Source organism: Myxine glutinosa, chromosome 8 (assembly GCF_964187855.1).
Source record: "Myxine glutinosa chromosome 8, kmMyxGlut1.1, whole genome shotgun sequence".
Classification (NCBI taxonomy): Eukaryota; Metazoa; Chordata; class Myxini; order Myxiniformes; family Myxinidae; genus Myxine; species Myxine glutinosa.
Window position 1 is genome coordinate 151,138,908 of NC_136268.1, and position 72,089 is coordinate 151,210,996.

The 72,089-nt window shown below is 45.1% G+C and overlaps 2 protein-coding genes across 4 annotated transcripts in view; both read right to left on the reverse strand.

Moving 5' to 3' along the window:
• The window catches only part of ELOVL6 (ELOVL fatty acid elongase 6), a 37,805-nt gene extending 26,907 nt beyond the window's left edge, over window positions 1-10,898 (reverse strand). The window contains exons 1-2 of one of the 3 annotated variants that reach the window (XM_068125401.2): window positions 10,385-10,681; window positions 8,827-9,058 (exon numbers count right to left, since the gene is read on the reverse strand). In XM_068125401.2, the coding sequence (XP_067981502.1) occupies window positions 8,827-8,963 (137 nt within the window). In that variant the 5' untranslated portion in view covers window positions 8,964-9,058; window positions 10,385-10,681. Of the gene's footprint in view, window positions 1-8,826; window positions 9,059-10,384 lie in introns of all 3 variants that reach the window. The other 2 variants (XM_068125402.2, XM_068125403.2) reach the window with 2 other exon arrangements.
• Window positions 10,899-16,781: 5,883 nt separating this feature from the next.
• On the reverse strand, window positions 16,782-57,467 carry AATF (apoptosis antagonizing transcription factor). Its single transcript, XM_078783849.1, has 6 exons — window positions 56,403-57,467; window positions 37,713-37,775; window positions 31,260-31,327; window positions 28,431-28,511; window positions 24,511-24,582; window positions 16,782-17,423 (listed from the first exon to the last, which is right to left on the reverse strand). Exons 1-6 carry the CDS (start codon window positions 56,448-56,450, stop codon window positions 17,372-17,374), a joined length of 384 nt encoding a protein of 127 aa, XP_078639975.1. The 5' UTR covers window positions 56,451-57,467; the 3' UTR covers window positions 16,782-17,371.
• Between the last annotated feature and the right edge of the window lie 14,622 nt (window positions 57,468-72,089).

The window sequence follows — 72,089 nt, forward strand, 5'->3', positions numbered from 1 at the left end:
AAGGCAGCAGGAAGTTGGGGTGTGAAGAGAATGACAGAGATCTGTAATCTGGTGGTGAAAGAAGGCCGCATTCCAGTGGATTGGTAACTGCGTACCCTCGTCCCACTATACAAGGGGCAAGGTGACCCTCTGGAGTGTGGCTCGTACCGAGCGATAAAGTTATTGGAGCATGGAATAAAGGTATTGGAAAGGGTGTTGGAGAGGAGGATAAGGAAGGTGAAAATCGACGAAATGCAGTTTGGGTTTATGCCAGGAAGAGGAACGACAGACGCGCTCTTTATTATGAGGCAGTTGCAGGAGAAGTACATGGAGAAGAGGAAGAAGTTGTTTCTTGGGTTTGTTGATCTGGAGAAAGCATTCGATAGGGTTCCATGCAAAGTATTGACATGGGCATTGCGGAAGTTAGGAGTGGAGGAATGGTTGATCGGAGCAGTGATGGCAATGTACAAAAGAGCACGCACAGCTGTAAGGACGAAGGACGGGAACAGTGGTGAGTTTGAGGTGAAGGTTGGAGTGCATCAGGGGTCGGTACTAAGTCCACTACTATTTGTAGCTGTGATGGAGGTGCTGGCTCAGAACGTAAAGGAGGGTTTACCGTGGGAGTTGTTGTATGCAGATGATCTGGTGTTGATTGCGGAAAGTATGGATGGACTGAAGGAAAAGATGAACAAGTGGAAGGAATGTATGGAGACAAAAGGTCTGAAGGTGAATATAGGAAAGACGAAGGTGATGGCAAGTGGTAAAGCATGTGGTGAGGTGGAAAGAACTGGGAAGTGGCCATGTGCTATGTGCAGGAAGGGTGTCGGAATGAACTCCATTCAATGCACAATGTGCGCTGAGTGGGTTCATCAAAAATGTAGCGGTCTGAGAGGGTCATTAACCAGTGTGGCAGCTACATTCAACTGTAAGGTGTGCACAGAGGGAGCTGCAGATGGAGGAAATGTTGAGTTGGATCTTGGAGACGGCGTGAAGCTGGAAGGTGTGAAAACATTTTGCTACCTCGGAGACATGCTGAATGGAGAAGGTGGATCAGACTCGGCAACAGTTGCTAGAGTGAGATGTGCATGGAGGAAGTTTCGGGAACTGAGTGGCGTGCTGACAAGGAGGGGAGTGTCGTTGAAGCTGAAGGGAAAGGTGTATGCTGCATGTGTGAGAAGTGTTATGATTTATGGGAGCGAGACATGGGTCATGAATGTAGAGCAGCAACGAAGGCTGGAAAGGGTGGAAATGCGAATGGTTTGGTGGATGTGCAGAGTATCGTTGAGAGAGAGGAAGACAAATGATGAATTGCGAAAGATGATGGGAATAGAGCCTGTGATGGATGCTGTGAAGAGCAACAGGTTGACATGGTTTGGTCATTTGTTGAGGAAGGATGAAAGTGACTGGTTGAGAAGAGTGATGGAAATGAATGTAGAAGGAAGTAGAGGACGGGGAAGATGGAGAAAGACTTGGCTGAAGGTGGTGAAAGAAGAAATGCGGGCAAGGGGGTTAACAAGGAGAGATGCAGAAAATAGGGCAAAATGGAGAAGATTGTCATGGGGACCGCAAGGCTAACCCCCGCTCTAGCAGGGAAAGTGGCCTTAAAATGCATGTTGTGTTGTTGTTGAGTGTACTAGGCAACAAATAATTTTGTCAAAAGGTCAAAAGGTCAGCGTCACCTAAATCATCAATTTTCATCCAATTGACCTGAAATTTCAATTTACCATTTCAGTTTTGTCATCAAATTTTCAACAAAGCCTTTTATAAGAATATGGAGAAGGAAAATTAATAATTTTGTCAAAAGGTCATTGGTCAGCGTCACATAAAATCGTCAATTTTCATCCGATTGAATGAATGAATGAATGATCACTTTAAGGCCATTTTCCCCGCTAGAGCAGGGGTTAGCCTTGCGCGCCCCATGAGAATCATGGTTCCCTGTTTGAGGCAATGTTTTTATGGCCGGATGCCCTTCCTGACGCCAACCCTTAGTCACGCTCTTACGATGCGCAGGGATACGGTGTACCTATTGTAAATCGGGGTTCACACCGTGATCATTCATCCCAGCAAGCTGGTACTCAATTTGCCGAACTCGGAAGGATGACAGGCTGAGTCAACCCCCCTGGCGTTAATTCAGCGATCGATCGGGATTCGAACCCAGGATCCTAGGATCCCAAGCCGGCACCCTAACCGCTAAGCCAACACCAGGCTCAATTTTCATCCGATTGACCTAAATAAAGAATTTGCATATCAGGTCACTGAGTTGGTTCACAAATCAAAAGGTAGGAGTCGATTGTTTGTTTTTTTTAGATCAAAAGGTCAAAGGTCAAGGTTGCATAAAATCAATTTTTGTCCAATTGACCTGAAATTTTAAGAATTTGTATATTGGGTCATAGAATTGGTTCACCAATCAAAAGGTAGAAGCGGATTTTTTGTTACATAAAGGTCAAGGCTGCATAAAATCATCAATTTTCATTTTGTATTTTTTTACTTTTCTTTATTTTGAGCATTCAGAAGAAGAAGAAGACGACTGAATACAAACGGCCGTGGACGGGCTTTGCATTTTCACACGCTTTCTATTCTCATGCATGATCAGCGTCTGAAACGTTCCAACCCAACCAACCGTTCCAATCCAAGTGTGGGGTTTCGTGAAATACGTATTTTAACCGGAAACCAACAGTATCACGTGCCAATATCTGTGCCAGGAATAGCCATGGAGGGCTATTTGGCGATTGTGAATGCTATTAAGGATTATTTTATTTCTGTTTCTTGTGATCTAAACCCTCTTGATACGACTTCCCTTCCGGCCTACAAATCCTTCAGGCCTGCTTCAGGCTTCAGGCCTCCAGAACCATGTCCAAATGTAAACCCATGGGAAGTTAAAAAAAAGCACTAGCAATAATTTGGCAAAATCTTCTGGTGGGCCTGACGGTATAGCAGTGCGTACTGTCCACGAAGTCTCTGTTGATCTAGAAACACCTCTAACTCACATAAGTATCTACTCTTCTCAACAGGGAAAGGTCCCAGATGTGTGGAAACGCGCCATAGTTATCTCGATACCCATAACTAACCCTTCCTGTTTTGAAAAGTTAAGACCAATATCGCTTACAGATCATTTTGCTAAGATCACAGAATCATTCATTGCAAGATGGATCCCACAAGACATTAGGCCAAAACTTGGTCTGCACCACGTTGGGAACCGTAAAATGCAGTCCCACCTCGCACTGCCTCATTAACATGTTACATGCTATACCGGTTAATGTGGAAAACGCCAAATCATTTTTATCTGTCATTTTAACCGAGTTTACAAAAACTTTTCATTGACTCGATCACACAATTGCCACCGCAAAGCTCATAGATCTCGGCGCATGCCCTCTATTATTCCTTGGATCTGCCATTTCTTGTTCAAACATATTTTTCATAATTGGATTTGGAAAACCAGTTCGGTTTCTCGGTGCAAAGTTTACTGCATTTTTTTTTTTGCCACATTCATGTCGAACTCTTGACGTCTTTATTTAAATTCACCGGTTGATGAAACTTGACTTGTGAGATCGTATTTATGTTCTCATAATAAAATACGCAATTTTTTTTTTTTTTTTTGTATGCTGAATCGAGGCTCGTGAAAGAGCTAACATTTACTTCACAAACAAATCAACCAGACAAACAAAATACCCAAAAAGAGGGAGCGGAAGACAAGATGGGGAGAGAAGGGGAAGCACACAAACACAACATCCGAGAGCAGGGAGATGTGTGGAAGGGAGAGGCCCGTGGGGAGGAGGCATGGGAAGGGGGAAGTATAAAACACAAGGACACCAAGGACTTCCTGGACAGAAGTTGGTATTTCAAAAAAGTGGAATTGGGGTGAAATTAGCGGGGGTAGAAAAGATCAAGGTTTTGGATGGGGGAAGATAAAAGATGGTGGTGAACAGCTGTTTTAAAGACCTGGAGGGTGGAGTGGGATTGAAGAGAGTGAGGGAGTTTGTCCCAGAGGTGGGAGAAAACAAGAATGAAGGAGTGAAGGTGAGCAGAGAGTCTTGATTTTGGCATTTTAACCATAAGAGGGTTGCAGGCAGATCTTGTGCGACCTGTAGGAATATTTGCGGGACAGAGCCCAGAGAGAGCTGGGGGGGCAAGGCCACAGAGGAGTCGGTAGAAGACGGAAAGACCACCAACCTGCCTGCGGTGAGTGAGTGAGAGGCCCTTGGAGTTAGCTTCATCGCGGGAGAATCCAATGATTCTGAATGCTTTGGTTTCAACAGCGTGAAGGCGAGCTAGGTGTGAGGCAGGAGCACCAGCCCAGAGGGGAGAGCAGTATTCCATTGAGCTGCAGTTGAAAGCCTTGTATGTGGTGAGGAGCTCAGGTGTGCCAAGGAAGGACTTCGCACGACGGAGGATGCCCAGTCGGCGACTGGCTTTGGAGGCCAGATTTGAAATGTGGTTTTCCCAGGAAAGATCATGGCAGATAGTGAGACCCAAAAGCTTGAGTGACAGAACTTATTGGAGAGGATTATTCAGAAAGTGGATGGGAGGGTTGTCCAGTCGGTCTTTTCAGAGAGACAACGTAAGAGTGTGAGATTTGTCAGGATTGAAAGACATGTTCCACTTGTTTGCCCAGTCTGTGATTTTGTCAAGATCTGCAGAGAGTGAGGAGGCTGCAGACTGCCGATCTGAGGGATGAAGAATGGAGCGACAGAGAGTAGAGTCGTCAGCAAAGAGATAGAGAGGATTTTCAAGAGAGTCAGAGAGATCATTGATGAAGACCAGAAAAAGCACAGGGCCCAGAACACTGCCTTGGGGAACTCCAGCCTGAACAGGAAGAGGAGATGAGAGAAACCCATTCAGGGCCACACGTTGACTACGACTCGAGAGGAAGTCCGCCAGCCATGCGTGGAGATTTCCATGGATACCAAAAGAGGAGAGTTTGGTGAGCAGAGCGGGGTGCCAGACCGTATCGAAGGCACGTGATATGTCAAGGGAGACTGCTCTAATTTCCTGTTTGGCATTGAGGACCTCCATCCATTGTTGAGAAAGCAGAAGCAGCATGTCCAGAGTGGAGTGTCCAGGTCTGAAACCAAATTGATGATCAGAGATCAAGCCATTGGAGAAGAGGAAAGATTTCATATCTGAAGCAATGATGGATTCCATGACTTTGCTGATAATTGGGAGAAGGCTGATTGGTCTGTAGTTGCTGGGATCTGTTTTTGCACCTTTTTTGTGCAAAGCGGTGAAGTTGGCAGATTTTCAAGCAGATGGAAGATGACCTTGAGCAAAAGAGAGGGTGAAGAGAACAGAGAGAGGGAGTGAAAGAGCGGAAGAACATGATTTTAGGACCCGTGGGCTGATGCCGTCAGGACCAGTTGCAGAATCAGAGTCGAGGGTTGACAGAAACTTTTCCACCTCGTCAGGAGGAAAGGACACAGAGTCCAGGAGCAGCTGGGTACGACTGGGTACGGTGGGTACAGAGAGGGATGGGTTTGGGACACAAGATTTAGAGGCAAACACAGAGTTGACGCATTCAGCTTTTTCACGTGCGGAGTCAGCCGTGTGGCCATTTGAGGTGAGGGAGGGGATGGAGGGGGAACAAACACCAGAAACAGATTTGACCACTCCCCACCAGGATTTGGAAGAGGGAGACAGATAAGAGAGTTCGGTCCTGAGAACGGAGAGATATTGTTTCCTGGCTCTCCTGAGGGTGGACACACACTTGTTTCGGGCTTTGTGAAAGGAAATGAGATTTCCTTCCGTTGGATTTGCTTTCCAGGAGACGAAAGCTGTCTTGGTGTCTGTTTTGGTTGTCTTGGTGTTTTGTTTGGAAATTTGGTGTCTGTCTGACGATTTTTGACCGGCATACATTCCATCGTTACTTATCCAATCTCAACCAAACTTGACAGGAGGACTAAGGGTCACACAATGAAGGTTGTAGCGCATTCATTTGCTCCCCTCCTCAAGGGGGCTTTCCCCACCAATGGGGATGCATGTTGAGGTGTATATCCGTGTTAAGATAGCTTCATCGTGGCGTTTTTCCAAGGATGCTTCTAATAACAAAACTAACAAGAAAAAGAGCAATCAGAGATTGCAGACCCTCACCAGGATGTATTTTCAGTGGTTTTTAAGGCTTTTGTGTTAAAACAAATATGGCGGCCGAAACACGTGACCAATGACGTAATCATTATTTTTTTTCTAAACTAAATTATTCCTAGATTATGCTCAAGAAATTTCATCTTGATCGGATGAAGTTTTGTACTTGTCAAATTATGACGTCATAATGAAGGCACCTATGACATCATCATTAGCGTATTTTATTCCCCATGGAGAGTTTTTTACAATGAGCCATGTCTCATTTTTTTATATTCTGCGCTTTCCGAGATATGGAGGTGCAAAGTTTTTCGATTTTTCCAATATGGCGGCCAAACCACGTGATCTATGACGGCATAATTATAATTAAAAAATTATACAGGTGGAGTTGCACCGATGGTGAAAATTTCCTGACAATCGGACCAACGGTTTCAGAGAAAATCCTATTTATTCTGTGCGGACAAACAGACAAACGGACGGACTCAAATGCAATACGCTCTCCTCTGGCCAGGGTAATTAGAATAGCATAATATTAATGTTATTACAAAATAATATTTACAAGGTTCAAAACCAGTGCAACAAAATGGGACATGTGTAGTATGAACTACAAACATTCATAGAAAACACAATTGCGCTTTCTCTTTCCTCGGTGCCGAGTAATCGACTCATGTACGCAGGAGTTCAGATTCCAATGCAATATGTGGTTACTCGAACACATTCACGTCCTCAACACACTGGATGTTGAAAGGCCGAAAGGGAGGAATGACACAGCCCAGCTGAATGATACATGGAAATTTATAACGAACAAGGAATAACTGCCGGAAGAAAGCACCTGAAAATGGTGTGTTGGTTAAAGTGGGCACAATGGAGGTGACAAGAAGACCTTCAGCGACGGATTTAAAAACGATGAAGCCGTTTCCAGGGACACGTATTAACAGAGGCTTGCCATGAAATGCTATTGAACGTATTATTACCTCCGCCACCGAAGGTGGATCGAGGTTATGTTTTCATCCTGTCTGTCTGTTTGTGAACAGGATATCTCAAAAAAGTTGTGGACGGATTTGGACAAAATTTGGTGGGTACGCTGTGTGTCTGACAAGGGAATTGGTTCGATTTTGGTTACGAGTGAGATACCCGTGCTACGCATGGATGGGAGGCCAGAAGCAAACAGGCAATGCAGATACGGCGAATGTTAAAGCATGAAACCAATAAATTCCACATTCCTGTAGCACCTTCAGTCGCACATCAGACATGGACAGCAAGTTCGTGAAGGACTTCCATGAAAAACGTACCCGTTCGCAAACAAACGGGTACGTTCACGTATAGAAACATCGATTGTGGGTCCATGGCGAATCTGCATATGGCGATCCGCGAAGTTCACGTTCAGAAAGTAGAAACCATCACGGCATGTCGTCATTCACTTGAACTCGATATCTCTTTTTTCATTCCAAACAACACAACTCCAATCACAAAATAAACTTTTAACAACATTGTTAATGTTTCCTTCATTGTAAAAACTACCAAGTCAACAGTTAAAAGGATTTTGAGCCAATAGGTGTTACGGCCTCGGCAAGATCGATGGAGCCAGCGATCTGTTAGCTTAGACACCACACAAAAAGCTATGTGGAATTCTCTCATGTAGAGATTAAACTAACGTCGTTTGAACTTTGGCCAAGGTCATTATTTACTTTCAATGATGTTTACATACGAATCAAAAAGAAGATAATTGGTTTTGGGTCGTCCTTTCCGCATATCTCGTGGGATTGCAAGTTGGAGAGACGACCGTGATGGCGGGGAGGGGGTTGGCATTCTCTCAAGCAGGGATTCAACCCATGTCTTTATAAAGGGTCTTTGTCCGAGGTCACAGAGTCCGATCGGTGCAGCTGTTTGTGCGGCACCTGGCAAAATAACGTTATGCGGGAGTCCAAACCTGAAAATGCTGGAGGCCAAAGATGAAATTGGAAAAACAATATAGCCTATTTTACTCCAGGAGATCCCAGGATTACCCACCCAAAATATCGTTGCGATCGGTTCAGCCATTTTTGCGGTACCTTCGAACGGACCGACAGACGGACGGACATTTGGTGAATTATAGTAAGATGGATCCGGATTAAGGTGTTTTTAAATTTTTAAGTCATTCTTCACCATTGAGTAACAGGGCCAAAACTATATGTAGAATGATATTTCCAGAAGTTGTGGACGGATTATGACAAAACGTGGTGGATGAATTGTTTAGGCGACAAGAACAAGCCGATTAGAGTTTGGTTCAGGTCCAGATCCAGACCAATGGGAGACAAAACGTAAAGTGTTCAGCCTGGCGGAGGTACGCTCTCTACCGAGTGCTGTTTTAATTTAATAGAAACTGTTTAATAAAGGTAGGCAAATTTGTCAGCACGGTATGGGTAAACAGAAGAAGGTATTATCAATAGACATCATGGTCGGCTTGCCTCTGCAGGACAGACTGGGGGTGCTGCTCCCACAGAAGGGTTTAGGGTGCGCGAAGCGCCCGACAAACCCTGTGGTTGTTTTAAGGCCGGTTCTGAACGGCGAACACCATTCCCTTCTTCTGATCCATCAATAATTCGCGTGTTCAGGTTCAGGGGCGCACATGGAGCAGGGAACAGGAAGATCGTGAGGTGAGGTGGGAATCATGGGGTATCTGAGGAAATGCTGTGCACATGGAGCAGGAGGATCACGAGGCGGGAACGCAGGAGTAGCTGAGGAAACGTAGTGTACATAGAGCAGGAGGATCACGAGGCGGGAATGCAGGGGTACCTGAGGAAACGTGGTGCACATGGAGCAGGAGGATCACGAGGCGGAAATGCAGGGGTAGCTGAGGAAACGCGGTGCACATGGAGCAGGAGGATCACGAGGCGGGAATGCAGGAGCAGTTGAGGCAACGTAGTGCACATGTAGCAGGCGGATCACGAGGCGGGAATGCAGGAGTAGTTGAGGAAACGTAGTGCACATGGAGCAGGAGGATCACGAGGCGGGAATACAGGAGTAGCTGAGGAAACGTGGTGCACAAGGAGAAGGAGGATCACGAGGCGGGAATGCAGGAGTAGCTGAGGAAATGCTGTGCACATGGAGCAGGAGGATCACGAGGTGGGAATGCAGGGGTAGCTGAGGAAATGCTGTGCACATGGAGCAGGAGGATCATGAGGCGGGAATGCAGGAGTAGCTGAGGAAATGCTGTGCACATGGAGCAGGAGGATCATGAGGCGGGAATGCAGGAGTAGATGAGGAAATGCTGTGCACATGGAGCAGGAGGATCATGAGGCGGGAATGCAGGGGTAGCTGAGGAAATGCTGTGCACATGGAGCAGGAGGATCATGAGGCGGGAATGCAGGAGTAGATGAGGAAATGCTGTGCACATGGAGCAGGAGGATCATGAGGCGGGAATGCAGGAGTAGATGAGGAAATGCTGTGCACATGGAGCAGGAGGATCATGAGGCGGGAATGCAGGAGTAGATGAGGAAATGCTGTGCACATGGAGCAGGAGGATCATGAGGCGGGAATGCAGGAGTAGCTGAGGAAACGCGGTGCACATGGAGCAGGAGGATCACGAGGCGGGAATGCAGGGGTGGCTGAGGAAACGCTGTGCACATGGAGCAGGAGGATCACGAGGCGGGAATGCAGGGGTAGCTGAGGAAACGCGGTGCACATGGAGCAGGAGGATCGCGAGGCGGGAATGCAGGAGTATCTGAGGAAACGCGGTGCACATGGAGCAGGAGGATCACGAGGCGGGAATGCAGGGGTGGCTGAGGAAACGCTGTGCACATGAAGCAGGAGGATCACGAGGCGGGAATGCAGGAAAATCTGAGGAAACGCGGTGCACATGGAGCAGGAGGCTCACAAGGCGGGAATGCAGGAGTAGCTGAGGAAACGTGGTGCACATGGAGCAGGAGGATCACGAGGCCGGAATGCAGGGGTAGCTGAGGAAACGCGGTGCACATGGAGCAGGAGGATCACGAGGCGGGAATGCAGGGGTAGCTGAGGAAACGCGGTGCACATGGAGCAGGAGGATCACGAGGCGGGAATGCAGGGGTAGCTGAGGAAACGTGGTGCACATGGAGCAGGAGGATCACGAGGCGGGAATGCAGGAAAAGCTGACAATGGCCGAGCAGAGCACATCGAAACCCGCAAACTTCAAAACAATCCGATTCAATGATCCGAGTGACCGTTCGCATCGGACACGTCGCCGCCAAGAGACCCGAGGTCCGGAATTGGGCCTTCGTGAGCATCTCGATTCCTGATGGAGGTCGGTATTCCCGGATCATTTAAAATAAATAATAAAGCTTCCTCGGTCCCGAACAAAATGTCTGCTTCTTACCAGTTGGTGCGCATCCACTTGATGGCCGATTGCTCGTCGAAACGGCTCTCGAATTCGTATTCGTGCAGGGACAAGGCGGACATGTCACAGGCGTTTGGTGACCACGACAGCACGACTCGGGTGCGAGGACGACGCGAAGGATGAACACGCCAGGTGGTCAATTTGCACCAGGTAGGATAACGGGATTTAAACGAATGAAATTAACGTTCTGCAATCACGGCCCGTCCGATTCCCGGACCTCGGGACTCGCAGCTTCTCGTGTGTTGGCGCATTTGGTTATCTCAGATCCCTGGGACTGGGAGGGAATTTTCATATCACGCAACGCCCAGATCCATTGGGACGTACCAAGGTGCGTGCACCGGGAGTGTTACGGATGACATTTGCCTGCATGATATTCCCGTCCGACTTGCCGTAATGGCCGACGCTTTGCCATGGTATTTAATACATATCTTCATTTCCACGGAAATCCTAATGTCGCTAAACCTAAAGGAGAAAAGCTTCGAATCTTTCCTCCATATTCGTCTTCCCCCCCTCGCGTTTTGTGGACGTGACCTGTGACGTAGGGTGGTAGGCTCGCGTGCTTCCACGGCCACGCCCCTCCCCCGCCCACTTTTCTCTGCGCAACGGAGTCCTCACTGCAGAAATGGGGCAATATTCTTATTACGTACAAGCGCGAGCTTGGAAGATTGACACCTGGGTGTGTTTAGGAAGAGAGGAGGTGGCAATATCACCATGATCCATATTACCATATATAATCATCATTTTTGTTTGTAATATTGAGTTGTGTTATTTATATTAGGTGCACAAAATGCGTGTAATCTTGTCATGATTATGGAAGCGGTGGTCCAGATACGCGTATCGCTGTTGGAGGTTTTTGCCCCTTTCTTTACAAAAATGGAGGCTCATGGAAGAGCAAGGTAAGCGATACCTGCGATCACCAAAGTTAAGCCTCACTTAGCCTTGGGGATCGATCTCCCACGACTTGCCCTTGGCTCGCAATACAGTATAATGATGACCTTTTTTTTTTGGACCACAATTTATGACCTTGACCTTCAACATTTAGGGATAGAGTGTAAATAAAGAGAATGTGTCCCAATGTACAATCTATCCAAAAAACTCAACATCATGAAGATTGGAGGAAAATTATTCAAGTTATGATCAAAAACGTGTTTTTTTGTTAATTAGGTCACAATCCGAAAAAGGTAGGTCAAAGACACGAATCAAATATCAGGTGCGCAACTCCAGTGCAGGTAAAATATTATGATGCAAGAACATCTTGGAAGACCCAGCAGTCTTTGAGATCCCACATTGGCAAAATTGAGGTTACAAAAAATGCGCTTTTTCCGAAGGGCAAGGCTGTTTGGAACAGCATTTGTCTGTCCGTCTGTCCGGTGTATGCATGTATTTATGTCCCTCACAAACGTCCACCAATCAGCTGCGGATCTGGTCACATGACAGGGGACAGCATTTAGTAACTATTACAGTTACATATTTTACTAAAAGGTAATATAATAACCTTCTGTGGAACGTTTTGGGGTCCCGTAAGGTGGGTAGGAGCTTTTAGAAATACCTGAAAATGGAATTTTTTCATTTTCAGAAAATTCCAAATAGCTGACGATGGTTTGATAGTATCTCAATGCAATCATAATTTAACATTATATTTTGATATATTAATACCATAGTATTGATTTGTGATCGGAATGATGACGATGCTGTTTGGAATGAAAATATAGAGCTATTGAGTTTAAAGCTGAATGAGGAAATGACGTAAGGGTTTCCATCCGTGACATTAGCGGCTTCCCCATTTGCAGTTTCGCCATTGACTGGATATAGCACTATTCAGACTGGGTACGTTTTTCGTCCAAGTCCTTCACGAACCTCCTGTCAATGCCTGACGTTCGACTGAAGGTGGCACAGGAATGTGGAATTTATTGAAAATATTGTTTTGTGGAGGGGGAAAATACATTACCGTATTTGCTAACTGGTATGCCCACCCAGGTTCGGTCTTGTTTTTTTCAGATTACCATTTGACCTTGACCTTTAACCTGGAGTGGTTTGATGTAAATTAAGCTTAAATGCACCTCAGTTGGGCTATCGAGAAAGGGCAGTTCTATTCTGATCGGACAAACCTTAATCGAGTTTTTGTGAAAAACGTTAAAATGTCTATAGGGTCATGACCTTAAATTTAGGTGAAGGTCAAAAAAGTCAACCATGCATACTTTGTATTCACATTATGGATGCAAAATTTCATTCCAAAAGTCAGATCCAGCTCCAAAATACAGTTCAGAAATTTGAAGCGATTGGCGAAAGAAAAATTAATGTTTTCTAAATGGTGATCGAGTACTCCGAATGGTCGAAGAAACTCTGTGGTACCATTATAATTAACGGTGCCAATTGTATAAACAAACCAGACATCAGGGAAAAGCCTTCCCTTATGGCCTACGATATAGGTACAGCCCATAGGGGGAGGCTTAACTAGAATAGCACTCGGTGGCACGCACACCTCCACCAGGCCAAGCGGTTTACATTTTGTATCCCACTGATGGGATGGATCCTATATATCAGAGTTATGGACTGATTCGGACGAAACTTGGTGGACAGGTTGAGTGTGTGAAAAGGACGACTTGATACGATTTTGGTGAAGATCTGAATCTGAATCCAGATACAATAATTATTTCGATTTCCCAAGTGATTCTTCACCATTGAGAGATGGGGCCAAAAATGATGTATATCACAATATCTCAAAAAGTTGTGGATGGATTATGAAAAACTTGGACGAGTTGGTAAGGTGAGAAATAACAAGCCAATTAGAATCGGCCTATCAATGGGATACAAAACATAAAGTGTTCAGCCTGGCGGAGGTATGCGCTCTACCGCGTGCCGTTCCAATCTTCTTAATACAATGAAGCCTTCTAAAAATTATCTTATGGAGTATGATATGTGTTGTGATCGATTACATTTCTTTCAAAAATGACAAAACTTGTGAAGTGCATTTCCAAGAATGTGCGGTAGCAAATTGCCCACCTAGGGTGGGTAGTAAAGGGTACTCTCGCCGAGCGAATTAACAATATTGTGATGGCTAAACGGGTGGAAAAATCCGAGCCATGTCTATAAAAGACCACGGACGCTGTCAACAATACTCACCTCTGGTCGGATCTTCACGCCGAAGGTCGGTTTACCGTACACCGGTGAGATGAATGAAATAGATAGGGAACCGTGCCAGCGACTACTCGGGAGCGCTATCCCAGATCAAACCCGAGCAGGATAAGTCAAGACACAAATTCATGTAAGGGTCACATGGGGAAGCTGTGAGAGTTCCGTTCCCCGACGCAAGAATGCTCGTTCCATATATGTGGGGGCAGGCGGTGTCCGAGTCATCTTGGCCCTGGCCTTGGTGGTGAAAAGGCATGCCGGGTATGTGCATGTAACAGCAAAGCCACAGAGGAGAGGACAAAAAAAATGAAGAAGAGGCGTTGCGGTCCGTAAAAAAGAAAGCGCATGTGTGGATATGTGCAAGATGGGAAGAATTGTGATGGAAGCACGAAGTGGAAGGAAAGTCAAAGCGGGTGAAAGGGCGGATCTCTGTCCAGACTTGACGGACTCGGGCGAAAGGCAACGGAGTTCAGACTTCAAGTCGACCTTGAACAGACTGACCGACAGACGACAGACTTCGAACAACAGACCTCATATCGTTTGTGTGTCTCCCCTATATTCTGTTTTCCCCTCCCCTATATTCTGTTTTCCCCTCCCCTTGTTGTCCTGGTACCGAGTCATTTTCTCTCGCTGGTCACACCGGATTGGCGTAGCCGTGCCATGGCATCATGCCTGGGAGGGAATCTTCGAGGGATTTCGAGAAGATTCGGACCCGTGTTCGCTGCTCCGCGATAGTCACTTTTCTCTCGCTGGTCACACTCGTGGTTGGGACTTGGGAGGCATGTAATTGATGCGAAAGGGCTTGAGAGTGTGCATGTTGTAATTAATGTAAAATGTAGAGGATAAGAAAAGACAGTGTGGAAAGGAACAGAGCCTTATTCGAACTCACACACACACACACAATGCACATTTATCCCATTTATACGATACTAGGGCATGCCCGTACTATATCTATATCTAAAATTATATCCCCCCCCTCTATTTACATGAAATGGTTTGGTCCAAAGCGAACGGCTTGCGAGTGGTGACAATCCCCCCCCTCTATTTACATGCAATGGTTTGGTCCAAAGCGAACGGCTTCCGGAGTTTGGTAAAGAAATCGCCATCGCGTGCACAAACGCGCAGGAAAGCGAATGAATCGCAAATTCGTTTTTATTAGTTGTAAAACATAGTTTAACGCCAACATAGTTTGCAAACGTGAAATAAATGAATACGCTCTCAAATGTGCCATCCGAGGCAGAGTGTGCCCGCCACGTTCGGCACACGCGATCGTTCGCTGCTCTCTGATTGGTTGAATCGTTTTTTGGACATAGCTCGGTAAGTAATTGTCCGATTAATATGAAACCTTGAAAAGGCACATCCTCGGGTCCCCAGCAATATACCTGGCAAGTTAAAAGTATATCGGACCCGTGGTTGTCGAGAAACAGCGGTCACAGACAAACAAACGTACAGACGTACAGACAGAGATTACTGGAATTATAGATAGATAACTTAATAAAACACGTCAGTTTGTGTGTTTGTACAGATGTCTGTCCCCCAAACGACGATCTGGCAAACCCTCCCATATACTTTTTCAATGATACTCTTGAGGAAGTTCAGTCATTTAAACACCTGGATCTCACTATCAGCCGTGATCTCCCTTGGGCAAACCACATTTCAAAGTCAGCCTTCAAAGCCAGCCGCCGATTGGGCTTTCTCCGTCATGCAAATTCCTTCCTTGGCACACATTAAATGCAATCCACCTATAAGGCCTTCAACCGCAGCTTGATGCACTTCAACCGCAGCTTGAGTACTGCTCTCTCCCTTCTGGGCTGGCTCCCCTGCCTCATCTTAACGCCGTGGCAAGCAAGGCCTTCAAGATCAATGGAATCTCCCGCGATGAAACTGAGTCCACATGGGCTTATCACTTCGCCATCTCAGACAGGTTGGTGGTCTCTCTGTCTTCTACCGCCTCCTTTCTGGTCTTGCACCCTCTGCTCCTTCCATCCTTTGTCCCTCCAATGTTTCTGCAGGGTTCACTGGGTCCACCAGCAACATCCTCTGGTGAAACTACCTAAATCACTGCTCACCTCCACTCATTTGTTCCTTTTGTCTCTACAGTCGGCCAAACCTACATCCCAGCAGCATGAATGGATGATCAGTGCCCCAAGTCTTTTCTTTGGAAGAGAATACAGGAAAATTTTAGAAATTCTGGATGAGGATCTGACAGCATACATTGACTTTGGGCCAGACCACATTTTGGGAACCCCTAACCAAGAACAAAATTAGATTAGATGCAGATGGTATCCCACAGCTCGAGAGAGAAAATAAAACAAATTTGATGTGTATGAAACAGCTTCAGCACAAAATACAATTACTCCCCATGGCTGCTGGCACCTCCTGGCCTAGACCACAAAGACGGCCATACTCAAGCCTTTCCTCACAGGTGCACGTCGAGCTGTTGCTGCAGGCCTGCAAATTGGCGGGCTTAATCCCATACCGTCATTCAATTGAAGTTACAAAAATAAAACTCTCCTGGGATCCCAGGCAGTAGACACGAGGCATGCCGGCCCTTAAGAAAAATAAATAATTTATGATACAAGGACCCGATATGCAAAACGTTTCTATCCTCTACATGGGATGAGGCTGACTGGCAATGAACTGCTGCTCTGTCCCCAAAACTACCACACCATGCTCTATCACCAGCCATTTCCACCTTTCTGACACCATCGTCTCATCTCAACTACAGTCGACCACTTTTCTCCTCTCTCGTTCTTTCAACACATCTGTTCTCTTCAGAACTCCATTTTCCACCATCGGCACCAGCTGCCCTGCCCATTTCAGTTGGCCATTTACAAATCTTCCCCTCAAGCTCATCTCCACACAAATCTCCTCTCCACTCCCACAACCCAGCTCTTAAAGATCCTCAGCCGATTGCTGCTCTGTCAGTGCCACAGTTTCCAGACCATATAGACATGCCGGCATGACACAACCTCAGGACTTTCCCTTTTAGAAGATTCTTCGATATCTTCCTGTCTGCCATCAAACCCTCCACTTTCCTCCATGTGTTTGCACCGACTTATAACCTGGTCAATTTCTCGATGCTGTCTCATCCACATCACTTCAATCTTCTCCAGTCCATGCTCCTCAAAAGCCTCCTTCCATGACAATACAAGTTAATGGAATAAATTCCAAAAGGGTTAAGAACAATTTCAGGAAACAAGACATATGGACCACCTGTACACAGACAAAATAGTGGCACAGCTCAAGACTATGATTTACTGGAATATTTTCAATACCCTGCAAAGAAAAATTATTGCTCCATTTGATTTGATGTACCCATACTCTATACAGAGCGTTCGTGCTGCCGCCGAAGTAGTTTCTTGGCAAGGGTTATACTGGGTGGTTTGCCATGGCCTTCCCGGCATTGTTTGTCCATGCTCTGTCCTTTTAAATGCTGAGTGTGAAGCAAGGAAGCAGCACGTACCAGTTTTTAAAGCCTTTGGTATGGCTCGGCCGGGGTTTGAACCACTGACCTCCCAGACTCGGAGTAGACACTCCAACCATTACACCATCAAGTCTGGTTTGTTGATATATAGGTGTCCTTTAATATTTTAACTATGGTGACTTTCTCTTATCAAAACAACAAACAAACAAATGTTTAAAAGCATATCAGCATATATGCATCCTTAAAACATATTTACTTAAAGGAAACAAGACAGGAAAGTTTCATTTTTCAGTAAAAACTGTGTTTTGTTAAATAAACGACAAAATGTTTGGTGAAAGAAACATCGCCGGGCTCTTTGTCCACTATTTCTTATTATTTCTTCCTTGTAAAGTTAGAAGTGAATGACATCAAACGTCCAATTCTTCTTTTTCTCCAAACAATGAACAGAACAGGTCTGATCTGCAAAGACAACAAGAAAGAGTAATCAGAGATTGCAGACCCTCACCAGGACATGTTTTTAGTGGTTTTTAAGGCCTTTTTTTGTTTTAACAGAATCAAAGCTCGTGTAAGAGCTAACACATTGAACATGAAAACATGCACAGACACATAAAACATACAATGAAGGGAGCTGGAGACAAGAGGGGGGGGAGAGAGAGGGAAGCACACAAGCACAACAGCAGTAGAGAACAGGGACGTCGGTAGATCTGTGGAAGGGGGCAGGTTGGGGGAGGAGGGAGGGCTTGGGGAGGAGGGAGGGGTACACGGTATAAAGCAAATGAACACTACTAGGAATATCAGGACAGAAGTTGGGGATTGAAAGAGGCGAATTTGGGGTGTTTTGCAACAAATATGGCGGCCTGTGTTGCAACAAATATGGCGGCTGAATCACGTGACCAATGACGCCATACTTTTGTTTTCTCCACCAATTTATCCCTAGATGATGCTCAAGAAATTTCATCTTGATCGGATGAAGTTTTGTACTGCTCAAATTATGATGTCATAATGGAGGCACCTATGACATCATCATTAACATGTTATTCCCCATGGAGAGTTCTTTACAATGAGCCATGTCTCATTTTTTTTTCTATGCAGCGCTTTCGGAGATATAGAGGTGCATAGTTTTTCAGTTTTTCCAAGAAGGTGCACGTTAACCACATGACCTATGACGTATGACGTTATGAATATGAATGAATGAATGAATGAATATAATATAACGTTATAATTAGCATTTAAAAAATCTACAGGTGGAGGTGCACTTATGGTGATCTCGGTAGAGATCTGTGCAACCTGTGCAATCCTGTCAATCGGACCAACAGTTGCAGAGAAAATCAGATTTATTCTGTGCGGACACACAGACAGATACACAGATGGACTCGAATGCAATACCCTTTCCTCTGGCAATACATTGTGCCATTTATCATAAAACACATGAGAAGCTTTCACCAACCCTGAGGTCACATCAACTTACTTAAGTCAAAGAAAACGAGAAAGTAGAAATTTGATGTGAATGTGTCTATGGATATGCCTTGGCCCATGTTAGATATCAATCCCACTGTTACAGAGAGAGAGAGAGGAGAGAGAGAAGAGAGGAGAGAGGAGAGAGGAGAGAGGAAAGAGGAGAGAGAGAAGGAGAGAAGGAGAAGAGATAGAGAGGGAAGGAGAAGAGCTAGAGAGAAGAGATAGAGACAGCCAGACAGACAGACACAGAGACAGAGACAGAGAGGGGGAGAGAGGGGGAGAGAGAGACAGAGAGGGAGGGAGAGAGAGGGTTTAAACCTTGATTTTTTTGAATGCCATGAACAAACATTGGTCCATCACAGTCGATGAAGGTTGTGGACAAATTTCATCAAAATCGTACGTTTCGTTTCGGAAAAGAGAGCAAATACCTATTTTGGATGGGGGTCAAAAATCCCCCGTAGTTCCCCTTAATGAGCGCAGATTTGATGATGTCAATACAGCTTTGTTAGGCATCAGATATGAAGCTTGTAGCCAAGTTTCATCAAAATCGTGTGTTTGGTTCAAGCGATAATGACTGAAGTGTTTACTTACACACTCACTCACTCACTCACTTACCTTTGGACACTGCTCGATCGCATAAACTGAGTGGGGTGTGGGAGAAACGGGCATCGAAAAACTATCACTTCCTTGTTGCCTAATCCATTGATACTCTTGGTCCTCCAACGTTTGGTGTGGTATAAGGAATTGATCTGTGATATATGAAAGCTAAATCTTTAACGGTGTTTCAAATATCGCATGCACAAGCCAGTCTACCGAGATGGTTGCCATGGCCACATAGTTCATTCAATCACAGCCTGATCTAATCAGGTTGAGAGAATGTCATGAGGAAGATATTTGCAACATGAAAACGAATTATTCAACAGTTTGTGATATAACGCAAACACTAAAGTATATGGGCAGATGGTCGGTCATAGATGAATAATCGGTCGGTCGGACTGACCTCATTTTAATGTCCCCGGCCTTGTCAGAGGGGCAGGGTACAAAAAGGAAATCAAGAGAGGAAAAGAAAAAATAATGAACATGAAGCTGCAGTAGATAGGGGTGTAACACCACGTGAGATGGCAATGAACTGCTGACTTGACTCAGGAAGGTGGTTTGACAAGTGAGAGAAAAGACAAAAAGCAGTGGAAGTGGGAAGTAAGTTTGGGTTTTGTTGGTAGGTTTACAAGAAGGGGGCTTTGTAAGTAGACATGCATCCTGGAGTGGATAGGATACAGAGCTGAAAGAGCAGAGGGAGAAACCCCAGAGAAGCAAGAGAAAACGGAGGCCACCGACCTGCTTGCGATGAGAGAGAACAACAGGCCTTGTGGTTCAGATTTTTGTGAGAATTTATTTTCCAGTATCCAGTAATGAGGAGCATGACGTGGGCAATAACAACCGGAGGGGAGAGCAGAACTCCATTGAGCGATGGGATAAACATTTTGTAAGCCATAAATACAAATTTGCCGAGGAAGGACTTGGATGGCCAATCCGCAGTCTTCTTTGGAAGGAGGATTTGATGTGGTACGCTCAGGAAAGGCTGTCCTTGATGGTGAGGCACATATATTTTAGGACTGAACCACTTTCAGTGGTAGTTCAACAAGCTCCATAGATGGGTTCACAACCAGATCCTAACAGAGAGACAAGGTGCGAGTGTGAGATTTGTCTCGATTGAATAACGTTTGCCACTTGTCAGACCAGAACATGATCCTTTTAGGCCTTTCAGCCCCCTTTTCGCTCCGTTTGACCTATTATCCAGATTTTTCAGGCCCTGTGTCCTCTTTCTCCCTCCCCTTAATCATATTCATCCCCTCACTCATTCTTCCTCCAAGTTTCTCTCTAGTCTGCTGATTATGTGTTTGCCTGCTTTTCATTGTGTTCTAACTCTACTGTTCCATGTTGTAGCTCTTCCACAAGCCTCAAATTTGTGTGTGTGTGTGTATATATATATATATATATATATATATATATATATATACACACACATATATATATATATATATATACACACACATATATATATATATATATATATATATATATACACACACACACATATATATATATATATATATATATATATACATATATATATATATATATATATATATATACATACATATATATATATACACAAAGAATTAAGTTAAGCACCCCCCCCCCCCGTTTTTTTACAACCTCGCACATTACAAGTTTGTTGTCGTCAAAACAGTGTAATATACCCATGATATTGCTATATTTTCTGGAGAAGTGATATTATGGTCACATAAAAACATAACAATCATGCCGTTTTCAATATTTTATTCTGAATAATTTAAGGTGAAATTTTTGGGGAATTTTAGGCATATTTTCACCTCAATTTAAGTATGGAGCTATAGGTCCATCACGGACAGTGTGGATGACGTTTATGTTTTCTAACGTACAGTCATTGTTCTGAGAAGACCTCTAGCGATCTTTGCGTCAATAACGTGTGTAGGACCCACGTGATCGGATCACTGACTCAACCCTACGTCTCATAGACCCTGTAAGCCGTCGTATGCGTTGCTGTGGCAGGTTATTGTCATACCAATCATTTATTTGATCTCACATACCTTAGAATATATGCCAATGTATACATATACACAAAGAATATATATTAGGGGGTGCTTACCTTAATTCGTTGTGTAGGGGTGCTTAACTTAATTCTTTGTGTATATATACAGACTTGGCATTTAATATGGAATATTTTTTTTTTCTTGACTTGGGTTTACTTTCTGAACTCGGTATATCAATCTGGTGAGTTTCTTTTACGCTTCGGTGATTTCTTTGTTAAAAGAACCATGTCACTGATTGTCTGTCGTAGCAAGAAGTCAATAACAGGATTATATCACAGGTGGCGTGACAAAATGTACGGACAGGTACATTTGACGATTGGCTTCACAATCGGGTATATAAGGGTTGTTGCGTTCTGTATTAGTGGAAAACAACAGCTGCACGTCTACAAAAGTTATTGCCGCTTCCCCTGGAGATGGTCCATCAACTCGACAATGCTGTTTGTCATTTAGTGGTGGCTTTACGAAATTCCGGCATGAAACAGCGTGCTATTGCTCGGCAGTATGGCATCACTCAAGGTCAGGTGTCAAAGATCCTGAAACGAAATGCTCAGAGGGGTGTCCCTACTCCAATACAGAGGTCAGGACGTCCCCGCAGAACCACAAGGAGGGATGATCGCCAGCTGCACCGGTTAGTCCGCAATGGCCGTACCAAGTCAGCTAATCGGCTTAGGGCTGAGTGGCAGTAACTGACAAATGTGCCTGTATCCAGAAGGCTAGTCAACCAACGACTGGTTCAAGCAGGCTGTCGTGCCAGGCGTCCCCTGAGAAAGCCACGTCTGACCAGACAACACCGCCAGCGCCGATTGCAGTGGGCCAGAGAGCACCGTCAATGACAGCCAGGACACTGGAATCACGTGATCTTCAGTGACAAGTCTAGATTTCTGGTCTATCGTCAATATGGCCGCGTCCGAGTGCGCAGACAAGTGCATGAAGCCTACAACGAAGATTGTATAGTGCCAAGAGTCCAAGCTGGAGGTGGTGGGGTGACCGTTTGGGCTGCTTTTCATGCAGGGGGCAAAACTGACCTGGTTGTTCTGAATGGAAACCTGAACCAGTTCAAGCACAGGGCCATTCTGGAAGAAACATTGCTTCCATTTGTTCGTGCAGCCTTTCGAGGAAACTTTGTCTTCCAAGATGACAATGCACGGCCTCATCGTGCTCGCATGATCCAACGCTTTCTTGCTGACCGTGGTGTACAGCATATGGAGTGGCCTGCCATGTCCCCGGATATGAATCCGATAGAGAACTTGTGGGCAGAATTAACGCGTCAAATCGACAACTTGGACCAGCAGCCTGCCTCTGTGCGTGAATTGCAGCAGGCTATTGTCACTGCATGGCAAGCGATTCCTGTCCAAACCTTGGCAAATCTCGTGAACAGCATGCCTCAACGTGTACGTGCTCTCCTGAATGCTCGTGGGGGTTACACGAAGTATTGAACTGTAATTTTACTGTCCGTAATCCCAGTCGTAAATTAACTTTTGTTTTTGTTTAAAAAAATATTTGGCTAATGTGCAAAATAAAGAGATACTTCTGGAAAACGCACAGAAGTTTAACACAGTACTGTCCATGAATTGAGTTCGATATCAGTTTACATCACTTTCAAGGATCAATCTAATTGCTTCGAAATGTCAAATGTGGTTTTTGTTTCTTTTAAAGGTCACATTAACAAAATCTAGAATAATTTCAACATAATTCCAATGAACTTTTGGTTCTAAGTCATCTTGAAAAGTAAGTTCGCCCCCACAAAAAAAATATTCCATATTAAATGCCAAGTCTGTATATATATTGTTACTGTCGGGAGGAGAAGGTACGAATCCCCACTCCTGACAACAATTTGTTACAATCGCGAGACGACCGGGCCCGGAGGGTTCCAAATTCAAGGTGCCGAGCACACGTCAAGGTGCACACGCATGCCGAACCCTCCACGCGATCGAACCCTCACTTTCCCACACCTTATGGAATGCCAAGCGGTTTTGCACACGGTGTGGAAAGCGGCGTTACTCCCACGAGATTTATGGACCTGAGTCTAGCCAAATTTAGTCCCGGATGATGCTCGGCCAATTGGTGAAAGGACGTACCGAACAGGTTGGAAGTAAGAACAAAATGTACAGCCCTTTATTCAGAAGGCACAGAGAAAGAGACGAAGATTTACCTCAACAAATATTACCTAATATAATAAACCCCACTGGCGCCTTCACTCTGACACACACACACACACACACACACACACACACACACACACACACACACACACACACACACACACACACACACACACACACACACACACACACACAATAAACTCTGGTTAAAGGGCGTACCGATGTACGTGCTGGGATTCCTCGCTGGTGACCACGTGGTCTGGTGTGCGCAGTTCGGTCCTCACGTGCAGCCTGGACAAGGTAAATTCAGCGCAGGTGGGATGAGTAGAAATTGCCAACGCTTGCGGGTCAGCCGGATGGCGCAAAAGAACGGCGCAGACGCTTGGTGTCGGGCGTTGAACAAAGGCCAAACACGTATCGTGCGAGATATGAAAAAGGCAAGCGAGGTCTCGTCGTGGGCGTGGCGAAAGGGGCAAGAGCGCAGGTGTGTCCTCAAAGCAGTCCCAAAGGCAAGAGAATGATAATGTGCTGCGTGTGGGCTAATATCAAACTGGTCACGCCCTTCAAAATGTTTCAGAGACTCCCATTGGCTGAGGCTTGTCGCATCATGGCGAAGTGTTCCCGCCCCCCTCACTGGTCACGTGGGCCTGTGTTTCTGCACATCTGGTGTTATGGCCATGCCTTAACCAACGAAGGTTTGACAACCTGCCTAACTTCAACGCATATTTGGTCTTTTTTTACTACTCAATGCGAAGGGCTAATCTTTACATTCAATAAGACATAACTGACTACTGCAGGCTACATGTTGTCGTGCAATTGACTAGAGGGAGTTTGTTTGCCCTTATGGCACAACTGCAACAACAACACACACACACACACACACACACACACACACACACACACACACACACACACACACACACACACACACACACACACACACACACACACACACACACACACACACACACACACACACACACACACACACACACACACCCTCGGATCCTGCTATTTGCGGGGGATACGTTCCTAGAAAATCCGCGAATAGCGAAACCCACGAATAGCAGGGCATTGTTTCAATGGAAAAGGGGGGGATAGGTTCCCGAGTCATGAAAACCACGATTAGAGAGGAACAAACCGCGAATGGAGAGGAAAAATCTGCGAATGGTGAGGCAAATCTCGAGAATGTCGACGATAATCCGTGAAGATCAATCAAAGTCCCGGAAATGGCGAGACAAACCCCGCAAATGTCGACGAAAATCCATATTCTATACAATGCATGATCTCATCAAATACATGATCACATATTTGTGATTTGAAATACCAAATGTACATTGTGGGCATGATTACCGGGCAGTGTCATCCATACTTGTTGTGTCGTGGGCGGCCATGAAGCTCACAAGCTTGGGGTGGACGTCATACCTGGCACATGGACAATTATATATTTCATCACAAATACCATTTAACACAACGTTTTACTTTAACACACCCTAATCACATCACACACCGCTACTGTAATGTCACCAATTTGCAAATAAACAATAAGAATTAAAACATAAGTGGAGGTCGATGCTTGGAATGTGATGGAAAAAAACAACAGATATATTTGCACATCGATAACAACATTAAACATTGGAAAGAAGATGCATTACTTTGACAAAATATATTTCTATGAGAATTAAGGGACAACAAAATAATGTAGCAAGCATGCAAAATAATGGTTAAAAGTGCAGAAAACCATAAAAACTTCCAAAGTTAATCAGAGAGACTGCTGGGAAGAAAAATCACATGACTAAAATTGACAAAAGTGAGTAGATTTAAAAACAACAACATGGAAATAAACTACTGTAGTCGAGGAATGATGCATAAAATGATCACATAAATATACGAGAGCGGCACTCAGTAGAGAGCAGAGAGAACCTGGTTGGCCATATCGCTCAATGGTGAAGAATCGCTTTAAAAAATTATACTAGCTGGATCTGGATATTCACCAAAATGGAATCGATTCTTCCTTGTCACACACACAACCTGTCCAACAAGTTTCGTCCAAATCCATCCATAACTTTTTGATATATCATGCTATGTATAGTTTTTGGCCCCATCTCACAATGGTGAAGAATCACTTAAAAATTAAATAAATGTCATATTCGAATCCATATTCAGATCTTCACCAAAATCGAATATAATCGTCCTTGTCAGACACACAACCTCTCCACCAAGTTTCGTCCAAATCCGTCCACAACCTTTTGAGATATCCTGCTATGTATCATTTTTGGCCCTGTCGCCCAATGGTGAAGAATCACTTAAAAACTATAGTAGCCAGATCCGAATCCGGATCTTCACCAATATCTAATCATTTCGTCCTTGTCACATACGCTACATCTCTGCCAAATTGTCCTTTTTGAGATATTTTGTTCACAAACAAACGGACAAACAAACGAACAAACAAACAGACAAACAAACAGACAGACAGACAGACAGACAGACAGGGGTGAAAACATAACCCCCACCCCATCCACCTTTGGTGGAGAAGGCAATAACAAGCAAAAACAAAAAACAAGCAACAAACAAACAAAAAACGACAAGTGAAAGTGGAGGAGGGAGGATATTGAAGAGAGTGAGGGAGTTTGTTCCAGAGGCGGGAGAAAGACCACCAACCTGCCTGCGGTAAGTGAAAGGCCCTCTGAGGTAGCTTCATCATGGGAGATTCCAATGATTCTGAACGCTTTGGTTTAAATAAATAAATAAATAAATAAACGAATAAAAATAATATAAATAAATAATAATAAATAAATAATAATAATAAAAAAACTACCAATAAAATGACAACAACTTGCTTTAAAAAGTAATCCCAAGGAAAGGTTTATACATTTATACGTAAATTGAGATCAAAGATGCGATTAGAATTGCAACAATTAAAGAAGTACAAAAAACTCTTAATTGTCTCGGGGTTTTACGTTCCGAGAAAAAGCCACAATATTCAAAACTGCAATAGCTAAAACCAATTTAATATGGTAATAATGGGATTTAGGTTTCTGGGCTTTGAGAAAATATAGAGGAAGGTCAACGGCAACGAAAAATAAACACATCATAATTGAAACTGTAACGGCACTCGGTAGAGCGCATACCTCCGCCAGGCTGAACAGTCTATGTTTTGTATCCCACTGATAGGCCGGATCTGGATTCGGACCTGAACCAAAATATAATCGGCTTGTTCTTGTCACCTAACCAACTCCTCATCCAAGTTTAGTCATAATCAATCCAGAACGTTTTGAGATATCATGCTATGTATAGTTTTTGGCCCCATCTCTCAATGTTGAAGAATGACTTTAAAAAAACAATTCTCATATCTGGTACTGGATTCGGATCTTCACCAAAAGCGAATCAATTGGTCCTCGTCACACAACCAACCTGTCTACCAAGTTGCATCCAAATCCGTCCATAACTTTTGAGATATCCTGCTGACAGACACCAACATGGGTGACAACATAACCTGTCTCCACCTTTGGTGGCGGAGATAATGACTGTGCAAACGCCTTTGGTCACTTTGTGATGATTTTGCCGATTTGGGTTCAATAAATTGTGGGAAGCACCATTGTGTGTGAAACAAGACCAAATGTTTAACAGCGGCGTAGCCGGGCTTGTTTGATATTTTAGTTGAAGAGGAGAGTATGACCTGGGTGGAGACAAACAAACAAACAAATAATGTACAAACAAACAAATAAAACAGCTAGCAAATAATGTATTAAATTTTTTGAAGTACTCTAAGTCTCTAAGCTGTCTGTCACCATGGACAATTCTATTTTTACATACAGCCTACGTTTGTTGTAATGTATATATTAGTGAACTATAAAAGGTGCAATTAAAGTATTTTAGTCCATTTCAAGTTTTTTCAGTCCATTAAAAAAATACGTAATGACGTAGCGTGATGGCCAGACACAAAACTGCCGCTACTTTAATATATAGATGATGATATATTTTAACCTCCAGTAACTTTGCAGTCACTACGAAGGGATTCGTGTTACAATTAGATTTACTATAATATTAACGTTATGGTTAGGGTTCGGGTTAGTGTCATCATTAATTACGAAAATGATATTACCATAAAAGAGCCGAGGCGAATTCCTTACTTCCGCGGTTATTAGTACCGTACACCACTTATCATTGATCCATGAACCATACACCGCTTCAATGTAGAAACTTTGCATTCACGACATTGGGATTAAAGTGTTATGGTTATATTTACTATATTATTATTACGAAAATGATACTACTGAAACGATACTACTATCTTAAGAAACCTGGGCTTAATTTGTCCGAAGCGGCCTGAAGGTGAGGCATGAAGGCACGAAGCCTACGGCCTATACGTACTATGTTGTTGGAAGAGCCAAAACGTTTATGCTTTCAATATTTGATGGTCATTTTAACAATCGTTTTGTTTGTGTTTCACACTGAATGAAAAACGTCAAGGTAGAGCATGGCGATTGTGATATATGACAGGTTCGACAATATGTGCGGCCTGAACAAAATTGGAATCAAAATGGTGGTGTGGAGTCAGCCGCCGTACCGCCGTAATGACATCAGACGTAATCACGTCACTGTGTCATGTGACCAGATCCTCAGCTCTGTCCTCCCGGTGTTCCACAAGCAGGGTGATTCAATGTGAGTGCCGTCCCTCAGATGGACATTAAACTGTGTCACATCTGCTGTAATTAGTTGGTGGACGATAAAGATCCCATGGGTGTCCTTCGCAAAGAGTAGGCAAGCCACTGCCAGCACCATGGACAATTTAAAATGTCTGCCCTAACTACTGCTGGGAGAAGGATGGCAAAACCGCCTAGCATGACCCCAGGCATGAAAACTGTTTCGGCCAAAAACCAACGCTCTGTATCAGAGTATGGTACATCGGATGTGATTATTTAGTCTCGGGCAACTTGTCAGCCATTGTAGCCTGGATGTTGGAGCTTTTGCCTCGTTAGCGAGAGGCCCTTGGTTTGAGTCCCGCTCAAACGCCTTTTTCACATTACCCCAGAGCAGGAACGCATCTCCTTTTATCAAATGATAACCACAACCGCATCTACACACACAAATAGTAATCATTTCTCTTGGCCAAGCCATTCATTTTATGTCATTTCGTGATTCTGTTTTTGAGTTACTATGAAAAAAAAAAAAAGTCAAAGATTAATGGAAGAGCCTGAATAAATAAATAAATAAATAAATAAATAAATAAATAAACCATAAATTATTCACACCTCGCGAAAATAGCGTACCTCAATTTACGACCTTTGCTGGCACCTCTATCCACGGGACGCTTCACACGATTTCTGAGCTTCTGGAGAGAAAGCCATTGCCTACAAGAGAAAGAAGACGTACGCTCATGAATAGATGCACGCACACCTGTTGATGTTCCCATCTGGCTCAAGATGTAGGGAACCCAGGTTCAAATCCTATAGGTGCATTTGTCCATTGTCAGCTTAAAACATGGTCCTACATACAAACCATGTGTAAGCTCCGGTACAAGCCGTAGATTAATGTGCAATAAAATAAATAAATAACTTATCTTGGCCTCAAAAAGTGAGTCCGGTGCACAAGTTGAGCTGCCTGCATGTACATGTGTTTATATTCAAATGTCCTTACATGTATATGCCAGATTGTGTGCTGTCAAAGTACAGAGTTCAGCATGTTACGAATGATACGATTGGCTGACCTTTGCACCTGACAATCAAGGTATGTAAGATAGACACCGATTGGTTCATCAGTCATGACGTCATTGGTACCAATTGGTTGGCTCAGTCACCACTATCTCTGGCTCCGATTGGCTGGAGCGGAGTTGAAAGCGACGACACCATTTGCACCAACAACTTGGAGGGAGGGGGGATGGGGTTCTTCCAAAGACGAGGACTCAACATTTGCAGACATAGCGTGGACAGGGGTTGGGGTAACAAGTTGAAACTTTCCATGTTGAAAGAGAATGAGAGAATGTACAAATTCCTTTTGACAACACAATATAGAGACCGTGGAATGAATGAAGGTTGCTTCCAACCTATGTAGATGGAACATACTCCGACCTTGGCTCAATATCTTGAACATATCTGCATTGTACTGGTCTGCACAGACGGGGTTGGTAACGAAGTGCCATGCAATGACAGAAGAACAAGAAGAAATGGCCGCCGATCCTTGAACGTTCTTGCATGCTCGTACCAGTTGAGTCCCCACTCCCAAGGTATTTTCTTCAAGTCGCCAGGAGGACATGCTGTTTGATACGATCAGCCAACCTTTGGGTTGTACGGCCCACGTACCGAGCTTCACATCGGTACTTCAACTCATAGATAACATTGCAGATTTGTGAGGTGTGCAGCACATCCTTATTGACTGATGTTAGCAAACGGCGAGTAATCTTGACTGATGAACCAATCAGTGTCGATCTTACATAGACATGCTTCTATAATATGCACGCTCTTTCACTTCCTTCTTTTTCTTGCTGTGATTTACCTTGAGAAATACAGCATGAAAAGTTTTGGTCAATCTTATTATGTTGTATTTGTTTTAGTGTGTTGAAAAATCTACGTTACACAAACTCAACCGTTTACAACAGATATATAGCCAGGCGGCGAGAACAGAAACAATGTTCACATTGTGATACAAGCATGAAATTTGGAAGTTATGCTCTCATAACGATACTCTTTACATTCAATCAATTAGCCAACTCGAAAATTCAACATGAATCAATTCAACCATTTGTTTTTAAAATGGCCGCCAAATTGCTAAAATGTACCACAAACTTTTTAATATTGAATTTGGGACGTATGAGCATCAATACAAAATCACAAAACTACATATTATCTGCAAGAGGCCGTTAAAAAAAAATCATTTATCTTAATTTAGGTGAATGGAAAATTTGAACTACCTCATACATAATATGTAGTTCTGTGATTTTGTATTGATACTCGTAGATCCTAAATTCAAAATTAAAAGTTTATGGCACATTTTAGCAATTTTGGTGGCCATTTTGAAGGAAAAAAAAAGCCACCATGCTGAATTTTTGAGTTGGCTAATCGACTGTATAAGAATATCTAAGCAAGAGCATAACTTCCAAATTTCATGCTTGTATCACAATGTGAACGATTCACCCTAATAATGGGTGTTAGCCACCTGGCTAATACGTAATGTACGTTCTTCCTCAAATGGAATGGTTCGGTGGATGTGCGGAGTATCGTTGAGAGAGAGGAAGACAAATGATGAATTGCGAAAGATGATGGGAATAGAGCCTGTGATGGATGCTGTGAAGAGAAACAGGTTGAGATGGTTTGGTCATGTGTTGAGGAAGGATGAAAGTGACTGGTTGAGAAGAGTGATGGAAATGAACGTAGAGCAGCAACGAAGGCTGGAAAGGGTGGAAATGCGAATGATTTGGTGGATGTGCGGAGTATCGTTGAGAGAGAGGAAGACAAATGATGAATTGCGAAAGATGATGGGAATAGAGCCTGGGATGGATGCTGTGAAGAGGAACAGGTTGAGATGGTTTGGTCATGTGTTGAGGAAGGATGAAAGTGGCTGGTTGAGAAGAGTGATGGAAATGAATGTGGAAGGAAGTAGAGGATGGGGAAGACCGAGAAAGACTTGGCTAAAGATGGTCGAAGAAGAAATGCGGGCAGGGGGTTAACAAGGGGAGATGCAGAAAATAGGGCAAAATGGAGAAGATTGTCATGGGGCCCGCAAGGCTAACCCCCGCTCTAGCAGGGAAAATGGCCTTTAAAATGCCTGTCGTTTGTTGTTGTTCTTCCTCAAAATCCCTTTATGTGGGGTGAGGCCAACTTGTCCTGAGCTGATTCTATGTCCACAACTCTTCTCCACCACCCTCTATCACCAGCCATCTCTCTCTCTCCACCTCAACCTTTCTGATATCCCACCTCACAAAGGAAATCTTACGTTTTCCACTACAGTCAATAATTAATGGCAAAATATTTACAGTTTCTCTAGTTTGCTGCATAGCTAAATAAGACAAAAAGGGGCATTTGAACCATCAAGCCAAAAACAATACACGGGTCAAAAGGAAAGCCTGAAAGTACACAAAATAAAAAGCAACCATCGGGCCATACCTTCCCCAGGAAACTTGGCTGTTTGGGTCTGCCAACAAGGTCTTCCTTTCAATGAGCTCCCGAAGTAGCTGAAATGATCGCAAGCAGATTCACAACTTAGCCACTGTAATTATAAACTCCAACAACATGGCAAAGCAAATAAATAAATAAATATGAAAACACAAGGCAGAACAAGGCTTTCTAAAAATATATTCATAATAAGGAGGAAAGTGGAGACAATCTGGAATGGAACTGGAAGATTATATGAGATGTCAAGATTTAAGATGAGAATATTGCGTCAACATTCACGTATGATGGATATGGCAGTAATACCACCAAACCGAACAAACAACTCATGGGAGAAGAGATGAATAGTTGGGTAATGATATACTGTAGTTGGAATAGAAGGGGATGGTGTTAGGATATTTTAGAGTCGGTAAATCTTCGGGCCTAAGTCGAAGAGAGACAGCACCAGATGCTTCTAAATTGAGTTATGGTTTGCAAAGTGATTTTCAAGGGACACCATACTTGACCTTTCACCTATTTAACCCAAAATTTAACCAGTTAATCATTGTGTTACAGTCTATACTTGTGCCAAGTTTGGTTGAAATCTCTTCGGTGATGCCATGTGACCTTTTGAACCGAAAATCGAATCAGTTAAGCTTTGGACTGCAGTTCATACTTGGGCTGGAAAGGTGGCGTAGAGGTATACACACTCGCCTCAGTTTGAATCTCGGCCCACATACAAACTGTCACACTGGTGTTTCACATGCAGGGTGAAGGCATCAATGTGCGTGCCGTCCCTCGGATGGACGTTACACGTGGCGTCCCTTCTGTCAGCATCAGTTGGTAGACGTTAAAGATCCCATGGTGTCCTTTGCAAAAACTAAACAAGCTATCATCAGCAATCTGAACAGACTACAAATTCCTGCCCTAACACAGGGGGTGTTACATCAGTGAAACAGTGAAGTTCAGATAACGATCACGATGACCGACAGTGACGGTGATTTGGGGGATGGTTAGAGGGATGAGGGGCTATCCCTCTTATCTCCTCCTCAGGCACAGGTTCCTCAATGGAAAACCCTGATTAGGCAAGAGAACTGGCAACTGAGATGGGATGAAAGATGGTGACGCTGGTATACGGTGGAGGCATGCGTGGAGGTGTAGAGGTTAAAGGTGTGTCTGGATTAGGTGGTGGTGGTAGTGGTGGTTGTGTCTAGTTAGGTGGTGGTAGGTGGTGGTAGGTTCGGTGGTGGTAATTAGGTGGTGGTAGTGTCTGGAGCAGTGGTGTTTGCGGTGGTGGTGGTGGGTCTTTTCATAAAAATAAGGATTGAGGCCATTTTCATTTAGAGATCTTGAAATGGCAGGTGGCGGACAGATGTGCAGAAAACCATGGTTACTCGAAACTGCATACCGTGACTGGCAAAATGTTGTCTTATATAATAACTAGGAGTACCCGGCGTTGCCCGGGGGGGCGGGAGGGGGGGGAGGGGAGGGAGGGAGGAGCCAGGAGACGGAGGCGTGAGGAAGGGAGTGGAAGGGGGAGGGATGCGAGAGGTGAGGGGAGAGGTAGGGGATATACTACATATACATCTTTGGGGGGGGAGGGGGCAGGAGATGGCTTTGACAGGCACGTTCTGGGGTAGGGGGGATGAGAAGGGGAAAAAATTTACCCATGCAAAGAGTGCTTTAACCTCAGTGTTGCACAGTTAAAAAAGGAAATTGTAATACCCTCTGCCACCATCATCAGGTGGCGCTACACGGTACACATTTACATAGAGAATTTACGCCCCTCTCCCGGTCTCCCACACCCCTGCATGAGGCTGCGGCCACATAGCCGATGTTACCCCCCAAACAAAGTTGTAATTGTATTTGTACTCCGAGTAAAGTATATAAGTGTTTATAGCTGGAGTAGCCGGCGTTGCTCAAGAGAAAAAGAAATATTAACATATTTGGAATGAGGGCAAATATAATGGAAAAGCAATTACATCCAAATCAGAAATCATAATTTCACCTTTTTGTTGATTACATGCTGCTGAATGTGCCGCTCATCACGTTTCTGAGTCAAGTGTCATGCCAATTAGGAAGAAGAAGAAGCCTTACTACCAACTTCGTACACTTCTTCGTACAGTTTGATTTATTTGTGTTCAAATGTCTGGTGATTGTTTTGTATTTATTTATGCGAATGTGTACTTGTATATAACCGTCATTAATCAAAAAGGCACTATAGAGTGTTTTTTTTTTAATCCAAAAAAACGAACTTTCTTTTTTTTATATATATATATATTTTGCCTAAAACACTCCCAGGCAATCACTGATGAACCTCTGAAAGTTTGACGACGATCCGTTCAGCCATCTGAGAAAAATAGTCACACGGTCACACACACACACACACACACGGTCTCACACACGGTCTCACACACGGTCTCACACACACACACACACACACACACACACACACACACACACACACACACACACACACACACACACACACACACACACACACACACACACACACACACACACACACACACACGAGATATGCTTGTTCGTGTGTCTGTTCATTGTGAGTTGTGGGAGATATGTTGAAGGCAGCAGGAAGTTGGGGTGTGAAGAGAATGACAGAGATCTGTAATCTGGTGGTGAAAGAAGGCCGCATTCCAGTGGTTTGGGAACTGAGTACGCTCGTCCCTCTATACAAGGGGAAAGGTGACCCTCTGGAGTGTGGCTCGTACCGAGCGATAAAGTTATTGGAGCATGGAATGAAGGTATTGGAAAGGGTGTTGGAGAGGAGGATAAGGAAGAAAGTGAAGATCGACGAAATGCAGTTTGGATTTATGCCAGGAAGAGGAACGACAGATGCGCTTTTCATTGTGAGGCAGTTGCAGGAGAAGTACATGGAGAAAAGGAAGAAGTTGTTTTTTGGGTTTGTTGATCTGGAGAAAGCATTCGATAGGGTTCCACGCAAAGTATTGACATGGGCATTGAGGAAGTTAGGAGTGGAGGAATGGTTGATCAGAGTAGTGATGGCAATGTACAAAAGAGCGCGCACAGCTGTAAGGACGAAGGACGGGAACAGTGGTGAGTTTGAGGTGAAGGTGGGAGTGCATCAGGGGTCGGTACTAAGTCCACTACTATTTGTAGCTGTGATGGAGGTGCTGGCTCAGAACGTAAAGGAGGGTTTACCGTGGGAGTTGTTGTATGCAGATGATCTGGTGTTGATTGCGGAAAGTATGGATGGACTGAAGGAAAAGATGAACAAGTGGAAGGAATGTATGGAGACAAAAGGTCTGAAGGTGAATATCGGAAAGACGAAGGTGATGGCAAGTGGTAAAGCATGTGGTGAGGTGGAAAGAACTGGGAAGTGGCCGTGTGCTGTGTGCAGGAAGGGTGTCGGAGTGAACTCCATTCAATGTACAATGTGCGCTGAGTGGGTTCATCAAAAATGTAGTGGTCTGAGAGGGTCATTTACCAGTGTGGCAGCTACATTCAAATGTAAGGTGTGCACAGAGGGAGCTGCAGATGGAGGAAATGTTGAGTTGGATCTTGGAGACGGCGTGAAGCTGGAAGGTGTGAAAACATTTTGCTACCTCGGAGACATGCTGAATGGAGAAGGTGGATCAGACTCGGCAACGGTTGCTCGAGTGAGATGTGCATGGAAGAAGTTTCGGGAACTGAGTGGTGTGCTGATGAGGAGGAGAGTGTCGCTGAAGCTGAAGGGAAAGGTGTATGCTGCATGTGTGAGAAGTGTTATGATTTATGGGAGCGAGACATGGGTAATGAACGTAGAGCAGCAACGAAGGCTGGAAAGGGTGGAAATGCGAATGGTTCGATGGATGTGCGGAGTATCGTTGAGAGAGAGGAAGACAAATGATGAATTGCGAAAGATGATGGTAATATTGCCTGTGATTGATGCTGTGAAGAGGAACAGGCTGAGATGGTTTGGTCATGTGTTGAGGAAGGATGAAAGTGACTGGTTGAGAAGAGTGATGGAAATTGATGTAGAAGGAAGTAGAGGACGGGGAAGACCGAGAAAGACTCGGCTAAAGATGGTGGAAGAAGAAATGCGGGCAAGGGGGTTAACAAGGAGAGATGCAGAAAATAGGGCAAAATGGAGAAGATTGTCATGGGGACCGCAAGGCTAACCCCCGCTCTAGCAGGGAAAATGGCCTTAAAATGCATGTTGTTGTTGTTGTGTGTCTGTTCATTCATGTTCCTGGAACAATCCTTCCCACCAATTAGTTGGACAGTACACCCGACTCCACACACAACTTCACCCTGATGAAAAATCTTACAGCCGCCATGTTGGTTTTCACTGCTATGTGAAGCCAAAGATGCCTCAGAGCTGTCATATTCACGATCACCATGCACGTCCCATCCATTTTGCCTTCATTGTAAAACTACCAAAGTGACAGTTAAAAGGATTTTGAGCCGATAAGTTTCACGGGCATTGTGAAGATCGGCCTCAGCGATCGAGAAAGTGGTCTGTCAACTTGGTCTGTCAACTGTCAACTGGAGTTCCACAAGGCAGTGTTCTGGGCCCTGTGCTTTTTCTGGTCTTCATCAATGATCTCTCTGACTCTTTTGAAAATCCTCTGTATCTCTTTGCTGATGACTCTACTCTCTGTCGCTCCATTCTTCATCCCTCAGATCGGCAGTCTGCTGCCTCCTCACTCTCTGCAGACCTGGACAAAATCACAGACTGGGCAAACAAGTGGAACATGTCTTTCAATCCTGACAAATCTCACACTCTTACGATGTCTCTCCGAAAAGACCGACTGGACAACCCTCCCATCCACTTTCTGAATAATCCTCTCCAAGAAGTTCTGTCACTCAAGCTTTTGGGTCTCACTATCTGCCATGATCTTTCCTGGGAAAACCACATTTCAAATCTGGCCTCCAAAGCCAGTCGCCGACTGGGCATCCTCCGTCGTGCAAAGTCCTTCCTTGGCACACCTGAGCTCCTCACCACATACAAGGCTTTCATCCGCAGCTCAATGGAATACTGCTCTCCCCTCTAGGCTGGTGCTCCTGCCTCACACCTAGCTCGTCTTCACGCTGTTGAAACCAAAGCATTCAGAATCATTGGAATCTCCCACGATGAAGCTAACTCCAAGGGCCTCTCACTCACTCACCACAGGCAGGTTGGTGGTCTTTCCATCTTCTACCGACTCCTCTCTGGCCTTGCCCCCCCAGCTCTCTCTGGGCTCTGTCCCGCAAATATTCCTACAGGTCGCACAAGATCTGCCTGCAACCCTCTTATGGTCAAACTGCCAAAATCAAGACTCTCTGCTCACCTTCACTCCTTCATTCCTCTCTTCTCCCGCCTCTGGAACAAACTCCCTCACTCTCTTCAATCCCACTCCACCCTCCAGGTCTTTAAAACTGCTGTTCACCACCATCTCTTATCTTCCCCCATCCAAAACCTTGATCTTTTCTACCCCCGCTAATTTCACCCCAATTCCACTTTTTTGAAATACCAACTTCTGTCCTGGAAGTCCTTGGTGTCCTTGTGTTTTTACTTCTCCCTCCACCCCCCCCCCCCCCTTCCCACGCCTCCTCCCCCCAAGCCCTCTCCCTTCCACACATCTCCCTGCTCTCAAATGTTGTGTTTGTGTGCTTCCCCTTCTCTCCCCATCTTGTTTTCCACTCCCTCTTTTTGTGTGTTTTGTTTGTCTGGTTGATTTGTTTGTGAAGTAAATGTTAGCTCTTTCACGAGCCTCGATTCAGTATACAAAAAAAAAAAAAAAACATTAAAAAAAAAAACTTATGCACCACCTAAATGACAGTGTGGCATTCTCAAGCAGATATTCAACCCGTGTCATGAGAAATTTCACTAAGGTCATTATTTACTTTTAACCATGTGTGTATGCACAGCAGGAAGAATATAATTGGTTTCGGGTCATTTATTGTCACATATCCTTTCCGCATATCTCGTGGGATTGTGAGTTGGACAAGCGACCATGACCAGCCATGACCTGCACATGGACACATACCTTTTCTGCATTTCGCATGGGATCGTGAGTTGGACGGGGGACTGTGATTGGTGGGGAGGTTCTCTTAAGACTTGGAATGGGCAGAGGATTGACACCATAGAGGTGGGAGAAGGAAGGCGGGCATTTTGGGTGGGAGGTGGAGGTTGACGACTTGGAGATTGTGATGGGGTGGGGCAGTTGAGGACTTGAAGTCACATTTTACATTATGTAGAATTTCCACGGGACCCTGCTAGAACAGAATATTAAGAGTGGATACTTTAAACCATGAATGGAAAACCCACGGTTGGTCAGGGATGTGTGTATACCGACATAAGCAAGTGGAGTCAAGTCTAGAGTAAAATCAAACAAAGACCTTTGGCAAGCAGATTTTTTTTTTTAAGTCCTGTGAAGATAGCACTCATTTCATCATCGCAACAAAAATAATCTCCAAGTTGTAGAACACAACTTAGGGAAATTTAAAATCACTTGCTGTCACCTGATGATAAAAATCGTCATCATTATATTTTTCTTCATCCATCTTCTTTTCACCATTCCCAGTCTGTAAAACACAGAACAAACCATTCCGTTTGAGTCAGAGCTTCTTGCCTGATTTCTGATCAACAATAATGTTTGGAAATGAAAAATAATATTGGAATAAGTAAACTGCAAAGATCAGGTCTTGGTGTGTTGACACAATGGATAAACAAATGAAAGAAGGACCACCTTTAGAGGCCATTTTTTCCCCGCTGAGCAGGGATTGGCCTTTTTCGGGCACCGTGGTTCCCCTTTTTTGAAGCAATGCCCTTCCTGCCGCCAACCCTATTAGTCGCCTCTTGCGACACATAGGGAATTACCAGTGAACTGGTACTCAATTTGCCGACCTCGGAAGGATGACAGGCTGAGTCAACCCCCCTGGAATTAACTCAGCGATCGACCAGGATTCAAACCCAGGATCCTAGGATCCCAAGCCGCACCCGAACCGCTAAGCCAACACCAAGATAAACAAATGGAAAAGAAATAACTGCACCTTTTAAAAATGCCATCTTCAAAAGGTTCAAAAGGTTTACCTTCAAGAACATGTACAACTAGAACGACACTCGCTAGAACGACACCTCCACCAGGCGAAAGTTTACTTTTCGTAACAACTTTTTTTTTTACTTTTTTTTTTTTACAGAAACAGTTTAATCTAATCCGCTTCTTCTTTTCACCTGATATACACATCCACAAAGTCTTGTCATAATCCGTCCACAACATTTTGAGACATCGTGCTATACAGTCGGACCTCGACATTCGCGGTCCCAACATTCACAGACCACGCGTATTCAAGGTTCATAACACGTGACATGCTTCGACATTCATGCTTCACATATTTGTTTAAAAAGTAATTCTATTTTGTTTTGTTTTTTTACACATCAGGACTGGTCTCCAATATCCACTGAACAAAATGAACCACCTTTAGAGGCCATTTTTCCCTGCAAAGCAGGGGTTGGCCTTTTTTGAAGCGATGTTTTATGGCCGGATGCCCTTCCTGTCGCCAACCCTGTTAGTTGCTTCTTGCCACACACAGGGAATAATTACCAGTGAACTGGTTCCACTGCCGTCGATCCACTGCCGTCTCCACTGCCGTCGATATTAATTCAGGCTGGGAATTCTTCCACAGAAACCTGCTCCCGCTTATGCACAGATTCATCCCATCTCTTCTTCAATTAGCTTACCCATCCTCCCACCCTTGGTACTCTGAATGCTGCGGTAAGGCAATTGCTTTAGAACAACTTGAGTTCTCCTTCTGGAAGGCAAATCCAACTGAAGACCTCAGATCATTCCACAAATCCTGCAACAAGCGTGTGTCTACTCTCAGAAAAGCCAGAAAACAACATCTGTCCAATCTCACGAATGAGCTTTCAAACTTGTCATGCTCCTCTAAAACCTAGTGGTACCTGGTCAAGGCTTGCACCCTCTGCCCGCTCTGTTTTTTCCCCCCTCAGGTTTCTGCAAGATGCACGAGGTCCACCAACAACCTCCTCCGAGTGAAACAGACAGGTTGAAGTCAATAAGTTATATACGATATATTATTATTACGATATAGTTATATATGATACTATTATACGAGGGGCAGTCAATAAGTAACCTTAAAATATTTTTCACAATTTGTTTATTGCATGTACGTGTGTAACAACTGTATATTTTTCAACATAATCTCCATTGCGTTCAATGCATTTTTTCCAGCGCTTTACTAAGGCCTGGATTCCTCGAAAGAAAATATATATATTTTGGCTGCTTGTGTGGCCATTCGTGCACACCGCTTGGACCTCTTTGTCGGATCGGAAAGTGGTTCCACCAAGCGCCTCTTTAAGTGGCCCAAAGATGTGGTAATCCTTAGGGGCGAGGTCTGGCGAGTAGGGTGGTTGAGGAAGACACTCAAAATGCAGGTCCCCGATTGTTGCAGCTGTAGAGCGGGCAGTATGGGGCCGAGCATTGTCATGCTGCAGCAAAACACCGGTAGTGAGTAGTCCACGATGTTGTGACCGATTGCTGGTTTCAGATGATGCACTGGTGACTGTGGTCCCTCTGGGCATGTAATGCTCCACAAGTGGGCCTCGGCTATCCCAGAAGAGCGTCAGCATCACTTTTCCAGCGCACAGATGTGTGCAGAAGTTTTTGTGCTTCGGTGAAGTTGAATGGCGCCACTCTTTGCTTGCCCTTGTGGAAGTGTAAAATTTATCTATGAATCGAGTGATTTATATGAGCCACAACCTGTCAAAATCATGTGTTTAGAACCTATTCACCTCGTGTGCAAGTTTTTTATGACTTCCATCAAGGAGTTAAAATTTGTCTCCAGTAGGTGAATTATCGCTGGCACCCTGACCAAATTTATTTGCTCGGGAAAGTATAACAGAGGCAACGTTAGACCACCTCTTGTCATAGTTCTGTAGAAAACCACAGAATGGTAAAATAATTTTTTGTATAGTTTTAATTATTTCTTTATGACTAAGCATGATATATGGTGCTCTGAAATATAGTATTAGTATTAGATTGGGTCTTCCCAAATGATAAATAATTCTGTACAATATCGAATAATGATTCAGAAAATCTTGTTGCATTGTTTTATAATACACTCAAATATAGATATAAAATGTTTTTGTACTGAGTTCAATAAATAGGTTGGAGAAAGATATTAATTTGAAAGATATTGTTTTCAAGGCAAATAATGATACATCTGGCACCAGGTTGTCTGACTGGCACCAGGTTGTCTGAAGTAAATTAGCATTCAAAAAAAGTTAATTACAAATTCCATTGTTTGGTAAAACTAATTTCCATCAATGCTTATTTGCCATTTGCTCGGCAAACTTGTTTTCATTGTGGCTGTGGTATCGGCTCAGTATGGAGTAGGTAACGAACATTGTTTGATAGTGAAATGCAAATACTTGTAAATTATTTGGCAGGGTGGAGGGGTGTGTTCCCTCCCACTTCTGGAAGTGGATGCTTTGCTTTTGCGTTAACCTGTGGGGGATGGGTTCCACATGTCATCCCACTTGCTCTTCATATACAAGTTAATCTTATAACTAGGTTTTGAAAAAAATTGCGTATGGAACTATAAAAATTGTGTGCAGTCTTGGGTTTTACAAAAACAAGACTAGGCAACAATTCAGAAATAAATAAATACCTGTAATTCATACAGTTTCATACAGGTTTGCTTCAGCAGGGTAGCTATCTCTGGCATTTTGAGTTAAAAAACAAGACGTTCTCAGTAAATCTTTCCAAAAGCAATAATTTAAACACTCTGAATGAATGAATCCAAATGAATGAGTTGAGAAAAAATGACATATATATATATATATAGGAGGAGGGAGACATATATATATATATATATATAAATATATATATATATATATTGTTGCAGTTTTGAGAACCCCTCACTTGTAAATACTTGTAAATAATTCTTGTAAATAATTCTCTTCATTTAATAAGGTCGCACCCATATTTAGTCCACAAGCAACACGTAGGACACCACAGGACATTCGTTATTTCCTTAATATGTGTTTCAGATAAGGCTGTGTTCCCAATAGTTGAATCTGCGTTGTATTAATTAAATAAGATAGGTCCTTTTCAATTCCATTCATTTTGCGGCTTGACTCTCTCCAAATTGTGGTACATGCCTTCCCAGCAGCGTTCGCTGCCTAAGCGCCGCCATTACGCACGCGGTCAAGCTTGGAGAAGAAGGGGGCGGAGCGCCCAGAACGAGGCGTGGCCCTGTTAGGGGCGGAGCCGGTGAGCCCTCGCTAACCAACCAGGGCTGAGGTGAGCTCACCGGTGGGCGGAGTGCGAGAGTACGCGGCTTGATTTCAAAGCGCACTATATAAGCGCAAGCGCGGTGCCTTTACACAGGGAAGTACTGAGAGAGAGAAGTGCTGAGAGGAGGAGGTGCTAAGAGGAGAAGAGAGAGAGGGCACGCAGAAGAGAGAGACGTGGGGGTGCTCGCATTGCTGCAATAGGCTGAGGCCCTCTAGACCCCGACTGTTGCCGGTTGTTGAGCTCATTTGTACCAGATGCGCGAGGAATCATTAAGCGGCGCTGAACACCTGAGAAGCTGAGTAAGGAGGTTACGAGCAGAACACTGTGCATACGGACTTGCGAAGGACTACCCCCCCGCCATATGTAAGGTCCGATCGCGCGCCAGCGACACGCAAGCTGGATCCCATTCTTCAGCCTGGACCGGAGCCGGACCTCAACGCCTACCATCTGCCTGGACCTTCTCCTCCTAGCACTACCCTCCCGTGTAAGTCTGTTTGTTGTCCTGGGGTTAAGTAAGACTGTATAGATACACTTGCTCTGTGTCCTGCTTCTTCTTCTTCTTCTTTTTTTTTCTTTATTCTTTTTTTTTCTTGTATACTGAATCGAGGCTCGTGAAAGAGCTAACATTTATTTCACAAACAAATCAACCAGACAAACAAAATATATAAAAAGAGGGAGCGGAAGACAAGATGGGGAGAGAAGGGGAAGCACACAAACACAACATTTGAGAGCAGGGAGAAGTGTGGGAGGGAGAGGGCTTGGGGGGAGGAGGCATGGGAAGGGGGGGGGGGGGAGAGAGGTATAAAACACAAGGGGACCAAGGACTTCCAGGACAGAAGTTGGTATTTCAAAAAACAAAAGGGCAGGATTTTGGGTGAAATTTGCGGGGGTAGAAAAGATCAAGGTTTTGGATAGGGGAAGATAAGAGATGGTGGTGAACAGCTGTTTTAAAGACCTGGAGGGTGGAGTGGGATTGAAGAGAGTGAGGGAGTTTGTTCCAGAGGCGGGAGAAAAGAGGAATGAAGGAGTGAAGGTGAGCAGAGAGTCTTGATTTTGGCAGTTTAACCATAAGAGGGTTGCAGGCAGATCTTGTGCGACCTGTAGGAATATTTGCGGGACAGAGCCCAGAGAGAGCTGGGGGGGCAAGGCCAGAGAGGAGTCGGTAGAAGACGGAAAGACCACCAATGGTGAGTGAATGAAAGGCCCTTGGAGTTAGCTTCATCGCGGGAGATTCCAATGATTCTGAACGCTTTGGTTTCAACAGCGTGAAGACGAGCTAGGTGTGAGGCAGGAGCACCAGACCAGAGGGGAGAGCAGTATTCCATAGAGCTGCGGATGAAAGCCTTGTAGGTGGTGAGGAGCTCAGGTGTACCAAGGAAGGCCTTCGCACGACGGAGGATGCCAGTCGGCGCCTGGCTTTGGAGGCCAGATTTGAAATGTGGTTTTCCCAGGAAAGATCATGGCAAATAGTGAGACCCAAAAGCTTGAGTGACAGAACTTCTTGGAGAGGATTATTCAGAAAGTGGATGGGAGGGTTGTCCAGTTGGTCTTTTCGGAGAGACATCGTAAGAGTGTGAGATTTGTCAGGATTGAAAGACATGTTCCACTTGTTTGCCCAGTCTGTGATTTTGTCCAGGTCTGCAGAGAGTGAGGAGGCTGCAGACTGCCGATCTGAGGGAGGAGGAAAGGAGCGACAGAGAGTAGAGTCGTCAGCAAAGAGATTGAGAGGATTTTCGAGAGAGTCAGAGAGATCATTGATGAAGACCAGAAAAAGCACAGGGCCCAGAACACTGCCTTGGGGAACTCCAGCCTGAACAGGAAGAGGAGATGAGAGAAACCCATTCAGGGCCACACGTTGACTACGACTAGAGAGGAAGTCCGCCAGCCATGCGTGGAGATTTCCATGGACACCAAAGGAGGAGCGTTTGGTGAGCAGAGCGGGGTGCCAGACCGTATCGAAGGCACGTGAAATGTCAAGGGAGACAGCTCTAATTTCCTGTTTGGCGTTGAGGACCTCCATCCATTGTTGAGAAAGCAGAAGCAGCATGTCCAGAGTAGATTGACCAGGTCTGAAACCAAATTGATGGTCAGAGATCAAGCCATTGGAGAAGAGGAAAGATTTCATATCTGAAGCAATGATGGATTCCATGACTTTGCTGATAATTGGGAGAAGTCTGATTGGTCTGTAGTTGCTGGGATCTGTTTTTGCACCTTTTTTGTGCAAAGCGGTGTTGTCTGATTTCCAAGCAGATGGCAGATGACCTTGAGCAAAAGAGAGGGTGAAGAGAACAGAGAGAGGGAGTGAAAGAGCGGAAGAACATGATTTTAGGACCCGTGGGCTGATGCCGTCAGGACCAGTTGCAGAATCAGAGTCAAGGGTTGACAGAAACTTTTCCACCTTGTCAGGAGGAAAGGACACAGAGTCCAGGAGCAGCTGGGTACGACTGGGTACGGTGGGTACAGAGAGGGATGGGTTTGGGACACAAGATTTAGAGGCAAACACAGAGTTGAGGAATTCAGCTTTTTCACGTGCGGAGTCAGCCGTGTAGCCGTTTGAGGTGAGGGAGGGGAAACAAACACCAGAAACAGATTTGACCAGACGCCACCAGGATTTGGAAGAGGGAGACAGATAAGAGAGTTCGGTCTTGAGAACGGAGAGATATTGTTTCCTGGCTCTCCTGAGGGTGGACACGGGCTTTGTGAAAGGAAATGAGATTTCCTTCCGTTGGATTTGCTTTCCAGGAGACGAAAGCAAGTTGTTTCTGGGCAACAGCCTCACCACAAGATTCCGTGTACCATGGACGGGAGGAAGGGTATGACAACTGAAGACGAGATGGGATAAATCTGTGCATGAGAGAGAGCAATTTACTTTGAAAGAATTCCCAGGATGAGTTGATGTCAGAGGCGGTAGAGATGGGAGACCAGTCCAGATGATTGATGGCTGCTTGAAGACCGTGCCAGTTGGCCTGAGTGAAATGCCAGACTCGTCGACGCTGAGGAGGCTCTCTGAGAATGGTCAGAGAGATGTCCACTTTAACAAGCACATGATCAGATGAGCCGATTGGAGCAGAAGAAGAGCAGCCCTTCCCCCCCTTCCCATGCCTCCTCCCCCCGGGCCCTCTCCCTTCCACACATCTCCCTGCTCTCGGATGTTGTGTTTGTGTGCTTCCCCTTTTCTCCCCATCTTGTCTTCCGCTCCCTCTTTTTGTGTATTTTGTTTGTCTGGTCGATTTGTTTGTGAAGTAAATGTTAGCTCTTTCACAAGCCTCGATTCAGTATACAAAAAAAAAAGAAAAAAAAAGCGGACATTTTCAGGGAATTTAGTCATAACCAAGTCCAGAAGAGAAGATGCTCCGTTGACTGAGATCCGGGTCGGGAAATTGACAGATTGTGTCAGTCCCAGTGAGTCGCAGAAGTCCTTTGCTGAAGAGCCATGGCTGGTGAGAGAGGTACCCACACCCAGCCAACTGGCATTGTGACAGTTGAAATCACCACATATGAGGAAGAGAGAGTTGGGATGGGTAGATAGAAGTTGGTCCATATTATCAGACAGCGAGATGTAGATGGAGTCATCACTGTTTGGTGGACGGTACAACACACATATGAACAAAAGGTGGGAGCGAAGGGGATGCCGTATCCAAAGGTATTCCTGGGGGTGAGGTGGAGAGAGGGCAGTGGAGGGCGAGTGAGGAAGAGAGTTTTTTATAAAGATAGCAACCCCACATCCAGGACGAGGCTCAGGTCTATCATACCAGAGGAGGGAGTAACCTGGGAGAGATACCAAGGAATCAGAGACATCATGAAGGTGGAAAGTTTCTGTTGAGCAGATCACATCTGGTTTGTCAGAAGCAACCTATATGGAGAATGTATGGAGTTCTTGTACATTCTTCCCCTCCGTTTGCTCTTTGGGTTTTTGTGTAGATTTAAATAAACCCTTATTTGTTCTTCCCTTTACTCTGGTTTCCTCTATTCGATTGTTTGCGTCCTTTCCCAATTGAGTACCTGTGGCACGATTGCGGAACCGCTCAGGATCGGGTTAGTCTTTTCTTAATGGCTCGGGCTTCGGATTGCTAAACCGCTCGGCAATTTCCATCTTGTCCGCGGTCCGAGCGGGAGTTATCTCCCTGCTTTGCGGTCGGATTGGCACTCAGGTATTTGGGACTCCATTGACCAATCACCCTGGCCAATCTCGACCGGAAAGGAGCGTTATCATTTCCAGGATCGGGGGACGGCCAGCTTAAAAGACAAGGGGATAAACCCCCCCCCGCCCCCCCTTGGTAAGGGGAGCGCCGACCCCCGAATCCGCAACAATTTGTGTCTAGGAGTGGGATTGGACCCGAACCAAATTTTTTTTATACGATCTAAAAAAAAAAAAAAAAAATTGGTCAAAATTACGAGCGCGGCCAAAATTTTTATGTAACATCCAAATTATAGTCGTGCCATGGATACCCAAGGCGATCGGATGCCGGTGGGGGGAAATGAGGAGATAGAGGAGGAATTAGCGTCAACCCAGGACTCCAGGGAAGAAGTGGGAGTAATGGAGGAGGAAAGCTGCTTCCTGTTTCCTGTTTGACATGCTGCTTCTGCTGTCTCAACAATGGATGGAGGTCTTCAATGCCAAACAGGAAATTAGAGCTGCCTCCCTCGACATATCACGTGCCTTCGATACGGTCTGGCACCCCGCTCTGCTCACCAAACTCTCCTGCTTTGGTATCCATGGAAATCTCCACGCATGGCTGGCGGACTTCCTCTCTAGTCGTCGTCAACGTGTGGCCCTGAATGGGTTTCTCTCATCTCCTCTTCCTGTTCAGGCTGGAGTTCCCCAAGGCAGTGTTCTGGGCCCTGTGCTTTTTCTGGTCTTCATCAATGATCTCTCTGACTCTCTTGAAAATCCTCTCTATCTCTTTGCTGATGACTCCACTCTCTGCCGCTCCATTCCTCATCCCTCAGATTGGCAGTCTGCAGCCTCCTCTCTCTCTGCAGACCTGGACAAAATCACAGACTGGGCAAACAAGTGGAACATGTCTTTCAATCCTGACAAATCTCACACTCATACGATGTCTCTCCGAAAAGACCAACCGGACAACCCTCCCATCTACTTTCTGAATAATCCTCTCCAAGAAGTTCTGTCACTCAAGCTTTTGGGTCTCACTATCTGCCATGATCTTTCCTGGGAAAACCACATTTCCAAGCTGGCCTCCAAAGCCAGTCGCCGACTGGGCATCCTCCGTCGTGCGAAGTCCTTCCTTGGCACACCTGAGCTCCTCACCACATACAAGGCTTTCATCCGCAGCTCAATGGAGTACTGCTCTCCCCTCTGGGCTGGTGCTCCTGCCTCACACCTAGCTCGTCTTCACGCTGTTGAAACCAAAGCATTCAGAATCATTGGAATCTCCCGCGATGACGCTATCTCCGAGGGCCTTTCACTTACTCACCACAGGCAGGTTTGGTGGTCTTTCCGTCTTCTACCGACTCCTCTCCGGCCTTGCTCCCCCAGCTCTCTCTGGGCTCTGTCCCCCAAATATTCCTACAGGTCGCACAAGATCTGCCTGCAACCCTCTTATGGTTAAACGGCCAAAATCAAGACTCTCTGCTCACCTTCACTCCTTCATTCCTCTTTTCTCCCGCCTCTGGAACAAACTCCCTCACTCTCTTCAATCCCACTCCTCCCTCCAGGTCTTTAAGACGGCTGTTCACCACCATCTCTTATCTTCCCCAATCCAAAACCTTGATCTTTTCTACCCCCGCTAATTTCACCCCAAATCCACTTTTTGAGGTGCCGACTTCTTTCCTGGAAGTCCTTGGTGTCCTTGCGTTTTATACCTATCCTGACTCCCCCCAGGTCCTCTCCCTCCCACACATCTCCCGATGTCCCTGCTCTCAAATGTTGTGTTTGTGTGCTTCCTACCCTTCTCTCCCCATCTTGTCGACCGCTCCCCTTTTTATATACTTTGTTTGCTTGTTTGTTTGATTTGTTTGTTTGATAAATGTTAGCTCTTTCACGAGCCTCGACACTGTGTACCAAAAAAAAAAAAAAAAAAGCGAAGAAGGTGCGGCAGTGGGGGTTGCAGGCGCAAAAAATGGCGGCGCCTCGCACATGGTCGCGGCAGCCGTGGTGCAAATGGACTGGGGCCTATTGATGGTGCAGATGAGGGCCTTTATGGTCAAGACCTGGAAAAGAACAGGGAGCGATTGGAAAACAAATTGGACACCCAAAGTGATAAGTCCACTAGGGAAATAAAAGGGTTGAGGAATGAATTGGGAGGTCAAATTGGGGAATTGAGAAATGACATGGGAAACCAAATGGGGGAATTGAGAAATGACATGGGAGGTTAAATTGAGGGGTTAGACAGCAAATTGGGAGGATTAGAAGACAAATTAGGGGACCAATTGGAGGACATAAATGGCCAAGCCCGGGAAGTGAACGAGGGGCTAGCGTGGGGGCAAGCCCGGTATGAGACGAGGGAAGTTGAGAGGGAGGTTGACCGCAGGTTGAGCGAGGAAGTCGCATTTGTGCACGACGAGGTAGCGCGGGTGTGGACGGCTTTTGAGGGTGTGGACATAGCGTCGCATAGCGCGGGTGTGGACGGGTGTGGACGGCTTGAGGAGCACGGGAAAAGCGAAGTGGAGCAAAGCGCAGACATGTGGACGGGTGTAGAAATCGCGACCCGGGGTATAGAGAAGCCGGCGACCGCCGAAGTAGAAAATTTGCTTTTATTAGCGCCAGCGGTTGTCGGGCCTAACAAGGAAAAATAAATTAAAGAAAAAGAAATGATCGAACAAATAGTGGAAATTGGAGAGACCGCAGACTTAGAAAAGCACTCGCGGGAGGAAGAAATGGAATGCATGCAAAGTCTGTATTCGCATTGTGATGCCGTGCTTAACCCCAATGAAAGTTTGCAGGTTCGTGTGAAGAAGAGGATCCCGAAGGTTAGCCGGGCTGTATATGGCACGAAAAGATTTTTTGGGAAACTGTTTCGCGCCAAAAGAATTTTCGCGCGCTTGGGATTCCAGCGTAACCCGGGCGTTTGTGGGAGGTCCGTGGTGCGCTGTGTGAGTGGAAATGGCGCACGTGAAACAAAAAAGTGTGCGTCGAAGAGTGAGTGTGTTACAGAGTGTGAAAGTGAGGATGAATGCACATCGGAGTGTATGTGTGAGGGTGAGAGTGACACGGAGAGTGAGTTGGTTGTGGCGAGTGAGAAAGAATGCACACCTGGAATGGATGAGGAGCATGTGCGAGAATGCACACCTGAGTTGGTTGTGGAGCGCGTGATTGGGTGTGCGATAGGGGATTGCACACCCGTGGGTAGGTGTGCGCTGATCGGGTGTGCAAGAGAGTGCACACCCGTGAGTGTTACGGAGTCCGTAATGGGGGAGAGGTGTGCAACCGAGGAGTGGAGTGTAACAGAGAGTGCGGTGATAGAGTGCAGGGAATGTATTGGTTGTATGAGAGGCGTTGGAGCGCCGAGATGTACGAGTGTAGAAAGGAACGCGTGGTGTGAGAATGCAATCCGAGCATCGACGTTGACCGGGGCAGCGGTTAGGCCGACGTTTAGCCGACGCGAGCTCTCGGTCCGTGACGGGCTTTGTGTGCTGCGGGGGCCGGCCGGGATCGTAGCCGTGTCGCTCCTGCACGGAGCGCCGTGCACGATTCGGGCCGGGCTCCGACCTGCACGGTCGGTGCCGCTTTGTTAGGCAAAGTGGGCAGCCCGGTTCGAGGGGAAGGAGAAGGGTGCGGAGCCTCGCCCCCTTGTGGTGGCGGCGCTCCGGCCGCGCAAGGCTGGGCCACCGCACATGGGAGCGAAAGGCCCTGCGTAGGGATGGTGCTTGGAGCCTTGGCCCGACCAAACCTCCTCCCCTGAATCCGAATGCCGGACGGACCCAACCTGTAGGAGACAGACCACCCGTATGCATTGCTCGGCTTTTCGAAGCCGCGCTTTGATAATGTAATGATGCCCCGAGAGGCTCAGTATAGTGGACAATTGGTGATAGTGGTAGTGATGGCGAATGGTATACGGTGTAGAGGGATGGTAGATCTACCATCCCTCACATCGTACCCTTGGGCACATGAGCTATAGTTTATGGGGTTTTGGCTGTACAAACTAGCCCGGGAGGGTTAGGATAATGATTAGGGATCTAGGAAATGACCATAGGTAACTGTAGATTTAAGTTGCGACATTATACCTGTAGTGGGGACGTAGGTAGATTAGATGGATAATAATGACGTGGGATGTGCATAGTGTAAGGGATGACTGGGAAGCACGAGTAATAGAAGGGCAGTAGTTAGATTAGATGATGCTATGTGTTTGTAGTGAGAGTGATGAAATGAGGAATTGAACGAGAGTATTTGTGGTGAGCATGATGAATGGCATTGCGTTGAGTGGATTGACTTGCAAGGTGTGCAAGTGGAGAAGTACAGGTGTATGGAGAATGGATGTGTGGAATAGATGGTATGGAATGGATGGTGTGGAGTGAGTAGTGTGGAATTCACCGCAGGCAGGTTGGTGGTCTTTCCGTCTTCTACCGACTCCTCTCCGGCCTTGCTCCCCCAGCTCTCTCTGGGCTCTATCCCCCAAATATTCCTACAGGTCGCACAGGATCTGCCTGCAACCCTCTTATGGTTAAACGGCCAAAATCAAGACTCTCTGCTCACCTTCACTCCTTCATTCCTCTTTTCTCCCGCCTCTGGAACAAACTCCCTCACTCTCTTCAATCCCACTCCTCCCTCCAGGTCTTTAAAACGGCTGTTCACCACTATCACTTATCTTCCCCAATCCAAAACCTTGATCTTTTCTACCCCCGCTAATTTCACCCCAAATCCACTTTTTTGAGGTGCCGACTTCTTTCCTGGAAGTCCTTGGTGTCCTTGCGTTTTATACCTATCCTGCCTCCCCCCAGGCCCTCTCCCTCCCACACATCTCCCGATGTCCCTGCTCTCAAATGTTGTGTTTGTGTGCTTCCTCCCCTTCTCTCCCCATCTTGTCGACCGCTCCCCTTTTTATATAATTTGTTTGCTTGTTTGTTTGATTTGTTTGTTTGATAAATGTTCGCTCTTTCACGAGCCTCGACTCTGTATACAAAAAAAACAAAAAAAAAAAAAAAAACAAATATGTGGAGTGGAGTATATGGTGCGAAGGAGTGGATGGGGAAAGGATGGACACCTTCACGAATACCCGGGGAGGGTAGTTTAAAAGTAGGTAGAGGGAGTAGGTAAATTGTGGTTGGATATTGACATCTGTGGTGCGAGAGTAGCAGAGTACTGCTGTGATTGGTGCATGAGTAAAGTGGAATGGCTGGGCGTGTGGCCTGTTAGTGAGAAAGATTAAATGGGCACTCCGTCACTGTTAGTCTGTCGGCCAGGTGAGGCTGCAGGTAGGCTCTGGGAGCCAGTTAGTGTTCAATGGGGCCCGAGGATCCGGAGGACAGACCCGGGTAGCCCGACGCCAGAGAGGGCGGTATTGGGGTGGGAGAGCCAGAGGGCCTTCCCCAGGTTAGGGTGAGGAGCAGGTAAGCTCGGGTGGCGACGTACAGTGGCGGAGGTGTACAAGTGAAGGGACCTGCTGGTGAGCCACACGACCCAGCCCCGAAATTGTGCAAGCGCACAGGGGGAAAGAATCGGGGGAGTGAGACCCCAAATTTGGTGAGCGCCACAATATGTTCAATGGGATTTGGTTTTTAGAACCGCATAGAGTAAAGTGGCCAATGGTTTGGCAGGGAAAGACCCCGGGTAGTGTAAAGTGTGTTAATGTCATTTAGAAGGTAGTTAGGAGAAAATCTCTTCGCGCCATCCACATCCACTCACCCAAGGTGACAGTACTCCACACCATGTTTTTGCAGATGTTTGGGAATGGTAAGGCGCATCATGACGTGGGGGTGACATTGTGTTTGTGATTCCATCTCTTCCTCCTTAGGAGGGATTGATGATGAATTTGGAACTAGAGGGAGATATGGGGGACGAGACAGTAGAGACAAATTTGTAAATGGTGTAAATACGGGGAGGGGCAAGGGGTAGTGTAGGTGACATGGGGGGTGACGAACGGTAGGGACGAGCTTTCTCAGCTCGCTCTCCGCGCTCTCCATGTTGCATTATCTTGTATTAATGTGTACCCTTGCGCTCTTGCCCGCTGCCTTGCTTGTCCTCCTTCCCCCACTCATGGACTTGTTTTTTTTGGGCCTGGGGGGAGTGCACAGGCGACTGCAGTTGTGTGCCCGCACCTCCACTGCCTCCGGCCAGCAATGGTACACCACTTATGGACCACACGTTCTGTGGCATAGCACCACATATGGACCCCACGTTTTGGGGCCTGGCACCTCTGCTGGGGACCGGCCACTGTGGCCAGCGGTATCTGGTTGCGGACCACTGTTCTCAAAGTGGCATCCATGCCATGCAGGTGGACCACCGGAGTTGGGCCTGCTGGCCATAAATAAAGAGCAGACACATGCTTATTATAAATAAGCATGCTTATTATAAATAGGCAGCAAACATGAAGATCAAGATCAACCAGAACCAGCGGCCCAGCAGAAAGACATCCCATCATCATTGCTTATTATTTTAAAATGTGTTTTGTGCATTTTTTGGTGATGGTGCTTTATGGTGCTTTTGGTGCATTTTTATGATTGATGCATGTGGGTGCTTGTGGTATGGTGTATCAGTGCAGTGCAGTGTGGTAATGAGTTTCCTCTTATCAAAAGTTCTGCTTTTGTCTCCCAAAAGACAGGTCCTGGATTCAACTTGCAAATAATAAAAATAGTAGTCTTGTAAATAATGCTCCCCACCGGCTTTATGTGTAGTTTTGAGAATAATTCCGCAATTTGGTTAGTCTGTGGGCATAAGTCTGTTAGGTAGAATGCAACGCAGCAGGCGGGACATATTTAGTGTTAAAACTGTCGCACTCAGGGTGAAGTTAAAAGTAGAGGGTAACCACACCTAAGTGCCACACTAAGTTAAAGTTGTTTCGGCCCGGGCCTGGAGGAAAGGAGGGTGTAGTGTTGCGGTTTTGAGAACCCCTCACTTGTAAATACTTGTAAATAATTCTTGTAAATAATTCTCTTCATTTAATAAGGTCGCACCCATAGTTAGTCCACAAGCAACACGTCGGACACCATAGGACTTTAGTTATTTCCTTAATATGTGTTTCAGATAAGGCTGTGTTCCCAAAAGTTGAATCTGCGTTGTATTAATTAAATAAGATAGGTCCTTTTCAATTCCCCCCCCCCCCCCCCCCCCGAGCTGATCAGAGCTAAGTGGTCGATAAACCACCCATTATATTTTCTTCCTGTGTCCGTGTTATAATTCTGGTGTGAAGGATCCTTTAGGAACTTAGTTTTACCGTCGGGTTTTCTTGTTATCGGCATTTCTTTTAATAAATCCTTTCATTATTTTCTGTACATTTATAAACCGGTTTTTGTTTGAGTTTTATTTCCGCAGGTTTGAGACTGCCCGGCGGGATCGCTCAGATAAGAACTTCAGCCTCCTCCTCTTCTTTCTTCCTCCCGCACATATATAGTGAAATCCGCATTTGGGCATCGCCTTCGGAGTTTAAAAGCTTGCTTTGGCTATCCGTGACTAACCCGGTATTAACCGAGGGGAGTCACGCGACAATATTAACAGGAAATTATAGGAAATCAACACCTCTCAGTCGAATCCACGGATATGTCTCGTGTTCTTATATTTTCGTGAGTCTGATTTATATTCAGGAATGGAACAATGATGGTTAACCATTTAAAATTGCCATTCTTTCGTCTGAATGCTGAAAATTATGTTTAAAAGACTATTTGAATGATGGATTTCGTGCTAGTAATGGCAAGTTAAGTGCACCGCGAGCAGAACTGAGTCATTGAAAATACACACAGCGCATGCACAAAAGGACTAATTTTGTATTTATACGTCATTTCGAAAATCACGTGTTAAATAAACATCGTGCTTTCAAGGATCCAGCCATTATATTACAGATCTACACAACTCTATTGAACACATTATTCAAGGCTTCCTCTGTTTCTATTACATTTCATCATTCGTATTGTTCTCATATTTTTCTGTATTTTTTTTTATTAGGGATAGTATTTTTTTTCCTCACACTTCCCTCCAGGACTTCAGGCAGGCAGTGCACCGCCACCTCGTGTCACCTCCCATCCTGATCTATGAACTTTATTAACCCCCCCATTAACCCTTCATAAGCCAACCCTCTGACTTGCTGATTTCAGTGTTCTCTCCCTTTCTCCCTTTCGTCCCTTCTCCTACTCCTCCTCCTCCTCCTCCCTCTACTCCTCATTTATCCGCTTACTGTTTTGCTCTCCCATGAGCCTCACTTGTGTACATACAAAAAATATATAAAAACCCAATGAAAAGTCAAGGCAGCAGAACCTCAGTTTGCCTTTCGGGCAAATTCCCATATACAGTGGTACCTCGGCTTACGAGTGCCCCAACGTACGAGTTTTTCGAGATACGAGCCGTCGCTCGGGCGGTTTGTTGCTTTGGGATACGAGCCGAGATCCGATGTACGAGCTCAAAAAATTTATTTTTTTGAATTTTCCGGTTGTGGCTTCCGGTTCCGGTCACGCAGTTATCTTGCCGTGAAAGCATCTCTGCCGTGTATCGCTGCTGTTTTGTTTGTGAAAGTGGTTTTTTCTGTAAAATTTCGCGTTTTCAACCATGGGTCCGAAGAAAGTGAGTGCCAAGGGTGGGCCTGAGAGGAAGAAGAGGATGATGAGTTTGGATACGAAACACGCAATCGTCGAACAACATGAGCGAGGTATGCGTGTTGTCGACTTGGCGAGGCAGTACGATCGTACTACTTCGACGATATGTACGATTTTGAAGCAGAAGGAGTCGATAAAGGCTATAACGCCAGCCAAGGGCGTTACGACCATTTCAAAGCAACGGACCTCTGTCCATGAAGAGATGGAGAAGTTGTTGTTTGTGTGGTTGACGGAAAAGCAGCTCGCAGGAGATACCATGACCGAGAGCATCATTTGTGAGAAGGCACGAGACATTTACAGGGATTTGGTGCAGCAGACGGCGGGAACATCAACGGACGAGGCATCGGAAGAGTCATTCAAAGCCAGTCGGGGATGGTTTGATAATTTTAAGAAGAGGACCGGCATTCACTCCGTCGTCAGGCATGGTGAGGCAGCAAGCTCGGATGTGAAGGCAGCCGAAGAGTTTATTATAACTTTTGCCGAACTGATAAAAGCGGAAGGATACATCCCCCAGCAAATCTTCAACTGTGACGAGACAGGGCTCTTCTGGAAAAAGATGCCGAGGAGGACGTATATAACGGCAGAGGAGAAGAGCATGCCAGGCCACAAACCCATGAAGGATCGGTTAACCCTTGCACTGTGTGCGAATGCGAGTGGCGACTGCAAGATTAAGCCGCTACTGGTATATCACTCTGAAAACCCCAGAGCGTTTAAGTCTCATAAGATCCTTAAAGAAAAACTGCAGGTTATGTGGAGAGCAAACGCAAAGGCGTGGGTTACCAGGCAGTTATTTGTGGAGTGGGTAAACCTGGTCATTGGTCCTGGCATCAAGAAGTACCTTTTGGAGAATAAGCTACCCCTGCAAGCCCTTCTCGTCCTTGACAATGCTCCCGCACACCCACCAAACCTCGTAGACGACATCCTTGAAGAATTTGCATTCATTAAGGTCCGCTACCTTCCACCCAACACCACCCCTATCCTGCAGCCCATGGACCAGCAGGTGATTTCCAATTTCAAAAAGCTCTTCACCAAGCACCTGTTCCGGCGCTGCTTTGAGGTTACGGAGAGCACAAACCTCACCCTTCGAGAGTTCTGGAAGGATCACTACAATATCGTGGCCTGCCTCAGAATTATCGACATGGCCTGGCAGGGTGTTACAAGGAGGACCTTAAACTCTGCATGGAAGAAGCTGTGGCCTGAGGTTGTGTCCGAAAGTGTTAGTGCTACTGAGGAAGTGTTAGTGGTGGAGGAGATTGTGTCCCTCGGAAGGTCCATGGGCCTGCAAGTGGATGAAGACGACGTTAACGACCTCGTCGAGAAACACAATGAGGAACTGACAACGGAGGAATTAAAGGAGCTACAGCAGCAGCAGAATACGGAGGTTTTGCAGGAACTAAACGCGGAGGAGCCAGAGGCGGAGGAGGTTATCGCAACATGTGAGATAAAGGAAATGTTGGGAATGTGGGAGAAAATTTCAGAATTTGTTCAAAAGAAACACCCTGAAAAAGTTGCAACAGGTCGTGCGTTGGCGCTGTGTAACGACACTTGCCTCACTCATTTCCGAAAAATTTTGAAAGGGAGGAAGAAACAAACCTCGTTGGACAGGTTTTTAGTGAAACGCCCGGCAAGTGAAAGCGAGGACAGTGTGGCGAAAAAGGCAAAAGGTATCTCCTCCACCTCTGCCAGCATCTTCGTCTGATCTTCAAGGTAAATACATACAGTACACTTAATAAAACCAGTTTATTTCTTTACATTCTCTTGTATTATGTACAGTATATACGAGGTCGTGCTTGTTTATACATTATTTGTTATTTATAAAGTACATTTTTGTTATTTAAAAGCACCTAACAAAAAATATTGGTGTTTTTTTTTTGAGGCTGGAACGGATTAATAGCATTTCAATGCATTTGAATGGGAAAATTTGCTTTGACTTACGAGCGATTTGGCTTACGAGCTCCGTCACGGAACGGATTAAACTCGTAAGCCGAGGTACCACTGTACTGTATACTGCGGCCTCTCACAAAATCAGAGATACATTGAAGAGGCAAAGTAAATCGAAAAATAAAAGTGTTATCGGTGCAAAATATAAATAAAACAGCAAAATTATTCACATTTGCAGGGAAAACAGTTCTTCAGCCAGTAAATCGAATGCATTCCACATGTATAATTACTTTTTTAATTTAAACAACATTACCTCATCACCTAATCTTGCAACCTGGGTACGTGTGATCAGCCGACGCATTTCACCAAGCGCCAAGTGTACACGAGAAAGGATAGGACGAGAATCCTGGGTTGAAATTGAGGGAGAAGGAAATAAAGGGATATGGAATCAGTCAAACAAATTTGGATATGGATATGGATTAGTAAATAATTAATTATCCAACTCATTCATAATTAATAAAGATGAACTTGATATTGAGATAACAAAATCAATCTGCGATTGATAAGTGGAAAACAACCGGAAGAATAAAAATGTGAAAACATTTATAACGAGAACGACATTCAGTAGAGAGCATACCTCCGCCTGGTTGGCAATATCACTCAATGGTGAAGAATCACTTTAAAAATTCAAACTAGCTGGATCCGGATCCGGATCTTCACCAAAATTGAATTGATTCTTCCTCGTCAGACTCACAACCTGTCCGACAAGTTTCGTCAAAATCCATCCATAACTTTTTGAGATATCCTGCTATGTATCGTTTTTGGCCCCATCTCCCAATGGTGAAGAATCACTGAAAGAATTATAGTAGCCGAATCCGGATCTTCACCGAAATCGAATCATTTCGTCCTTGTCACATACGCTACATCTCTGCCAAATTTCGTCCAAATCCGTCGACAACTTTTTAAGATATTTTGTTCACAAACGGACAGACAGACAAACCTCCATCCACCATTGGTGGCAGACGTAACACTGGCGAGGTATTGGCAGTTGTATACATCAAAATTCATGCCCGGAGGGCAGTTGTAAATTTACTAAAATATTTTCATCATCTTTATTATTTAAAACAGTTAAATCCTGCAGAAGGCCGACAGCAAATTTAAGAACTAAAGACTATTTTTGCAATCGAGCATCCACATAAAAATGGAGGCAATTGGAGGCCAATTAGAATTGGTAATGGTGACCCCACCTTGAGCACTCCACATCCCACAACTCTCCTGCTCTTCCCACTACTCTTGTTTACTCATCCTCATACCCAGTTTTCCCTCTCTCGACACTTATATTTTTAGTATTCTACCTCAACCTCGACTCCATCACTCCCTTCCTATAAATACTTCATCTTGCGCTCACACTCTCTCACACCTTCTCCTCCCCCCTCTCCCTCCCCAACTGTAGCAGGAAGTTGACAATTTTAGTTGACCTAAAAATGTGATATGTTGCTAGGATATTATCAAGATAACTATAAATAAATAAACAAACAGAGTTATAAATGACTAAACAAACTAAACGGCACTTGGTAGAGAGCATACGATTTCTCCCCTCCACCACACTGAACAGTTTACGTTTGTATCCCACTAATAGGCCGGATTTGGATTCAGACCTCAACCAAAATCGAATTGCTCGTTGTTGCTGCCCAACCAACGCATCCAACCTAGTTTTGTCATAAGCCGTCCACAACATTTTGAAATATCATGCAATACAGTGCATTCAGAGCCCCCACAGACACAGAGCCTTCAGAGTTTAAGACCCCTTGACTTTTTTTTCAATTGTTGTTGTGTTACAGCCTGCATTTAAAATTGATTAATTTTGAGATTTAATCAATTTATCTCAATCAATTAGATTGAGATAACCAGTCCAACAACAACAACAGGCATTTTAAGGCCATTTTCCCTGTTAGAGCGGGGGTTAGCCTTGCGGGCCCCATGACGATCTTCTCCATTTTGCCCTATTTTCTGCATCTCTCCTTGTTAACCCCCTTGCCCGCATTTCTTCTTCCACCATCTTTAGCCAAGTCTTTCTCGGTCTTCCCCGTCCTCTACTTCCTTCTACATTCATTTCCATCACTCTTTTCAACCAGTCACTTTCATCCTTCCTCAACACATGACCAAACCATCTCAACCTGTTCGTCTTCACAGCATCCATCACAGGCTCTACTCCAATCATCTTTCGCAATTCATCATTTGTCTTCCTCTCTCTCAACGATACTCCGCACATCCACCGAACCATTCGCATTTCCACCCTTTCCAGCTTTTGTTGCTGCTCTACGTTCATTACTCCCACCAGGGAGTAATGCATTCGATCGTGTCCGTGTGTGTTCGTGTGTTTGTGAACAAGATATCTGGAAAAGTTCTGACCGGATTTGGATGAAAGTTGGTGGGATGATTGCCCTTGGGATAAGGAAGAATTGATTAGTTTTTGGTGAAGCTCAGGATATTATTCCGGATCCAGGAATTTTTTGAAGGATTGTTTACCATTGGAAGATAGGGCTCATTTTTTTTTTTACATTATCTTCTATATATTCTATATTTAACATTGTGATATGAAAATAGCTTTCATATTTGTTGTAAATGTAGTTTAAACTCGTGGTTATGTGTTAGAGCAGTGTATTTTGTTAGCAGCAGCGTCTTCAAGGTTCTTTTTTTTTTCCTAATAGACATATTCTGTCATTTTAAAACCACCAAAGTGTGTATTCGGTTTACCCATTTCATAAAATGTATCGTTTGATACGTATAATGCTTTAAAACAGTTTTTTTTTGTTTTTTTTACCTCAGAAAAGATATCAACATTTACCTCAGCGAATGTCGATCGTGGTGTCAGTATTTGATGAACTTATAAAGACTTCGGTGAGTTATAAGTGTGACAAGCATGTGCACGGGATTCTTCCCAGAAGAATGAGTGGTCGCATTAGCTTGTACGACTTAAAATGAGCGAGTTTTGTTTTGACGTTTGGGCCAGTTTTACATGTTGTATCCCTAAGGAATGAAACGAACGTTTTTCTGGCTTACAATTTTATTTGAAGTCACACGCCTCAAAATGCACTCACTTATATAGAATTGAACGCTGAATCCAAAAATGTAAGTGAAATTGCCTTGTTTTTTTTAAACATTATCTTCTATATATTCTAAATATATATCTGTGCAGTGTCTGTCTTGTGTTGTCTTGTCTTGTGTCGTCACTGAACTACTCCCTCAAACTTTTGTGAAATCGTACTATTCCAACTTGACCCACGGCGGGAGTATGCGCTCTACTGAGTGGCGTTCTAGTTACCCATGTCTTGCTCCCATAATTCATAACACTTCTCACACATGCAGCATACACCTTTCCCTTCAGCTTCAACGACACTCCCCTCCTCGTTAGCATGCCACTCAGTTCCCGAAACTTCTTCCATGCACATCTCACTCTAGCAAATCTCACTCTAGCAAATCTCACTCTAGCATATCTCACTCTAGCATATCTCACTCTAGCATATGTCACTCTAGCATATGTCACTCTAGCATATCTCACTCTAGCATATCTCACTCTAGCATATCTCACTCTAGCATATCTCACTCTAGCATATGTCACTCTTGCATATGTCACTCTAGCATATGTCACTCTAGCATATGTCACTCTAGCATATGTCACTCTAGCATATGTCACTCTAGCATATGTCACTCTAGCATATGTCACTCTAGCATATGTCACTCTAGCATATCTCACTCTAGCATATCTCACTCTAGCAAATCTCACTCTAGCATATGTCACTCTAGCATATGTCACTCTAGCATATGTCACTCTAGCATATGTCACTCTAGCATATCTCACTCTAGCATATCTCACTCTAGCATATCTCACTCTAGCATATCTCACTCTAGCATATCTCACTCTAGCATATCTCACTCTAGCATATCTCACTCTAGCATATCTCACTCTAGCATATCTCACTCTAGCATATCTCACTCTAGCATATCTCACTCTAGCATATCTCACTCTAGCATATCTCACTCCAGCATATCTCACTCCAGCATATCTCACTCCAGCATATCTCACTCTAGCATATCTCACTCTAGCATATCTCACTCTAGCATATCTCACTCGAGCATATCTCGCTCGAGCATATCTCGCTCGAGCATATCTCGCCCGAGCATATCTCGCCCTAGCATATCTCGCCCTAGCATATCTCGCCCTAGCATATCTCGCCCTAGCATATCTCGCCCTAGCATATCTCGCCCTAGCATATCTCGCCCTAGCATATCTCGCCCTAGCATATCTCGCCCTAGCATATCTCGCCCTAGCATATCTCGCCCTAGCATATCTCGCCCTAGCATATCTCGCTCTAGCATATCTCACTCTAGATAACCAGTCCCATCCGCTGAAAAGTACCCCCATAGCACGAAGCTGCCACCACCATGCTTCACAGTAGGGATGGTGTTAGATTGGTGATGAGCTGTGCTCGGTTTCCGCCAGATGGAGCGCTTTGCATTCAGGCCAAAGAGGTCGATTTTCGTCTCACCAGACCACATAATATTTTGCCTCATGCTCTCAATCTTTCTTGTGGCTTTTTGCAAATTCCAGGCATGTTGTCATGTGCCTCTTTCTCAGGAGTAGCTTCTATCTGGCCACTTTCCTATAAAGCCGAGATTTGTGAAGTGCTGCAGAGACTGTTGTCAAACCGGCAGGTTCTCCCATCTCAGCGAAGGAAATCTGTAGTTCTGTCAGAATGGTCATTGGGTTCTTGATCACCTCCGTGACGAAGGTACTTCTTGCTCGGTTGCTCAATTTGGTCGGACATCCAGCTCTATGAAGAGTCTGGGTAGTTCTATGTTCTTTCCATTTCCAAATGATGGAGATAATTGTGCTCTTGGGAACTTTCAACACTCTAGAAATTATTTTATCCCCTTCCCCAGATCTATGCCTCCTCACAATTCTATCTCTGAGTTCTACGGACAGTTCCTTGGACTTCATAGTGGAGTTTCTGCTCTGACATGCACTGTCAACTGTGGGACCTTACAGGTATATAGAAAGGTGTGCTTCTTTCTAAATCATGTCCAATCAATTGAATAGGCCACAGGTGAACTCAAATCAAGTTGTAGAGACATCTCAAGGATGATCAAATGAAATTGGATGCACCTGAGCTCAATTTGGAGTGTCATAGCAAAGGGATTGAATATTTATTGACTCGACATTTCAGCTTCTCATATTTAATTATTTTGTAAAAAAAAGTCGATAAAAAAGAAAGTCCACTTTAACATTATGGGGTATTATGTGTTGATCAGTGACAAAAAAAAATCTCAATTTAATCCATTTTAAATTCATTCTGTAACAACAAAATGTGAAAAGGGTCAAGGGGTGTGATTACTTTCCGAAGGCACTGTATACATCAGTTTTAAGTTTTCGCCCTATCATTCATTGGTAAAGAATCACTAAAAAATTCTCTGATCCGGATCTGCATCTTCACCAAAATTGAATCAATTCGTCTTTGTCACATACCCAATCTCTCCACCAAATTTCGTCTGAATGCGTCCACAACGTTTTGATATATAATTCTGTTCACAAACAGACTAGCATAGCCAAAAAGAAAAACAGAGAGGGGTGAAAACGTAACCTCCATCCACCTTTGGTGGCGAAGGTAAATGCAATGAAGCTAGTGTGTATATGTATCATTTACTCCAGAGGCGGATCCAGGATTTTTTGAAAGGTGGTTTCCAGAAATGAAGGGAACAGGGGTTGTATACTGGTCTAAATGCTGTAAGCGCTAATCTATCAAAGTGTGAGATCCGGGGGTGGGGCCCACTCAAGGGGTCAGGAAGGTGTGGGATTTTCAGTGCTCAGGTACACTGAGCATCTGCTGATGGCATTGGGTACATGTTTGGAGGCGCGACGAACCTTTGATTCAATTATTGTAAGATACATTTTATTTGTGTTTTCATTATTAAATTTGACGTGATCGAGATGGAACCTGTAGCTTTGTCAACTTAAAGTGACATCACTTACTCAACAATCCTTTTGCAATTTAGTCCGAAACAAAACATGTTTATTGTAGTAATTAAACCGTAGCATCTGAATTCGTTCAGGAACTCCAAGGATGGATTGCTCATGAATATTCATGAGTAGTCGAACTTATGTAGCAATCGGAAACAGTTCCCCTTTATACTGTATAGTATAAAGGATCTCGCGAGATCTTGTCGGGGTGGTCACGGTTTTTCGAAGCTGTTCCACGATCTTCACGCACGCTCGAAGTTAAGTAATTGTCACATTTGTATTTTTGTCGAAACTGTATTTATCTTACGTGTGTACTTTTTGCGTGTCCCTCGGAAGATTTATCGGTGTTAATCTTTCATACCTGTATAAAATAGTCGAGTATTTCGTGCCACGCGGCCTAGTTGTTGAAGCTTCCGACCTTGAGGCTTGGTTCTCTCCGGGCATCCAAAGCGGCTATTTTTTTCATTCGTGTGTTTGTCAAATTTCAACTCGTTATTTTATCGTCCATGCGTTATTGTTTGTTTATAGTTAGTTTTGGTTTGAATTTCCTGTAACTCGTAATTAATTAATCGTGTTCTGCTCCGCGTGTGCGTCCATGTACCCCGTCGGTGTTTGTTAACTTAAGTCCCCTACATCGTGTTTTGCTTGGCTCTTAGTTTTTTCCCTTCTACCCCGAACATAATACTCTTTCTCCAACGTTTTTAATCTCCCCCCCCCCCCCCCCCCCAAAAAAAACAAAACCAAAAAAAAACCAAAAACATTTATTTTCCTTTCTCCACGTGTGCTGTTGTCTCATCCTGTGCTTTCTGTCCAGGTGTGCTGTTCGCCCCGCCCCCATTATCTCCTTGCCATCCACCTTTTGCCCTGTTCACGTGACTCGTGGTGGTCCCTCTCGGCCCTCCCCCCGTTGGTATTTTGTGCATATAAGATTGTTCACGGTTCTGTTTAAATATTATTTAAATATGTTTAAACTTCCCCCTTCAGTGTTTTATTCAGTGGTATATTACAACACGCTGTTTTTCTTCCTATTTAAAAGGCTTTTTTCAATTTCCTCTCCAACTCATTCCACGTCAAAAAAAAGAAATTCAATCTCTTATACGTCTCCCTCACTACATGGTCTAAATTCACATTCATTCCATCCCTCCTCCATCGTTCTGCATCGGATTGCAAACTTGAAAATCACAACAATCCCAATTTGTTATCAATGTTCGTCTTTCATTAATCATCCACTTTCTAAACTCCCCTCTTGCCCCTCCCCTCCAAATCCCCCCCCCTTGCACCTACACTCCTAAACTCCCCCCTTGCCCTTCCCCTCCTAAACTCCCCCCTTGCCCCTCCCCTCCAAATCCCCCCCCCCCTTGCCCCAACACTCCTAAACTCCCCCCTTGCCCCTCCACTCCTAAACTACCCCCTTGCCCCTCCCCTCCTAAACTCCCCCCTCACTCCTCCCCTTCAAAATTCCCCCCAACCCCTCCCATTTAAATCTCCCCCCATACTATTCCTCTCCAATTCTCCCTCCTCCTCCTCCTCAAAGCTGCCTCCTCCCCACTTCATCTCCCTTCTATCTCATACCTCCACCCCCCCCCCCCCCCAACCTTCTACTTTCCTCTGCCCCCCCCCCCCCCCCTCAAACAACCCCTCACTGTGCCTCATCCCTTCACCATCAAACCTTTCATCCTCCTCATCCTTCCCTTTCTTGGAACTCTTCTGTAATCTCTGACACACCATCAACTGCTCTCCCTACCTCCCCCTCTCATCCTTCATCTTACCCTACTCCTCCCCTCCCCTGTCCTGTACCCGATGCTCCCCTCTCTCTTCATTAACGGTATGGACCTCAAACATCTGGGGCCTTCCCTCAAACCTGACTGATATCTCCATACAGGTTGCTTCTGACAATCCAGACTTGATCTGCTTAAAAGAGACTTTCCTCCTTCAAGATGTCTCTGATTCCTTAATATCTCTTCCTGGTTACTCCCTCCTCCGGTATAATAGACCTGAGCCTCGTCCTGGTGGTGGGGTGGCTATCTTTATAAAAAAACTCTCTTCCTCACTCTCCTTGCACTGCCCTCTCTCCTCCTCACCCCCAGGAGTACCTCTGGCTACGGCTTCCTCGCCGCTCCCACCTTTTGTCATATGTGTTCTGTACAGTCCTCCAAACAGTGATGACTCCATTTACATTTCACTGTCTGACAACATGGACCAACTTCTATCCACTCATCCCAACTCTCTCTTCCTCATATGTGGTGACTTCAACTGTCATCATGCCAGCTGGTTGGGTGTGGGTTCCTCTCTCACCAGTCATGGCACCTCAGCAAAGGATTTCTGTAACTCACTGGGATTGACACAATCTGTCAATTTCCCGACCCGGATCTCAGCCAATGGAGTATCTTCTCTTCTAGACTTGGTTATGACAAACTTCCCTGCTAATGTCTGCTGCTCTTCTTCTGCTCCAATCGGTTCTTCTGATCATGTGCTTGTCAAAGTGGACATCTCTCTGGCCATTCTCAGAGAGCCTCCTCAGCGTCGACGAGTCTGGCATTTCACTCAGGCCGACTGGGACGGTCTTCAGGCAGCCATCAATCGTCTGGATTGGTCTCCAATCTCCACTGCCTCTGACATCAATTCTTCCTGGGAATTCGTCCAAAGCAAACTGCTCTCTCTCATGCACAGATTTATCCCATCTCGTCTTCAGTTGTCTTACCCTTCCTCCCGTCCATGGTACACTGAATCTTGTGGTGAGGCAGTTGCCCTGAAACAACTTGCCTTTGCCTTTTGGAAGGCTAATCCAACTGAAGGCAATCTCAGTTCCTTCCACCATGCTCGGAACAAGTGTGTGTCTACCCTCAGGAGTGCCAGGAAGCACTATCTCTCCACACTCAGGAATGAACTCTCAAACCTGTCTCCTTCCTCCAAATCCTGGTGGCGTCTGGTCAAATCCGTTTCTGGTGTTTGTTCCCCCTCCATCCCCTCCCTGATCTCAAACGGCTACACAGCTGACACCACACTTGAAAAAGCTGAATGCCTAAACTCTTTGTTTGCCTCAAAATATTGTGTCCCAAACCCGTCTCTCTCTGAACCCACCTTACCGAGTCAAACCCAACTGCTCCTGGACTCTGTGTCCTTCTCTCCCGACAAGGTGGAGAAGTTTCTGTCAAACCTCGACTCTGATTTTGCAACTGGACCAGACGGCATCAGCCCACGGGTCTTAAAATCCTGCTCTGCCACTCTATCACACCCTCTCTCTATTCTCTTCACCCTCTCTTTTGCTCAAGGTAATCTGCCATCTGCTTGGAAATCAGCAAACATTACCGCTTTACACAAAAAGGTGCAAAAACAGATCCTTGCAACTACAGACAAATCAGTTTCTCCCAATCATCAGCAAGGTAATGGAATCCATCATCCCTTCTGAAATCAAATCCTTCCTCTTTTCCAAAGGCTTCATCTCAGATCATCAATTTGGATTCAGACCAGGTCACTGTACTCTGGACATGCTGCTTCTGCTGTCTCAACAATGGATGGAGGTCCTCAATGCCAAACAGGAAATCAGAGATGTCTCCCTTTACATATCTCGTGCCTTCAATATGGTCTGGCACCCCGCCCTGCGCACCAAGCTCTCCTCTTCTCCATGGAAATCTCCACAAACGGCTCGCGGACTTCCTCTCTTGTCGCAGTCAACATGTGGCTCTAAATGGATTGATTTCATCTCCCCTTCCTGTTCAGGCTGGAGTTCCCCAAGGCAGTGTTCTGGGCTCTGTGCTTTTTCTGGTCTTCATTAACGATCTCTCCGACTCTCTGGAAAATCCTCTCTATCTCTTTGCTGACGACTCCACTCTCTGCCGCTCCATTCCTCTTCCCTCAGATCGGCAGTCTGCAGCCTCCTCACTCTCTGAAGACCTGGACAAAATCACAGACTGGTCAAACAAGTGGAACATGTCTTTCAATTCTGACAAATCTCACACTCTTACGATGTCTCTCCGAAAAGATCGACTGGACAACCCTCCCATCTACTTTCTCAACAATCCTCTCCAAGAAGTTCTGTCGCTCAAGCTTTTGGGTCTCACTATCTGCCATGATCTTTCTTGGGAAAACCACATTTCCAAGCTGGCCTCCAAAGCCAGTCGCCGAATGGGCATCCTCCGTCATGCGAAGTCCTTCCTAGGCACACCTGAGCTCCTCACCACATACAAGGCTTTCATCCGCAGCTCAATGGAATACTGTTCTCCCCTATGGGCCGGTGCTCCTGCCTCACACCTAGCTCGGCTTCACGCTGTTGAAACCAAAGCTTTCAGAATCATTGGAATCTCCCGCGATGAAGCTATCTCTGAGGGCCTTTCACTCACTCACCGCAGGCAGGTAGGTGGTCTTTCTGTCTTCTACCGACTCCTCTCCGGCCTTGCTCCCCCAGCTCTCTCTGTGCTCTGTCCCCCAAATATTCCTACAGGTCGCACAAGATCTGCCAGCAACCCTCGAATGGTTAAACTGCCGAAATCTCGGCTCTCGGCTCACCTTCACTCTTTCATTTCTCTTTTCTCCCACCTCTGGAACAAACTCCCACACTCCCTTCAATCCCACTCCTCCCTCCAGGTCTTTAAAACAGCTGTTCACCACCATCTCTTATCTTCCCCCATCCAAAACCTTGATCTTTTCTACCCCCGCTAATTCACCCCAGATCCACCTTGTTTGAAATTGCAACTTCTTTCCTGGAAGTCCTGGCAGTGTCCATATGTTTAATACCTGTCCCACCCCCCCTTCCCATGCCTCCCCCCCAAAGCCCTCTCCCTCCCACAGATCTCTCGATGTCTCCATGTCTCTCGGTCCCTGCTCTCAAATGTGTTTGTGTCCTTCCCCCTCTCTCCCCATCTTGTCTACCGCTCCCGATGTTGTATGTTTTATGTGTCGGTTTGTCTTTCTGTGTGATTAATGTTCGCTCTTTCATGAGCCTCGATCCTGTATACAAAAAAAAAAAAAAAAAATGTTCATGAATATGCGGTGAGCGGTTCTAGTTACACTTTCCATGTATGTATATATATATATATATATATATATATACAGCAATACCCCGGCGTACGTCATTAATTGGTTCCATAAGCCGTGACGTAACTCGGTTTTTGACGTAAACCGGGCATAATGTCTTAAAAATGCCTTAAAATGAAGACAAACACCGTAAAACTAGAGTAAATAACTGGAGGAGGCTGCGGCTTCCCCCTGAATCTTTGCCGCTCCCCGTCGGGAGTCCCTCCGTTGTTTTATATCGGTCGGGTCTTCTCCTCGAACGGGGTGACCGGCACGGACATGTCGACCGTGAGCTGGCTTGTGTGCCGAATGGCTCCACGGCCCGCTTCACCACGGCGTGCTTTACCCAACGTGTCCGAGCAGTTTCACCGGTGGTCGTGTCGTGTCGTCTGTGACGAACGAACGAGCTCAGGGTTCCGTGAACCCGACCGCCCCGGGGATCGACGCTCGCCTCCGAGTCGTAGGCGTGCCCCGTCTTTCCTCGAGCGGCCGGAGTTGCGTGCTTCTTTTTTTTGGACGATGCGATATACGCAGAAACGACGACGTACAGGCAGGTATTTGCAAATCCATGCACATGTGCACATGCACACGTCGATCCGTTCATCGACGCCGGATGCCAGCGAGGTGCCCGACGAGGCACCCCGGCTCGAGGCTTGACACTGTCGTTCGTTTCACATGGGCCATGGGCCATGGGGCCTGACCTCGTCGCGGACATTGCACACTCTGCACGGTGACGTGACGTGACGTGACGTCTGCCACGGACGGTCGTCCGAGCCGGCATCGTCGTCATGTTTCGCCGTTGCCACGTTATGTTGGTTGTTTTAAAAAGTAAAGAACCTTTACACAGTAAAGGAATAATCACAAAAATACCAGCGAAAGGCAAAGCAGGCACGCGACCGCAGCACAGGACAAAATGCATATGGCGTCGCCTTTGTTTTGAATGAGAACCAGCAGCTACGCGTATGTACAGTATACTGTACGTACATTTTTTAATATTTTTAATGTGCTTGTTATTGTATTTTAAATTGTTTTTTAGCTTCTTCTATTGTTAATTTATGTACTATTGTATTTATTTTAAATATATTTTTAAGGAAAAAAAAAAATTCACGTCGTCCTATTATGATGTAGGAGTGACGTAAAGTCGCACATAATGACTTTCGCTGAACTGAAATTTACTCTAGAAGAGTGGCGTAAAGTCGGATTTGACGTAGGTCGAAATGGCGTAAAACGGGGTATTGCTGTGTATATATATATATGTGTGTGTGTTATATATATATATATATATATATATATATATATATATATATATATATATATATATATATATACTGAAACGCAAAAGAAACTTACCACCTTTGAAACCTTTAAATATCAACAATAACACTGCGTGTAGTAAATGTGTGAACTTATTTGTGGACAATAGTGTCCTCGCTGTCAGACAAAACGGTCACGGATGATCACTTGAACCTTCAATGGTCACTTCATAGCACAGCTGTTGAACAGCCGTTTTGACTGTCAGTGATTAGCCAAGGGGTACGGGATGATTTTAATGAGCTGCACGTGATGTCTTGATATTGGCTTTAAAAAGGCCAGTGCAAAATGGGCATTTTGACCGAAACATTTGACCATTTTGACCAACTTCAAAATGACCGAAAACACAAAAGAAACTTCCCACCTTTGAAACCTTTAAATATCAACAATAACACTGCGTATAGTAAATGTGTGAACTTATTTGTGGACAATAGTGTCCTCACTGTCAGACAAAATGGTCACGGATGGTCACTTGAACCTTCAATGGTCACTTCATAGCACAGCTGTTGAACAGCCGTTTTGACTGTCAGTGATTAGCCAAGGGGTACGGGATGATTTTAATGAGCTGCACGTGATGTCTTGATATTGGCTTTAAAAAGGCCAGTGCAAAATGGGCATTTTGACCGAAACATTTGACCATTTTGACCAACTTCAAAAAGACCGAAAACGCAAAAGAAATTTACCACTTGTTTGAAATGTAATAAAATTGTAACAGTTCAAAATAAAACAAACCAACAATTGCTAATTGAAACATTGGCATTTTATTGATGACATGTCAAGTTTTTGACCAAGATACACCATCTCATCAGTTTGTTCTACAGTACAGAACAGCACAGGGTGCATTGTCAGTCCCCTTTCAATAGCGTGTATGGCCACCATTGTTTTGGATACAGGCAGTGCATCGTCGGCGTATACTGCCTACCAGTCTTTGGATGGATTGCTGCTGGATTCTGTCCCACTCAGTCCTCAATGTCTGAAGCAGCTCTGCCCGTGTCCTGGCCCTGCCAACTATGCGTCTCCCAAGCTCATCCCACAGGTGCTCTATGGGATTCAGGTCAGGGGAGAGCGCAGGCCACTGCATGGTGTTGATGTTCTCGCCTTGGAGAAATGCAGTGGTAAAGCGAGCAGCATGGGGACGAGCGTTGTCATGCTGAAAGGTTCTCAGTTCTGGGTGGTCTAGCAGGAATGGCAGCAGATGAGGTCGCAGGATGTTATCCACATACCGCTGGGCGTTAAGATTCCCATCCACAACCACCAGTGGCGTCCTGTACCGGCCTGATACGGCTGCCCACACCATCACACTTGGGCCACCCCACCTGTTGGCTTAACGCACGCAACAATCGGCATATCGCTCGCCAGTTCTTCTCCAGACACTCACGCCCATCAGGACTGTCCACACAGAACCTTGACTCATCGCTGAAAGCGACCTCGTTCCACTGCGCCAAGGTCCACCGCTGATGCTGCTGGCACCATCTCTGACGGTTGCGGCGATGGGAAACCGTCATCACGGGGCCTCTGTATGGTCTTCTGGCAGTCAGACCATAGTCATGCAGTCGTCTTCGTGCAGTATCATTGGAGATCCGTGGGTTTGCACACCCCGGAGTTTCTGCCGCAGTGCGGGATGCTGGACGGAATCGATCCCTCAGGTGACTTCGGACCATCTGCCTGTCCTGCCTTGCAGTGGTGACTCTTGGCCTCCCTGATCGAGGTCTGTCATCTGCAGAGTTGTGGAGGGTGTCTCTGTCCACCAGGGCCGATATCGTCTGGTGTGAACAGCCAAGGCAACGTGCCACCTCACGGTAGCTCAGTCCGCCTTGCAGCATGCCCAGGGTACGCTGACGTTGATCCCTTGACAATCGTGGCATGTTGATTGAAATGCCCATTTTGCACTGGCCTTTTTAAAGCCAATATCAAGACATCACGTGCAGCTCATTAAAATCATCCCGTACCCCTTGGCTAATGACTGACAGTCAAAACGGCTGTTCAACAGCTGTGCTATGAAGTGACCATTGAAGGTTCAAGTGACCATCCGTGACCGTTTTGTCTGATAGTGAGGGACACCATTGTCCACAAATAAGTTCACACATTTACTATACGCAGTGTTATTGTTGATATTTAAAGGTTTCAAAGGTGGTAAGTTTCTTTTGTGTTTTCGGTCTTTTTGAAGTTGGTCAAAATGGTCAAATATTTCGGTCAAAATGCCCATTTTGCACTGGCCTTTTTAAAGCCAATATCAAGACATCACGTGCAGCTCATTAAAATCATCCCGTACCTCTTGGCTAATCACTGACAGTCAAAACGGCTGTTCAACAGCTGTGCTATGAAGTGACCATTGAAGGTTCAAGTGACCATCCGTAACCGTTTTGTCTGACAGTGAGGACACTATTGTCCACAAATAAGTTCACACATTTACTACACGCAGTGTTATTGTTGATATTTAAAGGTTTCAAAGGTGGTAAGTTTCTTTTGCGTTTCAGTATATATATATATATATATATATATATATATACATATATATATATATATACATATATATATTTACATATATATATATACATATATATATATATATACATATATACATATATATACATATACATATATATATATATACATATATATACATATATTAGGGTGGGCTTCAAAAAAGCAAAATGAAGATTTTCTCCGGGACATGGTCTATTTTCGTGCCTTTTGGTGTCAAAGGAAAGCACACCAAATTTGAATGGAATCCAATAACATTTAGGGGTGCCACATCAGTGATGAATTTTCCCCCATGCAAAAATAGGAATTCCATTTTTTGGGCTGTATATACACAAAATAAATACATAATTATATATATACATTAAATATAATATTAAAAATAAATATATAGTAAATATACATTAAATAATAAATATACATAAATACACATTATAAATTATATATATACAATATATTATACATACAGTTTTGCGACTTCCTATGATCACTATCTGGGCAATTTTCATGCATGTTTTGTACAGGTTCCCGGGGTCAGGGGTACGCTTTTTTAGTGTGTAATATGTAGGCCTAACTTATTGACTGTGGCTCTTTTGTAGAGAGTGACCCTGTGGAGTAAGAATTAACAGGATTTTACCCACATTCTTGCTTATTTTGTAGATATGGCATGTGCTAGTACCAGTGTTTCATTGACAACTCGGGCTCAGGATAATGTGTATCTCATTGGGTCCACTTCTGGAGATGCCATCAAAGGTGCCAAGCTCCCGACTGTGCATCAATCTCTTGTCCTGTTTTTCCATCACCTGAAGAAGGAGAATCGCACTGCCCGGGAGAGTGCAACCCTCACCATTGAAGAGGTTGTGAAGTTCTGGAAAAAGCTCACCTACCTACAACGACGAAGCAGCACTGCATCCATCGTTTGGAGAGGCTATATGAAGAATGGAGGAGCCTCCAAAAAGGTGCAAAGCGGGGTGGTGCGACCCAAGAGAAAAAGGAAGCATCCTTCAAGGCCTCCTTGGAGAAGACGTTTGATCTTAGGCATGCAGATTCGGAGGCCATAATCACCAACCCCGAGGACAGGAAGTTTCTTCACGATCAATTCTCAGAGAGGAAGGCTTCAATGGGATCTGTAGACACTGTGTTGGAAGCAAAAACGTTCTTGTGTGTTTGAAAGAT

Coding starts and splice junctions, on each gene's coding strand:
- AATF (XM_078783849.1), bottom strand. CDS start 56,450: ATGCGTCGGCTGATCACACGTACCCAGGTTGCAAGATTAGGTGATGAG. Junction 37,776..56,402: donor TTGCAAGATTAGGTGATGAG/GTAATGTTGTTT, acceptor TGTGTTTTACAG/ACTGGGAATGGTGAAAAGAA. Junction 24,583..28,430: donor AGCAAAGGTCGTAAATTGAG/GTACGCTATTTT, acceptor TCCATGTGCCAG/GTATGACGTCCACCCCAAGC.